The sequence below is a fragment of the Elaeis guineensis genome, chromosome 6, assembly GCF_000442705.2.
Source record: "Elaeis guineensis isolate ETL-2024a chromosome 6, EG11, whole genome shotgun sequence".
Classification (NCBI taxonomy): Eukaryota; Viridiplantae; Streptophyta; class Magnoliopsida; order Arecales; family Arecaceae; genus Elaeis; species Elaeis guineensis.
Genome location: NC_025998.2, coordinates 63,186,524 through 63,258,612, shown reverse-complemented (window position 1 = coordinate 63,258,612; position 72,089 = coordinate 63,186,524). Strand labels below are relative to the sequence as shown.

At 40.7% G+C, this 72,089-nt stretch overlaps 1 protein-coding gene across 2 annotated transcripts; it reads right to left on the bottom strand.

Annotated features, from left to right (window-relative positions):
- Positions 1 to 36,523: 36,523 nt before the first annotated feature.
- Positions 36,524 to 42,678, bottom strand: LOC105035375 (5-methyltetrahydropteroyltriglutamate--homocysteine methyltransferase 1). 2 transcript variants are annotated; one of them, XM_010910923.4, is made up of 14 exons: positions 42,539 to 42,678; positions 41,020 to 41,373; positions 40,819 to 40,906; positions 39,626 to 39,753; positions 39,350 to 39,541; positions 39,056 to 39,258; positions 38,810 to 38,973; positions 38,495 to 38,575; positions 38,244 to 38,410; positions 38,061 to 38,166; positions 37,582 to 37,832; positions 37,418 to 37,490; positions 37,194 to 37,322; positions 36,524 to 37,055 (listed from the first exon to the last, which is right to left on the bottom strand). In XM_010910923.4, exons 2-14 carry the CDS (start codon positions 41,367 to 41,369, stop codon positions 36,687 to 36,689), a joined length of 2,301 nt encoding a protein of 766 aa, XP_010909225.1. In that variant the 5' UTR covers positions 41,370 to 41,373; positions 42,539 to 42,678; the 3' UTR covers positions 36,524 to 36,686. The 2 variants fall into 2 exon arrangements, with proteins under 2 accessions (XP_010909225.1, XP_029117769.1); XM_029261936.2 differs by lacking the exon at positions 42,539 to 42,678 and adding an exon at positions 42,344 to 42,475.
- Positions 42,679 to 72,089: the final 29,411 nt, after the last annotated feature.

Genomic DNA, 72,089 nt, shown 5'->3' with positions numbered 1-72,089 from the left:
AATAACTTTATATCCTTTATCACAAAATTGACTAATGCTTAGTAAATTATACTTTAAACCATCTACTAACAAAATATTTTCAATGTATTTGGAGGGAGTGATATCAATGTTACCTATACCGATGATCTTTCCTTTGCCATTGTCTCCAAAGGTGACCATCCCTCCATTCTTAGCATCAAGAGTGATGAATTGAGATTCATCACCAGTCATGTGTGTCAAGCATCCACTGTCAAGATACCATTTCCTATTTCCTCCTTGGGATGCTAGACACACTTGCAAGTAAAAGTCAAGTTTTTATTTTAGGTACCCAAGCTTTCTTGGGTCCTTTTTGGTTAGTCATAATGGTTCCTTTTGGAACCCATATTTTTTTTATATTTGAGTTTGCAGACTTGTTAGAGAAGCAAGTGTATGACTTATGTCCTACTCTACCACATTTGAAGCAAGTAATATTAGAAGACTTGTTACTTAAAGAGTTTACATAAATATTTTTCAGATATTTTTGTTTCTTCAAGGGGTTATAGCCAAGTCCAGCCTTATCATACATGGCCTTTTGATTTTCAAGAATCATATTAAGTTTATTTGAACTCAAGGTGAATTTTTCTACTATTGATTTTAGCTTGGCAATTTCATTCTTTAAACTTTGATTTTCTTGAAGTAGGATGGATTTTTCAATTAAAAAGCTTTCATTTTGTTTCAATAAAGATTGATTTTTTGATTTTAGATCTTTGTTTTTCATCCCTAATTTCTTTAATTCATCAACTAAATCATAAAAAGCTTCATGTAATTCTTCAAATGTAAAATCACTAGGAGTTTCAGAAATTACCTCATTTTCGTGTGCCATAAGGCACAGGTTGGCTTGTTCGGTTGAGTTTTTCTCTTCGGAACTTGAGTCATCACTCGCACTCCAAGTGGCCATCATGGCCTTCTTCTTGTACTTTTTGGGACCCTTCTTCAGTTGTGGGCATTCGGACTTGAAGTGTCCCGGCTTCTTGCATTCGTAGCAGATAAGGGGTTGGTCTTTCTCTTTTTCTTTGCTCTATTCCCCTTTTGTGAATGGCCTCTTTCTCATCCCTTGTTTCCTTTTTTTCAAAAATTTCTTGAATCTTCGGGTAATGAGTGCCATTTCTTCATCCTGTTCTTCATCTTCAGTGTCATCAGTTTCTTCATCTGGTGGAGCTGTGGATTTGAGGGCAATTATTCTTTTCTTTTTGACTTCTTCCTCTTGATGTTGCTTCATGCTTAGCTCATGAGTCATCAATGATCCAAGAAGCTCTTCCAAGGGTAGAATGTTCAAGTCCTTGGCTTCTTGGATGGCGGTCACTTTGGATTCTCAAGTTCTTGGTAAGGACCTGAGAATCTTTCTTACAAGCTCACTATTAGTATAGGACTTACCAAGACTCTTTAAACCATTTATAATATCAGTAAAGTGAGTAAATATTTCAGTTATGGACTCATCATGCTCCATTTTAAACAATTCATATTTATGCACAAGCATGTTGATTTTAGACTCCTTTACTTGATTGCTTCCTTCGTGGGTTACTTCTAACATATCCCATATTTTTTTAGCAGATGAGCAAGTAGAGATGCGATTAAATTCGTTAGCATCAAGAGCACAATAAAGAACATTCATTGCTTTAGCATTTAATTGGGCCATTTTCTTATCAACCTCAACCCATTCTTTCTCGGGTTTGGTTGATTCCACACCATCTATAATTTTAGTGGGTGTGTGAGGACCGTTCACTATGATACTCCATATATCATAGTCGAGTGCTTGAATAAATATTTTCATCCGAGCTTTCCAATAGGTGTAATTAGACCCATCGAAAAGTGAAGGTCGGTTGGTAGATTGCCCCTCGACAAGAGAAGTGCCGACTTGAGTTGTCATAGATCTTTGGCTCTTTGATTGTTTAGATCAAAGTAGGGCTAGAGCACCAGGCTCTGATACCACTTGTTGCCCAGCTATGCAACCCAAGAGGGGGGGGTGAATTAGGTTTCTAAAAATTTTAAGCTTAACTTATGACTTATGAAAAATGTTTGACAAAAGCTAAATAAATAGGGAGAGTAAAATTAATTCAAGGCTAATGGCTAAAAGCTAGAATGTAAGAGAATAATGAAGAGTTAAAGAAGAGCAATTAGGCATACCACAAACAAAAAGATTTATAGTGGTTCGGTGCCAACCTTGCACCTACATCCACTCTCCAAGCTCCTACTTGAAAATTCCAATCCACTAATCTTGTATTCAACCCGAATACAAACGTCGGAAACTCCGACTCTAGCTATCCCAAGCTAGTTCACTTATTTCTCAGGTACAAGCCAACCCTATACACTCTGATTCAAGGTTCGGATCAACCTTTCCTTATTTTGGAACCCTTCCAAAACAAAAACAATAACACAAACAAAGTATAACAATGAATAGCACAAGTAAGCACAAAGAAAGCTCTTTTAATGAGCGTATGAGACTTTAAATACTCTTTACTCAAGAAGAAGAAGACCCTTTTTGATTTCTTCAAGGTGGTTGGAGAGTAGAATGTGCACTTGAAGAGTTGGTGAGCTTGGATCAAAGGCTTCTTGAATGCTTTGAGTGAGTTTCTGCTTAGGGCTGAAAAGTTTGCTTGAAATCCCTTTTTCAAAATCTCTCTTCTTGATTCTTCTCTCTTTTTCTTCTTATTGATTTCCACCTTTTTGTCCCTTTTATAGCTTTAAAAAATAGTGAAAAATATTCTAGACTGAAAAAGAGCCATTAGACCACATTAAATGAGCATTAAAAATATTTAAAACGGGTTAAAAACTAGCCATTGTGGAAAAATCCCATCACAGGGGTCGACTCATGCCTGGGGGTCGACTCATGGGTCGACCTCTGTGGAAGAACACCAGAAAATAAGGTTCTGTAATTTTTGGACTAAAAACAGCAGGGGTCGACTCATGGGTCGACTCATGCCTTGGGGGTCGACTCATGGGTCGACTCACAGGTTGTGCCAAGCCAAAAAATCTGCATGCCAAACAGTTCATTGTCATGAGTTGACTCATAGGTCGACTCATGATTTTTAAACATGCATATCTTTCAAAATACCAGTCCAAAAATAATAAAATTTTCACCAATGGATCACAAATCTTTTGTTCTATCATTTGATGCTTTAAAATCAGGATTTTGGTAAAATTATAATTTTGTCCTTGAAAAGCAATAAGTCTTTTTCAAGTGAAAATCATTAGTACTCCTTCAACTGCTTTGTAATCATCAAAATCAATCTATGGAGCAACACTAATTATGCTTAACCTATTTAGATTAGGTTGGCTTAATTAGGTTCAAACCACCTTGACCTTTCTCCCTGCGCCACCTCACTTCTTCTGTGCATATTTGAATTCATGAGAAGAAACTTCTCATGAATTTTCTCCACGCAGAAGGCATCCCATGCCCACCCTTGTGTACCAATTATCTGGATAAAAATAAGTTGGTTGGCCATTCAAATTCAAAAGAAAGTTTGAATTTGAATGAGCAACCAACTAATCCATGCTCCATGCTCTTATCTTGTGCACCCCATATTTTACACGAGAAAGTGTTTCTCATGTAAACTCTCCATGCACAAATCAACTCATGCCCCTTCTCTTCTCATGCTCAAGTGGATAGGGATGAGTTGGTTTTGCATTTGAATTCAAATTTGATTTGAATTCAAATGTGCAACCACTTATCTTTATCCTCTCATGCGGATAAGACACGTTCGACGTTGTTTTAAAAGGAGGAGAAAGGTGGAGCATGCGTAGAATTTTTTGGAGAAAAAGAGTGGGGTGTGAGAAAGCCTTGTGTGCAAGTAGAAAGTCCATATCCTTCTGAGAGAAAAAGAAAGAAAAGAAAAAACAAGTGGGCGCAGGGTTTCCAGTGAGTTCCCTAGGGTTTCAGCCTGGGGTTCGAGAAGTGAGAAGGTGAGCTATGAGTGTCGTGAGCCCATCAAATTTTAGGAAGATCTTCAACATCCTCTCAAGCATGTCTGCTGATAATCCAAAGTATCCAAAGAATCAGCAAACATCGATCGAAGGAGTTCGATCAGCATCGGCCATTGAAAGGGCTCTACAACGAGCTAGCACTCGTGAGGAGCCGATCAGACCAGGAGCCTCATGTGGATGATCCACAGAGGCCAGATGTACTGTGTAGCTATGTCGTGATGATCAGACTCTCCCGATGATGATCAAATTATGGTGATCGACTACCCGCACAAAGGTATTGTGTTCTGAATATAGAACAGTAAATTGTTTACTGTTTAAATTTGAATTTCAAATTTAAATGCATGCATACTGTATATCATATTTAGATCCTAGTATAGGATAAATACATATTAATTAATTAGATTAATTAATTATTTTTGCTATAAAATAGTGATTTTGAAAAGATTTTAAAATTACCATTTTACCCCTGTACTAAAATTTTGCTTCAAATGGTATCAGAGTAGGTTCTAAGATATAATATATGAATTTGCATGTGTAGATTAAGTTGTAATCTAAAAGTTTAAATTTAAAATTTGAAATTCAAAATTTAAAATTTGAATTTTGAAAGTTATTCAAAATTCAAAATTCAAAAGTTTGAAATTCAAAATTTAAAATTTAGATTTTAAAATTTGAAATTTGAAATTCAAAATTCAAAAGTTTGAAATTCAAATTTTGAAATTTGAATTTTAAAATTTAAAATTTAAAATTCAAAAATTTAAAATTTAAAATTTGAAATTTGGTTGAAATTTCAAATTTTAAATTCAAAATTTAAAATTTAAAATTTTGAAATTTGAAATTTGAAATTTGTTTGAAATTTAAAATTTAAAATTTAAAATTTAAAATTTAAAATTTAAATTTTGAAATTTAAAATTTAAGTTTTGAAATTGATATATTTAGATATACTTGATCCAAGTAGCAAGTAATCGAATTGGGTTGGTTGCCATGGTCATCCGATCATAGGAGAAAAGTAGGGTTTAAAGGCCCTCTCCTCCCATTCGATGGGGTCTCCTATGGCGGTAGGGGTACCGCTGCAATTATATCCCATGCAGATGAAGCAGCGAAAGGACTTAATTGTAAAGATTCAATGGCAAAATTTATCATGAATGTGTTAGATTAGATCTAAAGAAAAATTCATGATTTATTTTGATTGAGTTATTTTCTGTTATGTAATTAGCAATAGGATTGCTATTTATGAAATGTGCTGATCTATTTGTGAAATGAGTCAACATATTTGGTGAACAGAAAATAAAACCTTTCAAATTTAAAAATTATTTTTAAATTAAAACTATACGGTGGAACCCTATATACTAAGTTGATCAAATTAAAACTAATGAATCGATTGGTGTCTAAGATAAGTTCGACAGTTTGACCAGTGGTTGTTAAGTCGGAGCTACTCGCATTGATTCGATCTCTGATGAGTTAAAGGCATATCCCCACCACTGATCTCACTTACCTGGCCAACCTGGTGAGTTAGGTTTTGATTAGATCACTTGGTGATTAGGGCTCACCCATGTCATTAGGTAAATCAGTTTGACTGATTTAGGTACTCCTAATGCCAGCTTTAATTAAATTTTTTTTAATCTGACTTAGTGAAGTCAGTGGGAGGATTGAAATTGGCTGGATATTTTTTTCTGATCTATCTTTTAATAAAATCCTCAAAAATTATTAGATCCTAAAAATGATTAAGTTATAGTGATAACTAAGTCATAGCCTCCCATTAAGTGAGTGATAATGAGTCCATTAGTTTAATAATCATTGGAGACCCAAAGGCCTGGTGCTTATTGACTAATGGATCATTCATAATATGATAATTTGGTTTGAGTCTTTCTGATGGTGGTCAGGGTGGCCGGCCAAAATCGGGCCTGATCATTTATTGGTCTGATTCATCAAATCAAGTCATGTTAATGGTTGGACCTAACCAGATCTTTTCAGTGGAGGCCAAAGCCTACTGATTAGGTTTTGGGGAAAAATCAATTACTAGAAGTTGTTTAGAGAAACAACTGGTTATGAACCTACCCATAGATGCACATGGGTTAATCAACCAAAGTTGGGCTCGTGTGTAGTCTGTGTGGATTCTAGTACCCACTAAGGAATTAAAGTAATTTTTCGAATTGGAGGTTGAGGCTACCAGTTCATAAAAATACTGGGAGAAATTTTAGACTAAAGTCCAAGTCTTTAGTATTAATAATTTGTGTACTAATTAAGGTCTGTTTTCCTTTATGTAGCTATGGCCACTACCCTGTCGCTCCGATCATTATTAGATAATGACAGGCTCATGGGACCTAATTTCGATAGCTGGTATCGAAAATTAAAAATTATCCCTGAGCATGAGCGGATCCTTTATATAATAACGGATCCGGCACCTGAGGAGCCAGCCTCGAATGCTAGAGGGACGGTCCGAGATACTTACCAGAAGTGGCTCAATGACTGCACCACCGTTCGATGCATTATGCTGGTGGCAATTAATGATGAGTTCAACCACAGGTTCGAGAATGCCTAGCCTTAAGAAATGCTTCAAATGTTGAACGACTCCTTTGGCACGCCTGACGATGTTGAAAGGCACAAAACTAGTTGTGCCATTTTCAATGCTCGGATGAGGGATGGGGCCTCAGTCACTGATCATGTATTGTACATGGTCGAAATGATTGAGCGCCTAAGTAAACTAGGCTTTTCCCTACACGAGCAGCTCGGTAAGGATGCGATCCTTAATTCGTTGCCTAAGTCTTTCCTCCCCTTCCTTACTCATTTTCGAATAACAAAGCCTGCAGTGAACTACTACGGTTTGTTGGGGTTGCTGCAGAACTTTGAGAAGGACCACCAGCTCCATAAGGAGTCGGTGAATGTTGTGGGAGGATCTTCTTCTGGTCGTCGACCCTTTAAGAAAGGGAAGAAGAACAAGAAGAAGAAGAACAAGAAGGTGCAGCCACATGCTGGGACATCTGCACAGGGTCAGACCAAGAAGCACAAGCCTGACCAGAGCCAGGTGGAGTGCTTCTTTTGCAAGAAGCAAGGGCACTGAAAGAGGAACTGTCCTCTATACATTGCCTCCTTGGACCCAAATAGGCCGAAGAAGAAGCAAGGTAATTATATGATAACACCTTGCAACTTTTTTATTTATGATACTACTGCCTGGGTATTGGATACTGGAAGCCCTTATCATATTTGCAATTCGATGCAGGGTCTACAGGTCAGTAGGAGATTTGATGAAGGCGAGAGGTTCCTGAACGTTGGAGATGGAAGTAAAGTTCCAGTTCTAGCTTTAGGAATCATAAACTTTGTAATCAATCTTGTAATGTAATTCTGAGTGAATGTCACTATTATCCAAGCTTTTTATTAAATATTATTTCTGTAGGCCTTTTGGCCATGTACGGTTATATTTTTTAATAAAAAAAAATGTTTGCAATATCATTTTGAATAGTGTTACAATATTTGTTGGATAACTAAATAATGGAATTTACTTACTGTCACAACCTGTTAATGTGGTTCAAACCTCCAGTAAATGCCCTAGAATTGATAATGTGTCAGAAGTCTACCTTTGGCACTATAGGCTAGGTCATATCAATAAGAACAGGATAAACAGGTTAGCTCAAAAAGAAATTCTTGAAGTAGATGATTGTGAATCACTTCCAACCTGTGAGTCCTGTCTTTTTGGGAAGATGACCAAGTCACCTTTTACTGGAAAAGATGAGCGAGCCAATGAACTCTTGGGTCTGGTACATTCTGATGTATGTGGACCCATAAGCTCAAGTGCAAGAGGTGGATATTTCTACTTCATAACCTTCACAGATGACCTATCAAGGTATAGATATGTCTATTTAATGAAGCATAAGTCAGAGTCATTTGAAATATTCAAACTATTCTGAAACGAGGTAGAAAAACAAACTGGAAAGTGTATTAAAACTCTTCGATCTGATCGAGGAGGTGAATACCTTTCCAATGAGTTTCTGATATATCTTGGAGAGAATGGGATTCTCTCTCAGTGGACTCCTCCTGGAACACCACAGCATAATGGTGTGTCTGAAAGGAGGAATCAGACCTTATTGGATATGGTCCGATTCATGATGGGGTTTGCTGGTCTGCCGATCTTCCTCTGGGGATATGCACTCAAATCGGCTTGTTACCTTCTAAATAGAGTTTCGAGTAAGTCTGTAACCAAAATGCCATATGAGTTATGGATAGGACGTAAGCCAGTACTCTCGCACCATAGGGTTTGGGGGTGTCCAGCTTATGTTAAACATTTAATTACGGACAAGCTTGGACCTATGTCTGACAAGTATAATTTTATAGGGTATCCAAAAGAGACCAAAGGGTATTATTTCTACCTAGTTGATGAGCAAAAGGTGTTTGTCAGCCTTAAGACAATTTTTTTAGAAAAGGAGTTCCTTGGTGAAGGGACTGTTGCCTCTAAGGTCGAACTTGAGAAAGTTCGACAGGTGAAAAAACCGACACAAGTAGCTGAACCTGAACCAGATTTGATTAGATCAGATCCAGAGCCCATTGTTCCTGCACCCTTAAGACGATCTGGTAGAGTACCACGTCAATTGGATAGATACTATGGTTTCTTGGTCTGGGATGGAGATCCTATTGAACTTGATGAAAACGATGAGGATCCGATCATCTACATGGATGCAATGCAGAGATCTGACTCTGAGAAATGGCTAGAGGCCATGAAATCCAAAATGGAGTCCATGAAGGTCAACGATGTGTGGACATTGGTTGACCCACCCAAAGGAGTAAAACCCATAGGGTGTAAATGGATCTTCAAGAGGAAGAGGGGCATAGACAAAAAGGTGGAAACCTATAAAGTCCGTTTGGTTGTCAAGGGATATCGTCAATGTTGTGGTATAGACTATGACGAGATGTTTTCTCCTGTGGCAATGCTCAAATCTATTCGAATTATGCTTGCGATAGCTGCCCATCTGGACTATGAAATCTGGTAGATGGATGTGAAGACAGCTTTCCTAAAGAGAGAGCTGGACGAAGAGCTATATATGATACAACCTGAAGGATTCACATCCACAGATGAGTCTAAGGTGTGCAGGCTACAGAGGTCCATTTATGGACTTAAGCAGGCATCCCGGAGTTGGAACATACGTTTTGATAGGATGATCAAGATGTATGGCTTTGTTAAGAATAGAGAAGAGCCCTGCATTTATAAGTGGGCTAATGATCTAGTAGTGGTATTTCTTGTATTGTATGTAGATGATATTCTCTTAATCGGGAATGATGTCCCTGCATTACAGAGAATAAAGATTTGGCTGTTGTCACAGTTCTCCATAAAGGATTTGGGAGAAGCTTCCTACATCCTAGGGATGAGGATCTATAGGGATGATCTAAAAGGTTGCTTGGCTTATCCCAGTCCACGTACATTGATACTATGCTGAAAAGGTTCAGCATGGAGAATTCCAAGAAAGGCTATCTTTCGATAGGCCATGGAATTTCTCTCTCAAAGAGGGATTGTCCGACAACACCTCAAGAGAGAGAACATATGGGTAGAATTCTATATGCTTCGGTAGTGGGATCTGTCATGTATGCCATGACATGTACACGACCAGATGTGGCATACTCACTAGGAGTAGTGAGTAGATACCAATCTGATCCAGGGGAGAATCACTGGAAGGTTGTTAAAACCATCCTGAAGTATTTAAGAAATACTAAGGACCAGTGGCTTGTTTATGATGAATCGGACTTGAGACTTATAGGGTTTACAGACTCTAGTTTCCAGTCTGATCACGATGATAGCAAGAGTGTGTCGGAATTTATTTTTACCCTTAATAGTGGGGCTGTCTGCTGGAAGAGTTCCAAGCAGCACACAGTGGCTGATTCAATTTGCGAGGCAAAGTATGTCGCTCCATCAGATGCTGCCAAAGAAGCGGTGTGGCTGAAAAAATTCTTCACTAAGCTCGGAGTAGCACCCTCCCTTGTTGGTCCAGTTCTGCTCTACTGTGACAGCTTTGGAGCCATTGCTCAGGCGAAGGAACCGAAGGCACACCAGCGGATGAAGCATATTCTGCATCACTACCATCTCATTCGAAAAATCATGGATCCAGGTGACATCGACCTTCAGAAGATCGATGGAAAGGAGAATCTGGCCGACCCATTCACTAAAGCCATTGCGGTGAAGGAGTTCGACGACTTCAAGTCGAAGATGGGTATTAGATACGGCACCGATTGGCTTTAGGCTAAGTGGAAGATTATTGGGAACAGTGTCCCAAAGCCAATCGTCAGCTTGTTGATGGTTGTGCTCCTTTTGTATTAGTACATAAATCATAAATAAATAAAAGTTATTTTGATATTTTTCATCACAAATTGTCATCTTCTAATGAACTCCTATATTGTAGTGAAGTCCTTAGGATTATTTAAACTCGACAAAGGAGGATTTGTCATTTAGTCCTTAAACCTGTTCGCGATCAAATGATATGTTGTTACCAAGGACAATAATGTTTATCGAGCATAGGTCGTTGTGTGCCATATAGGTTGGTTGTTCTCTTAACCAAAGAGTGTGGAGACACTGGTATGGCATACAGGTGAGATGTAAGGGTACATCTGTACTGAACGTGACCGACTCTAGAGCTATCTCTGCTGTCAAGATTTGCTCCGATGGGATATGGGTATAAATATCCCTCCGACCTGAGACCGTCATGGTGACTTGCAAGCAACTCACTGCACTTAGGCACTGGACTACCTGAATTTCTAATTCAGTGATGGAAGGCTGCTGGGTGTAGTCAAGTACTTGACTTGTCGGTGCGTGTGTCAAGATGGGATTGACCACTCCAGTTCAGGAGCTGTGTACAGTCATGTTTTAATTTAGCAAAATCTTGGCCAGGGTAGTCCTAGTGAGGAGTTACAGGACTGATTGAGTTGAGCACGACTCGAATGATCTAATCAGGGTTGACAGTGTAATCCTGAGTCATCCTAAACACAGGGGTCAAAAGGGATGAATTATACAGTAACCATATTCATGTAGGTTCTAAGTGTTGCGATTGTGACTATTCAATCTATCCAAACATCAGGTACCATTGCTAGATGGTCACTTCGATTAGTACAGGAATTGGTTCCTATGCTACCGGCTTAGGTTTGAACCTGCGGGGTCACACACATTAGAGGTTCCTATCTGATCTGATGGCTAATGAAGAGTCTTAATATTTATGGATAATGAGTCCTGTATGTCTGAGACTCTGTAATCGAGAATCAAGATTCTCTGATCATAAGTCTCACACATTTTGGGTACCGGGGTCAAGAGTCCCACTGGTTTGGAACTCTACGATCAAGGTTTTATATTGATGGACTTTGATACCCGATTGCCTATCAGATTTAGACTCAATATTTATGAGAAGTTTAATTAATGATTTGATCACTAATTAACTCAATTTGATTGAGTAATTATTTTTGGATCAAGTCCAATTGAATTGGATTCAGTTGGGTTTGATCCGATTAGGTTAAGAGTTGACCTAATCGTCGAGATGGTTTGATCCCTGATTTGATCAGGGGTTGGGCTTAATCAATTTTTAATTTGATTAGGATTTTATTGACTCTAATTAAGCCTAATTAAGTTGGGTTTAATTTACTCTAATTGTGCTTAACCTATTTAGATTAGGTTGGCTCAATTAGGTTCAAACCACCTTGACCTTTCTCCCTGCGCCACCTCACTTCTTCTATGCATATTTGAATTCACGAGAAGTAACTTCTCGTGAACTTTCTCCACGTAGAAGGCATCCCATGCCCACTCTTGTGCACAAATTATCTGGATAAAAATAAGTTGTTTGGCCATTCAAATTCAAAAGAAAGTTTGAATTTGAATGAGCAACCAACTAATCCATGCGCCATGCTCTTATCTTGTGCGCCCCATATTTTACACGAGAAAGTGTTTCTCATGTAAACTCTCCATGCACAAATCAACTCATGCCCCTTCTCTTCTCATGCCCAAGTGGATAGGGATGAGTTGGTTTTGCATTTGAATTCAAATTTGATTTGAATTCAAATGTGCAACCACTTATCTTTATCCTCTCACGTGGATAAGACACGTTCGACGTTGTTTTAAAAGGAGGAGAAAGGTGGGCCGTGCGTAGAATTTTTTGGAGAAAAAGAGTGGGGCATGAGGAAGCCTTGTGTGTAAGTAGAAAATCCATATCCTTCCGAGAGAAAAAGAAAGAAAAAAAAAAAAAGTGGGCACAAGGTTTCCAGTGAGTTCCCTAAGGTTTCAGCCTGGGGTTCAAGAAGTGAGAAGGTGAGCTACGAGTGTCGTGAGCCCACCAAATTTTAGAAAGATCTTCAACATCCTCTTAAGCATGTCTACTGATGATCCAAAGCATCCAAAGAATCAGCAGACATCGATCGAAGGAGTTCGATCAGCATCGACCATTGAAAGGGCTCTACAACGAGCTAGCACTCGTGAGGAGCCGATCAGATCGAGAGCCTCGTGTGGATGATCCGTAGAGGTCAGACATGCTGTGTGGCTACATCATGATGATCATACTCTCCCGATGGTGATCAAATTATGATGATCGACTACCCGCACAAAGGTATTGTGTTCTGAACACAGAACAATAAATTGTTTACTGTTCAAATTTGAATTTCAAATTTAAATGCATACATGCTGTATATCATATTTAGATCCTAGTATAGGATAAATATATGTTAATTAATTAGATTAATTAATTATTTCCACTGTAAAATAGTGATTTTGAAAAAGTTTTAAAATTACCATTTTACCCCTGCACTAAAATTTTGCTTCACTGGCTTCAATGTCAATTAAGTTGCAGAGCCAGCATGTACACATGCTCACTGCCCGTGCCATGATCACTCACCTACAAGAGTTATATGATGAATAAAGTCGGACCATATACTTCAAATTGTCTAAACAGTTATTCAATATGAAGATGCATGAGGTGCAGTCGGTCCACGATCATTGTATGACAATGATCAAGAATCTTGAAGAGTTTGAGAAGCTCGATCTTACTATGCAGAGGGAGTTAAAGATGGATTTGATTCTCCAATTTCTAACCAATTCATTTTGACAATTTATTGTAAACTATCAAATTAGACTGTAATTTATCTGAATTGGTCAACATACTAGTCACTACTGAGGGTATCTTGAAAAGTTCAAGGAGCCCTGTTCTTGCTATTGAGCAGGCACCTTCTAAGAGAGTATCTCAAGTGAAGAAAAAAATAAGCTTGCAAAGAAGCAGAAGAAGGAGAGCAAACCTAAGAAGGACACTCTGAAGAAAGCTGTAGAGAAGAAATAGAGTTTTGACTGTAACTCCAATGGCCATTGGAGGAGAAACTATCCATCTTACTTGAAGAGCCTAAAGATGAAAAAGGATGAACAACCTTCTGAAGGTATGCTCATAATAGAATCTATGTTGGAAATTATGTTCTAAAGCCAACCAACTAGGTTGTAGATGATTGTGCTCCATGTAAGTATATGAATTATAAAATAATAAATGTTATCTAGCAAATTCATCATAAAAAATACATCTTCCAAAATAGAACTCATATGTTATGATGAAGTCTTGAGAACTACTATCAAAATGATAAAGAAGGATTTATCATATGGTTCTTAAATCCTACTCGCGATCAAATGATACAATTATTACAAAAATGATAATTATATCAAGTGTGGGTCATTGTGTGTCATATTAGTTGGATCTAAGAATTAGTTAAAATTTGATCTAGATCTTGAATCCTATTTGGAATAGGACTAAACTCAAACCAAACCATGTGATATTAATATCTCCATGCCGACTCCCTCTTCACCATGGAAAATCCCTCACACCCCATGTGCACCCCCTCTCTTCCTCCCATGAAAAAGAAAGAGGTGTCCCTTCTCTTCTTTCTTGTCGTCCAAAAGAAAAAAAAGGAAGAAAGGGGCGTCCAAGAGTTGGACGGCCCATATCTCATGCACCTTGTCTCTCCTCTTCTCCTCCTTGAAAAAATTTTTGTGAGAGTTTGTTGCTGATTTTTGGGTATCAAAGAGAGGCTTCTCTACTGCTTTTATAATAAAAAATTGAAGAAAAAAAGTTTTTTCCAAAGAGAGAAAAATCAAAGAAGAAAAATGGTCTTCTTTCTTATGCGCAGCCTTGAAGAAGGAGTTCTTATTTCAGATTTTTTTCTAATTTTTTTTAAAATAAAAATTAGATTAGATCTAATTTTTAACATAAAAATTTAAAAAAAATATATCAAAAAAATTTGGTTGGACTTAAGGAGCTTCCTGGAGTTCCAGATCAAGGAGAAAAAGAGAGAAGAAGAGAGAAGAATGGTTCTTCTCTTGGGTCTCTCCTTTGGATTCTTCTAGGGCTTAAGATCTTCTATAATTTTTTATATAAAAAATTAGATTAGATCTAATTTTCATTATAAAAAATTAGAGAAGAAAAATTTTTCTTAAGGGTGTGAAGGGAAGAGAGAAAAGTTCTCTCTTATGCATAGAAAATTAAGAAGAAAGGATTCTTCTCTTGATCTCTATTATAAAGATCAGATACATAGATCCAGAAAGAAAAGGAGAAGGTCTCCTTATTCTTTATCTTCATCATGTTCTTCTTAGACCAGTCAAAGGATGATGTCTTCACGAGCTAGCACTTTCGGAGAGATCAATCAGCACAAGGGCTTCATGTGAATATCTGTAGAGGCTGGACGCATGTGCGATTGTCAAGCATCATGAAGAATCAAGTACTATAGATTTTGGATGTAGTGATCTACTATCCATACTTAGGTATGAAGTTTTGAATTTAATTAATATTTAGATATAATTTAAATATAAAATAGATATGATCTATACTTGCTGAATTTTAGATTTCAGATGTGTATACATGCGTATTAGTTCATATCACAGATCTTGTATGGTGATTTTAGATTTGATGTATGCATGTATTGTAGATTAAATTATTTAATCTATGTATATTCTACTATAAATTTTGAAAAATGCATGCACATCACCCATCATGCTTCCCTTCAAATGGTATCAGAGCGAAGGTTTATTATGACATGAACATATATGCATATAGAGTTGAAATCTAAATTTAGCAATGCATGACGTGTTATGATCTAATTTTTGATATAATCTAACATAAAATTAGATCTAATATAATTTAAATTAGATCTAAATTTTTTTGTATATATGATATGTGAATTAGATTAGATATTCTGAGTAACAAAGTACTCGGATTGGATAATCACCAGGCCATCCGGTCATAGGAGTAAGTAGAGTTACATGACCCTCTCTTCTCATTTAATAGGGTACTCTTCATGGCGTGTAGGGGTGCCACTGTGAGGTCCTATGAAGAAGAAAGTGAAAAGAGAAAATTTACTTTTTTGCAAAACTCTAGATGTTGAAATCCTAGGATTTGTTGTATGTGAGACAAAGCATGAATTGTATGAAAAGTAAAACATCTAATCTACATGATTAAAATTATTTTAATCATAAAAATAAAATTTAAAATCATAAAATATTTAGATATGATAAAAAGATTATTATGATTGATTTTATTTCAGTTTATACAAGAATTTTTAGATCTGAAACTAAGTGATACCTATTGGCATGCCAACTGAGCCGACTAATTTTGAACTGAGTCAACCCTGTCTCCTATTTTTAATCGATTCAGTGATGACTGATCCGACCTAGTTGACTCAAGCTGAACAGTAATGGTTATTGTTCATGATTAGTTAGTCGACTAAGTATCAGACTTAGTCGATTTACTGAAGTGAGCCAACTCAATTCAAGGGTGAGCCGATCTAGTTTTCAAAACAAAAAATTTTGCATAAAATTGATGTAACATTATTTTACAAAATTAAAATTATTTTAATTAATAACCTTAACATATATTAATGCTCTACTTAATTAAAAATTAAAAAATATATTTTAGATTTAGAATTATGATTAAAGATCTAATGACATTGTATAAAATATGGGGCATCGGTTAGCTCAAATTAGGTCCTTTTAATTAGATTAGACCTAAGGTTAGAATCAAAAACCTAATGGACTAAAAAGAGTAATTGATCAAATCTAATCAATAGTCAATTTAGATTAGATCAAGGGTATTCTAGATCAAAAATAATAGTTGTAATTGATCGAGTCCATATGTTTGATTAAGCCAAATGGATCTTGATTGAGGCTCAAAGATTGAGCCCGAGTCATTAGGCTAATTAGATCGCTAGGTGACTCGAGTTGACCCATGTTGTTAAGGTTAATCAGTATGACTGATTTAGGTGTCCTGAATCGACTTGTCAGTTGGACCGACTTATCTTTAGTCCTTCTCATGACTTGATGAAGTCAGTGAGAGGATTTACGATGTGTCGGTTGGACCAGCTAGTCTCTAGTCCTTTACATGACTTGATGAAGTCAGTGGGAGGATTTATGATTTATAGATCGACTGATATCTTTTAAAAAATTTAATCAAATCTTTTAAATTATTAGATCCATAAAATAAGCTAGTCATGGGGATAACTAGATCATAGCCTCCCATTAAGGTGAATGGTAATGGGTCCATTGCTTCAGATTGACATTGCAGGCACCATCCGTCTGGTATTTTTTTTGAATGATGGAATTATCATTCATCATATAATGACTCTATTGAACTATCTGATGCTAGTCAAGTTGATCGAGCCATCCTTGAGTCTGATCATTCTTTGACTAGAATCACTAAGTAGGTTCATGTTAATGGTTGGACCTAACCAAGACTTTCAGTGGAGGCCCATCGTCTACTGAAATGAAACCTGGGGTGAAATTAAATACTAAAAATTATTTGGAGAAATAATTGATTGAGAACCTATCCATAGATGCATATGGGTTGACCAAGCCATCCTCGGACTTATATGCAATCTATGTGGATTCTAGTACCTGCTAAAGAATTAAGATAATTTCTCAAATTGGAGGTAGAAGCTATCAATTCGTATAAAATAGTGAAAAAATCTTTAGACTAAAGTTCAAATTTTTAGACTTAAAATAGTTCATATACTTATAGGTCAATTATTCTCTTTTCAGAAATGGCTAAAAAATTATCGCTCTCTTCACTGTTAGACAGTGAAAATGTTATCAGACCTAACTTTGATAGTCAGTATTAGAAGTTGAGTATAATTTTTGGGCAAATTGATCAAAAAGTCTCGGGCTAATCCAAACAGACTTAAAAGAGAAATCAGTAAATCGTTGCTGGTCAAGATGTTATGCGATAACTCCTTGAAGTTTCTCTATTGGTAATACTACTATCTAGGTATAGGATATCGATAGTACAAATCATGTTTGTAAACAGTTACAAAAGATTTCAGAATAGTAGAAGATTTGAAAATGATAAGAGACTCCTAAATGTAAGATATGGAAGTCTATTCCAGTCTTAACATCAAGAATCGTTGAGCTTATTTTCAACCCTAAAGATGTCATTTTAAGTGATTGTCACTATTGTCCAATCTTATTGATAGTGTCAATAAGAATGATTATTGTAATATATTATGAATGATACTACAATAATGAGTGGATAATTAAAAATAACATAAACTCAGTACCGTAGTTTGTTAGTGTCATATACATATCTGACTAGCATCCTAGATTAGATAATATTACTAAAGCTTGCCTTTGGCATAGTTGACTTAGTTATCTTTTATTAGAAAGGATGAATGAGCCAGTGATGTTCTGAGTTTGATACATATTGATATATTTGCACTCATGAACATAAGTGACAGAAGAGAGCTTTACTACTTCATTAAAATCTCTGACGACCTATCTTGGCATGGTTGTCTTGCTTATAAAGCATAAATCTGAGTCAATTGAAATATTCAAATGATTCTGTAATGAAGTAGAAAACAAACTGCAAAGAGTATGATAACTCATCAGTTGGACTGATGAAGTGAATACCTTTATAGTAAGTTTCGACATATCTTGAAGAAAATTAGATTCTCTCTTAATGGACATCTCTTGGGACACCACTATTTAAAAAGCTGTTTGAAAGGAGAAATTGAACTTTGTTAGACATAGTTCGATCCACTATGGATTTGCTAGTCAGTCGGAGGTTATGCTTTAGATACTACTTGATATGTGCTCAAAAATATTTCGAGCAAATCGATCATCAAAACTCCATATAAGATATGGATTTGGGTAATTCGATACTCACTTACCTTAGGTTTGGGGTGTCGAATTTATGTAAAAATTTATAAATCGATTAGCTTGGATCTTAGTCTGATAAATATTATATTAAAGATATTTCTTCTACCTTCCTAATGGATATGAGATGTTCATGAATCTTAAGGTACTCTTTTTAAAAAAGAAGTTTCTTGGTGAAAGAATTGATGCCATTAAGAGCAAGCTTGGTGAAGCTTGATAAGTAGAGAAACCAACTCTGACATAAACCAACAGAATCATAGTTGATTAGATCAAATCCAAAGTCCGATGTAAAGGCATCTTTGAGTAGATATGGTAGAGTACCATATCAGCCAAATATATACTTCAATTTTTAAGTTTGGAATGGAGATTTTATCTCCCATACGGATGCAATATAGGGATCTGACTTTGAGAAGTGGCTTGGAGCCATTAAATCTGAAATGAGGTCCATAAAGATCAATGATGTATGAACATTCATTGATTCACCTGAAGGGGTAAGATCTATAGGATGTGGGTGGATTTCAGATGGATAAGAGGCACAGATGAAAAGGTAGAGACCTATTCTATCTAGTTGTCAAAATATTTCATCAAAGTTATAGTGTTGACTATAACGAGATGATTTTCTTATGGCAATCTTCAAGTCCATTCGGATTGAATCAAGCTTCTCAGAGTTAGAATATATATTTTAAACATATGAGTTTATTAAGAATAAAGTAGAATCCTATATGTATAAATAGGCTAATAGTTCTATAAAAGTATTCTTTTTGTTGTTTAGATGAAATTTTTTTAATCAAAAATGACATCCCTACATTACAGAGAATAAAAGCTTGGTTGTCATCTCTGTTCTTCATAAAAATTTAGAAGGTTATAAGAACCATCCTTAAGTATTTATGAAATACTAAGGATCAATAGCTCATTTATGAAGAATCTGACTTAAAATCTATGAAATATTGATTCCACTTTCTAGTCGGATCGAAATGATAAAGTTGTGTCAGGTTATATTTTTATCCTAAAAGGTGAGCGACATGCTGGAAAGATTCCATGCAGCATTCAGTAGCTAGATTTATTTATGATATAGAGTTTTTTGTGGCATTTGACGCTGATAAAGTTGTTTGGTTATGAAAGTTTATTAGTGGGCTTAGAGAGGCACCCTCTATTGATGGTCCAGTCCTTCTGTATTGACAGCACTACTGGAGCCATAGCTCAAGCTAAAGAATTGATATTCCATCTAAGAATCAAACACTTTCTATATTGCCATCACCTTATTTAATAAGATCAAAATAAAATCGACCTTAGGAAGATCGATCGAAAGAAGAACTTGATTGACCCATTGACTAAAGCAATTAAATTTAAAGAGTTCGATGATCACAAATGAAAGATGGTATTTGATACCAATCTGATTGGCTTTAGTCCAAGTGGGAGTTATTGAAAATTATATCCTAAAGTTAATCATCTAGGTTGTAGATGATTGTGCTTCATGTAAGTATATGAATTATAAAATGATAAATATTATTTGATAGATTCATCATAAAAAATACATCTTCCAAAATAGAACTCATATGTTATGATGAAGTCCTTAGAACTACTATCAAAATGATAAAGGATGATTTATCATATAGTTCTTAAATCCTACTCACGATCAAATGATACAATTGTTATAAGAACGATAATTGTATCGAGTGTAGATCATTGTGGGTCATATTAGTTGGTTGTCCTCTTAACTAAGATGTGTGGTGACATGAGTATGGCATATGGGTGATATGTAGGAGTATATTTTACTGAGCGTGACCACTTTTAGAGTACTCTACTGTCAAGGATTGCTCTGATGAGATATGGATGTAAGTGTCCCTCGGACCTGAGGCTACCTCGATGACTTGCAAGCAGCTCACTATACTTTGGTACCAGACTATCCAAATTTTTAATTCGATGATGGAAGGTTTCTGGGTACAGTCAAGTACTTGTGAAGTCTGAGTGTGAGTCAAGATGGGATTGACCGCTCTGAGTAAAATTGAAGATGATGCATCACAGTATTTCAATTTAGCAATACTTTGGCCAAAGTAATCCTAGTGAGAAGTCATAGGACTTTTAAGAGTGAGACACAATGTGAACCACTCATCCTGGATTGACAGTTTAACCCAAAGTCGTCCTTGAGCATCGAATGTCAAAGGGATGAATTATATGGTAACTATATCCACATGGGTTCTAGAGTATTGCTAGGCATACATTCGGCCTATCCGGACGTCGGGTCTCATTGCTAGATAGTTAATCGATTAGTATAGAAATTATTCTTGTGCTACTGACTTAGATTCGAATTTATGGGATCACACACATAGAAATACCTATCTGATCAAATGGTTAATCGACAATTATGAATCGTTGAAGGGTTTAATTATCAATTTGATTGATGATTAATCTTATACAAAAATTATAATAAATTATTTACTAATGGTTAGTAAATTAAAAAAATAATTAATTAATAATATGATTGTTAATTAGCTCAATTTGATTGAGCAATAGGGATTGGATTAAATCTAATTGAATTGGATTCAATTAGATTGATTTTGGATTGATTTGATGCATCCTTATTGAATAATAGGGCTTGTTCCAATTGATCTCAGAGATACAAATCAAATTCTAAGTTGAATAAGATTCAATTATTTTATATATATTTTGATTGGATCAAATCTTATTGGATAGTAGGCTTGATTTGATCAAGCCCTATTATCAAATAACTTTCTTGATATCCATCAAGAATCAATCCCTGAATCAATGGGATTTTAATCTAACTAATTACAAATTTGATTGGAGCCTAATAATTGAGCTAGCACTCAATTAGTTAGTTTGTTATAACTAATTCCTAAGTTAGTTAGGATTAGATCCAAGAATTAGTTAGAATTTGACCTAGATCCTGAATCCTATTTGGAATAGGACTAAACCCAAACCAACCCATGTGATATTAATATCTCCATGCCCACTCCCTCTTCACCATGGAAAATCCCTCATGCCCCATGTGCACCCCCTCTCTTCCTCTTGTGAAAAAGAAAGAGGCATCCCTTCTCCTCTTTCTTGTTGCCCAAAAGAAAAAAAAGGAAAAAAGGGGCGTCCAAGAGTTAGATGCCCCATATCTCATGCACTTTGTCTCTCCTCTTCTCCTCCCTTCTTGAAAGAATTTTTGTGAGAGTTTGTTACTAATTTTTGGATATTAAAGAGAGGCTTCTCTGCTGGTTTTATAGTTAAAAATTATTGAAGAAAATTTTTTTCCAAAGAGAGAAAGATCAAGAAAGAAGAAAGATTTTCTTTCTTATGCGTAGCCTTGAAGAAGAAGGAGTTCTTCTTTCAAATTTTTTTTCAATTTTTTTAAGATAAAAATCAGATTAGATCTGATTTTTAACATGAAGATTTAGAGAAAAATTTGGTTGGACGTAAGGGGCTTCCTCGAGTTCTAGATCAAGGAGAAAAGGAGAGAAGAATGGTTCTTCTCTTAGGTCTCTCCTTTGGATTCTTCTAGGGCTCAAGATCTTCTATGATTTTCAATATGAAAAATCAGATTAGATCTGATTTTTATCATAAAAAATTAGAGAAGAAAAGTTCTTCTTAAGGACATGAAAGGAAGAGAGAAAAGTTCTCTTATGCATGAAAAATTGAGAAGAAAGGGTTCTTCTCTTGATCTCTATTGTAGAGATGATGCATGGATACAGAAAGAAAAAGAGAGGGTCTCTTTATTCTTCATCTTCATCATGTTCTTCTTAGATCAGTCAAAGGATGGTGTCTTCGTAAGCTAGCACTCTCGGAAAGATCGATCAGCACAAGAGCTTCGTGTGGATATCCATAAAGGTCGGATGTGTGTGCGACTATCAAGCATCATGAAGAATCAAGTACTATAAATTTTAGATATGGTGATCTACTACCCACACTCAGGTATGAAGTTTTGAATTCAATTGATATTTAGATATGATCTATACTTGCTAAATTTTAGATTTCAGATGTATATACATGCATATTAGTTCATGTCATAGATCCTGTACGATGATTTTAGATTTGATCTATACATGTATTGTAGATTAAATTATTTAATCTATGTATGTTCTACTATAAATTTTTAAAAATACATGTGCATCACCCACCACGCTTTCCTTCAATCTAACCTAATAGTTTTTTCTACTTCTAATTGGGTATTGGACTCTAATTTTAGTACTCATATATGTACTTCAATGCAAGATTTAATAGAAAGTAAGAGGTTGAGGCAAGATGACATGATCCTTCAGATTGATAATAGAGCAAAAATTACTGCAGAGATCATTGAAACTTTTCCTCTTTGATTGCCGTCAAGCTTTAGATTAGATTTAAAAGACTGTTATTTTATTCCTGTAGCTAGCTGAAATTTGATTTTGATCTCTATACTAGCACAGGATGGATTTATTTTTTTAATTTAATAAAGATTTTTATTCTATTTATTTATGAAATAAATTAGTTGTATCTGATCTTTTGATTGATAGTGTTTGTCACTTGCATGTTGATGCTAATGTCATCTTAAACAAGCAAGTAGTGAGTGCCGTGGCCAAAAGAGACTCAAAAATAAGTTTAACCATAAGTACTTGTGGCACCATAGGCTTAGTCATATTAGAGAGGATAGGATAAACAAACTAAAAAAGGATAGGATCCTTGACTTGGTTAAATCTGAGTCAATTCCGACCTGTGAATCATGCCTTCAAGGAAAAATAGCTAGGTTACTCTTTATGGGACAAGAGGAAAGGACCACTGAGTTACTAGCCCTGGTACACACTGACGTGTGTGGCCTATTTGATGTGCAGGCTAGGGATGGTTATAGCTACTTCATTATCTTTACTGATGATCTATTATGGTACAGATATATATTTCTTATAAAACACAAGTCTAAAGTCTTTAAAAAGTTCAGAGAATTCAGGCATAAGGTAGAGAAGCAAACAGATAAACCCATCAAAGTCCTTCGATCTGATTGAGGAGGAGAATACCTAAGTGTTGAATCTTTGAGATATCTTATGGAGAACGGCATAGTCTCTCAATGGACTCCTTTCAGCACACCTCAACTCAATGGGGTATCCAAAAGGAGAAATAGAATCCTATTAGATATGGTTCGATCCATGATGAGCTTCACTGAATTATCTATATTTCTTTGGAGATATGCCTTACTTACCATGATGCATATTTTAAATAATTTTTTTTCTAAATCTATTCCTACCATATCATATGAAATATGGCATGATAAGAAGCCAAGTCTGAGTTACCTTAATACTTAAAGATGTCCAGCCTATGTCAAGAGACAGAAAGCTGATAAATTAGAGGATAGATCTGTTGTAGCTCGCTTTATAGGGTATCTCAAAAAATCTATTAGGTACTACTATTTTTCATATGATCATAATGTGATTGTGAGTCATATTGTCATGTTTTTAGAAAAATAGTTTATCCAGAATGGTGGTAATAGGAGGTTAGTTAAGCTCGATGAGAATGTCTCTGAAGAGCAATGAGCTATAAATCATCAAGAACCCATCCATGATGAGCCAATAGTTAATATTCTACCTTCACCTCATAGATCAGGTAGAATCTCCCATCCTCCTGAAAGATACATAGGTATGCTGAAGGAAGATGTAGAGAAAGTATTTCTTGTGAGAGATGGGGGTCATGGTGATGATCCTAGTATTTTTGACAAGATGATGTCTGATATTGATTCAAGAAATGATTAGATGCAATGAAGTCAAAAATTGACTTAATGCACTCAAACCAGGTATGGATCTTAGTGGATCTACCTGAGAAAATTATTCTCATTGGGTGTAAATGGATCTACAAAATAAAAAATAGGTGCCAATGGTAAGGTAGAGACCTATAAAGCAAGGCTGATGGTGAAGAGTTATAGTCAGTATGAAGGCATTGACTATCATGACATATTTCACCTATGGTCATGCTGAAACCATCCATACATTGCTTGCTATTGTACCTTACTATGATTATAAAATCTGATAGATGGATGTAAAAGCTGCTTTTCTGAATGGATATCTTAAGAAAAATATCTTTATGGAGTAGCCTCTAGATTTCACATCCAGTAATAATGATCACCATATTTGCAAGTTACAAAGATCCATCTATGGATTGAAGCAGGCTTCTTGAAGCTGAAATCTTTATTTTGACGATACGATCAAATCGTTTGGTTTCATCAAAAATGAAAAGAAACTTTATGTTTATAAAAAGATCAATGAGAGTGCACTTGTCTTCTTCGTACTATATGTAGATGATATCCTCCTTATTGAAAATAATATTCTCATGCTAACCTCGATCAAAGCTTGGTTGTTTAAAAAATTCTCTATAAAAGATCTAAAAAAAATATCCTATATCTTTAGGATAAAGGTCTACAGAGAGATCTAGATGGATGCTTGATCTATCACAAAGCTGTACATAGAGAAAGTGCTGAAGTAGTTCAGCATAAAAAACTCTAAAAAGAGTTTGCTACCTCTTAGGTATGGTATTCGACTCTCCAAGATGATATGCCCTACCACTTTTGAGGAGATTAAGTGTATGAGTAGGATCCCTTATGCTTTGACGATAGAGAGCCTCATGTATGCCATGCTGTATACTCGACCCGATATGGTCTTTACTGTGAGTGTCACAAGCAGGTATCACTTGAATCCAGACGATCAGTACTAGATAGTTATGAAGAACATCCTTAAATACTTACGAAAGACTAAGGATTTATTTTTGATCTTTGAAAAAGTACCTAAATTGTAGATTGAGGGTTATACAGATTCGAACTTCATATCAAATCCTGATGATAGAAAGTCTACATCGAAGTATGTGTTTATTTGTAATGGTGGTACAGTCAACAGAAAGTATTCCAAGTAGAGCATCATCGTAGATTCGACCACAGAGGCTGAGTATATCACTGCTTCAGATATTGCAAAAGAAGACTTCTGATTCAAAATATTTATCGCAAAACTCGGTATAATGACATCAAATGTCATACCATTGTACTATGACAACAATGGAGCCATAGCACTTGCTAAGGAGCTTCATCTCATCAAAAATCAAAGCACATTAAATGGTAGTTCTATATCATGCGCACTACCTCAAAAAGCAATATGTCGAGGTGCGAAGAGTAGACTCTACAAATAACGTGGCAGACCCACTAATAAAGTAGTTGAGCCAACCCAAAATGGAAGCTCACCTTAAGAAGATGGAGCTTAGATTAATGACCAATTGGCTTTAGTCTAAGTGAGAGATTATTAGATATATGTCCTATAAGCTAATTATTGGCTGATACATTATTCATTCTATGACACAAGTTTGTACTTAAACTATTGATTTAATCAATAAAGAATATATTTTTTTTTATTCAAGTATTATATATCCTTGAATCATCTTTAGAATTGATGTTACGATATATATTCTCAACTATTAAGAATTAGATGCATGTATGAATAATTTTTAAATTGCTCCTGATTATAGGATAGTCATGACGATGGAGAACAATCCAGATAGACAGGCACACAGTTCGCTTCCTTCAAGATAGATGAGTCTCTAGTCTACGATGTAGAGATACTGAACGGCAAGTGTGGGTGTTGTTAGAGAACAACTAGTACTGAGTATGACCATACGAGAGATCACATGAATTTATATCCAATTGTCAGTAATCATCTTGATACTGTAGTTGTATGACTGATCCTTTGACTTACAGTGTCACAATTGCTCACAGTAAGACTACTATAGTTTGACTACACATAAGTATTAAATCAATTATGAGTTTTTGTAGTGGATGTTGGCTTCAGTTGGTTGAGCTATGAGAGCAATTTGTGCATCTAGATAGGATCTATCGATCTTGATAGAGAGTAGTCCTATGAGATTTGAAAAGTTAAGTCCACAAGTCTATGGCTATAGCAGTGTGTTGATGAAAAAAAATTTCTATTTGAAATTACTATAGGATTTGAGCTGATCAAATCTATCATATGACTGATGATGAGGTTTGACGATTTATCCATGACCTACTATCTAGTCGAAACTCATGATAGAGGGACTGTATCATACATTAACTATATCTAAAGATTTTATTTTGATTCTACTAAGTTACCACTACATATTGCTAGATATTACTAATAGATTATGAGAGCTCAATAGGATCATTCTGCATCAATAATCTTTGTCAAGTTAAAGTAAAACTGCTCCTACCCACTGAAAAGAGTTTCAGTGATACCTATGATAGAGATAATGGTATGTCTCACTACCAGACAGAATAAAACCTATGGGGTCACACATAAAGAAAGAAGATCTGGATTAATTAAAATTAAGCTTATGAAGTATCAATTTATATGGATTTAGAGAAATCCTATTGGGTTCATGATAACTTTGCTAGCACCTAGATGAACCCAATTTCTCTTGTAGTTGATTTGCTTATATGATAAGCTTTAACCAATTTCTATACTTGATTTGAACCTAGTTGAATTTAATTCAATGATCTTCAATAGTTGGATACTTAACTTATGACTTGGATTAAATCAAGAAAAAAAATTTTGATTTTATTCATCTTGATTTGATCAAGAATCCTTAAAATAAATTTATAAAATAATGTGGACTAATTTATGAGTATTTAAATGGGTCCCATATGATGGGATGCCTAGCATAGGGTGTGGGCATGGGTCAATAATGGGTGGCACCCCATTTACTTGGTCTAAGTGTTTTAAGGCTAGGATTTCTAATATGATTAGGAGGAGGGATCCTAATTTGATTATGACACCCTTATGTTGTCTATTAAAGGATCCTAGCCCTACCTCTCATAATATCACATAGTCTCTCTTCCTTGCTGCCACCCTTATTGTGCCCAACGCCTCTCCTCCTCTTTCTTTCTCTAGCCATGCCCTCTATCTCTAGGCATCCCCTATTGGATCTAGAAGAGAGGTAGGCGGCATCTTCTTCTTTGGTGTCAAAGGTTAGTGCCAAGGTGTTGGAGCATGATCCCGGCTCCTCCCACGGACCTTGGGTGCAGCGGAACCAGCAACAAATAGATCTGGAGTCGTCTGGACACGATCCAAGGCCCTTAACGAAATCAGCCTGGTTGCTATCTTCTTCGTCAGCCTTTTGTTCCAGATGAAGAACGCCTTTGAAACCACCTCTAAAAAATCCAAGATCTGGAACCCAACCAGATCAGACCTGGACCGAGGTCCTCCAATTCATAGATCTCAAATCAGGGCATTCTAGATGGGGAAGAAGATAGATGGAGACAGACCTCGCAGATCTGTCCTGCTGTAGCCTTTTTGTAGATCTGTTGATGGAGATCTCACCCGTACCTCAAACGACCTCAGATCAACTCCAGATCTGAGAGAGACTTGTACCAACCTCTTCTCAAGAGATTTCAGATTTTGGACCTAGTGTTTGGGCACCTGCAAGAGAGGGAGAGCAGATCTGGTAGGCGGCTGCAAGGGGGAAGGGGCTTGCACCTCCCCTTCTTCTCTTTCCTTTTATGGACTGGCGGCAAGAAATCCTAGGATTTCTTGCTCCTGGTGCGTGGAAGATTGCTGGAGAGAGAGGGAGAAGAGAGAGAGAGACTTGGGAGAAAGAGTTGTCTATTTTCTTGGCTTAATGAAACCTATACACAGTACATGTATATATAAACATCGGGTCAAGTGACCCAAACCCAAAACTCCCTTGACCAACTCTATGGGAGATTAGGTTAACCCAAGCCCATGTACACCCATGACTCGACCTAATCTCACCTATCCTGGGTCTAGACCTGGCTCATAAAAAGTTGGTCCCTTGAGGCCCACATAATCTAGACCTCAAGTACCCGAAAGGCCCACAGCCTTTCAACCTAGGGCCCAACTAGCCCTAGAGCCTCCATGAAGCCCTCATGAATGATGGACCTTGGCCTTAGCTTTGGTACCCTAGGCCTTGGTCACACCACCTGGATCAAAACAATCTCCACCTTGGTGTCCCAAGGCCTCAACCAGCTCCACTCTGTCCTTGCGACTGTAGACCCATTTGCAGCCAATGGACCTCTTCCCCTGTGGCAACTGCACCAATCGCCATGTCTGGTTCTTGTGGAGAGACCGCATCTACTCGGACATCGCCTGGACCCATCGCTCTCTGTCCTGGCTCTCAATAGCCTCCTGATACGTATATGGATCTCCATTTGCTGTCACCAGGGCATATGACAGCGTCTCCTCGAAGCCATATCGGTCCGGTTGCCTGATGGTCCTCTTGGACTTGTGTAGGACAACATCGATATCAGTCCTCGATCCAGCTCGCTCCTGCTGGATCTCTCCACCTCGATCATCCATCCTAGTCCTCTCCATTTGTGGAGACACCTTAGGTAGGTTCTCCACCTGAATGTCATATCCTCCCATAGTACCTGCAAGAGGCAAAATCAAAGAGGTAAGCTGTCCAGCAGCGCCCTGTTGGACCTCCTCCTGCTCTTGCTACTCCTCCATGCCTGCTCGCCTCCGTAGGACTGACTCCTCATCAAAAGTCACATCCCGACTAATGATGACCTTCTTTTCCAAGGGATCCCACAGTCTGTATCCCTTGACTCCTTGTGGATAGCCTAGAAACACCATCTTGCGTGATCTGGCATCTAGCTTGCTCCACTCACCAGCTCCAATGTGCACATAGGCCATGCACCCAAATACCCGTAGATGGCCCAGCCCAACTGTCCTCCCAGACCACACCTCCTCTGAAAGCCTGCCATCCAACCTGGTGTGAGGTGATCGATTGACCAAGTAACCCGCTGCGTCAACTGTGTCAACCCAGAACTCCTTTGGAAGCCCTGCCTGCAGCCTCATGCATCGTACTTTTTCCAAAAGTGTTCTGTTCATCCTCTCGGCCACCCCATTCTACTGTGGAGTCTCCCTAACTGAGAAGTATCTCCTGATCTCACACTCCTCACAGTAATCCTGGAACTCTTTGCTGGTGTACTCCCCACCATTGTCTGACCTCAGACACTTCACGCTCCTCCCCTGCTCCTTCTCCACCTCAGCTCTCCAGATTTTGAACTTGGTGAAGACCTCTGACTTCTCTCTCATGAAGTAAATCCAGAGTTTCCTTGAGAAATCATCAATCAAGGTCATGAAGTATCTGGCCCCATTCCTAGCTAAAACTGGGGCTGGTCCCCACACATCCATGTGTACTAACTCCAGAGGGGCTGCACTACGGGCTGTACTGATGTTGAACTAAACTCTCCTCTGCTTTTCCATCTGGCAAGGCTCACAGATCTCCCCTATAGCACCATCCTCCAGATCAGAGATGAGTCCTCTCTTGCTCAACTCCCTCAGCCTCCTGTCACCCATGTGGCTTAGGCGGTAGTGCCACATCCTGTAAGCCCCCTGCTGGTCCTGTGCTGCAGCTGCTGCATCAGACTCTCCGGTCACCACATATCCCTCCATGTGATAGAGGTTATTGTCCAACCTCCTGCCTCTCATCACCACCATAGCTCCATTGGAGATATTTAGTACTCCGCTTCTAGCCCTACTGCTGAAGCTGTATCCACTGCGCTCCAAGTAGCCTAGTGACACCAGATTCTTTTCTAGCTCCGGAACGTGCTTTACATTTGTCAATGTCCTCACAATCCCATCAAACATCCTCACCCTGACTGTCCCTATCCCAGCCACCTCGCAAAGATGATTGTCGCCTAGAGTCACTGATCCCTCATCTGTCTTGGTGTATGTCGCAAACCAAGACCTGTGTGGTGTGTAGTGATGTGAGCACACAGAGTCTAGTGTCCACTCCTCTGTGTAATGCCTGTGACCATCTGATACCACAAGTAGATCATCCTCCACCTGCTGCCCAGCAACTGCACTCACTAATTCTGAGCCACTTCTTTCTCCCTTCTTGCTCTTCCATAGTGGACATTCTCGCTTGAAGTGCCCGAACTCGTTGCACTTGAAGCATTTCACCTCTTTCTTTCCCTTCCTGGACTTGGACCGCCCCCTGGACTTGCTTTTGCCTCTACCTCTACCTGTCCTCTCCCCTACTGCCAAACCCTCCTGGGGAGCCCAATCTCTGGTCAACTTTTTCCTCTGCTCATTCGACCTCAGCACCGAGATCATGTCCTCATACTCCAGAGTCTCCTTGCCGTAGAGCAGTGTAGTCACCAAAGAATCATATGATCCAGGCAGCGAACATAGAAGCAATAGAGACTTTTCCTCCTCATCCAGCTTCACCCTGATATTCACCAACTCCATGCACAACTGGTCGAACCTCTGAATGTGGCCAATCCATCAGATCCCTCCTGTATCTGAAGACTGTACAACCTCTTCTTTAGCATCAGCTTGTTGCACATATTCTTCCCCATATACATGGTGTGCAACTTCGACCAAAGGCCATTCGGGGTCTTTTCTTCCAGCACCGAATACAATGCCGCATCCGCCAAATATTCTCTGATCACTGAGCATGCTTTCTTCTCCAACGATGCCCACTGTCTATCTGTCATTCCCTCAGGCTTCTCATCCAAAGCTTGATCCAGATCTGCTTGCACCAGAAGATCCTCCACCCGAATTTTTCATATGAAAAAATTCTCCTTGCCATCAAACTTCTCGAACTCGACCTTCATATTGCTGCCCATGACTGGATCTAAGCCAAACAAGCAATATAAAATCAAGAAGTGTAGAATATACCTTGATGGTATCTTGCTGAAAAATTTCAGCACTTGAGATCTTCAACTTCTCACACTTGGAACCGCTTCCTCACCACCTAAGCTCTGATACCAACTATTGGAGAATGATTCTGGCTCCTCCCACGGACCTTGGGTGCAGCGGAACCAGCAACGAATAGATCTGGAGTCGTCTGGACACGATCCAAGGCCCTTGACGAAATCAGCCTGGTTGTTGTCTTCTTCATCAGCCTTTCGTTTCAGATGAAGAACGCCTCTGAAACTACCTCTAAAAAATCCAAGATCTGGTACCCAACCAGATCAGACCTGGATCGAGGTCCTTCAATTTATAGATCTTGAATCAGGATGTTCTAGATGGGGAAGAAGATAGATGGAGACAGACCTCGCAGATCTGTCCTGCTACAGCCTTTCTTGTAGATCTGTTGATGAAGATCTCACCCACACCTCAAACGACCTCAGATTAACTCTAGATCTGAGAGAGACTTGTACCAACCTCTTCTCAAGAGATTTCAGATCCTGGACCTGGTGTTTGGGTGCCTGCAAGAGGGGGAGAGTAGATCTGATAGGTGGCTGCAAGGGGGAAGGGGCTAGTGCCTCCCCTTCTTCTCTTTCCTTTTATGGACTGGCGGCAAGAAACCCTAGGGTTTCTTGCTCCTGGTGCATGGAAGATTGCTGGAGAGAGAGGGAGAAGAGAGAGAGAGACTTGGGAGAAAGAGTCTTATATTTTCTTGACTTTATCCAACCTATACACAGTACATGTATATATAAACACCGGGTCAAGTGACCCAAACCCAAAACTCCCTTGACCAACTCTATGGGAGATTAGATTAATCCAAGCCCATGTACACCCATGACTCGACCTAATCTCACCTATCCTGGGCTCAAATCTGGCCCATAAAGAGTTGGTCCCTTGAGGCCCACATAACCTAGACCTCAAGTACCCGAAAGGCCCACAGCCTTTCAACCTAGGGCCCAACTAGCCCTAGAGCCTCCATGAAGCCCTCATGAATGATGGACCTTGGCCTTAGCCTTGGTCCCCTGGGCCTTGGGCACACCACCTGGATCATAACACAAGGTTGTTGGTTTCTTGTTCTTCCTCTCAAATTTGTTGGGAGTTTGTTAGAACCACTTCTTATTTATTGTTCTTCTTGATTAGTTGAGGGATCAAGAAAGATTTTTGGCTTCTTCAAGGATCAAGAAAGAAAGGTCAAAAGGGTTCATGGGTTGATCCCTATCCGAGCTTGGTTCAAGCCTATTCAGGCCTTTGATTCAAGCAAGGAGGATTTAAGAGAAAATAATTCAGGTCAGTCCTGTGGATATCCGTAGAGGCAAGATATTTGTACTGCTGATTCAGAATCAGCTCAACCTCAGATCCAGAGATTGAATTGGATTTAACCTCAGTTACAGATTTGAGGTAAAAGAAAAGTGATTCGGATATGTGAATTGATCACAGACTTTTCTTTATTCATCTTAAAATCAGTTTATGTTAATTTTAGCATATGAACTAGATCCATAAGTATTTTCATATGATGAATGCATACCTAGATTAAAAATATTTTTAATCTAATTTTTTTACTATATTTTGGATTTAAAAAATTTTTGAAATCCACATGCACTAGCACCTGTAAAAAATCCAACACAAATCTCATCATCAGTCATATAATAGATTCGATCGGCTCAAGTTCAATTGTGATTCTCATGGAAATTTTTTTTCATCAATCACACTGCCGTGATCACAGACTTATGGACTTAGCCTCTCAAATCTTATAGGACTATTTTTTTCTATCAAGATCAATAGATTCTATCTAGATGCACATCCTGCTCCTACAGTAGACCAACAATTGCTAACATCCACTGTAAGGGCTCAATGAGGTCATGTTTATGTATCAGTCAAACTTCAATAACCTCACTATGAGCAACCGCACCATCACTGGTTGAAGTACCATTCACACAACTACAGTATCGAAATGATCATTAATGATTGAATAAAAATCCATGTGATCTCTCGTATGGTCATGCTCAGTACTAGTTATTCTTTAACAACTATCCGCACTCGTCATTTAATGTCTCTACACTATAGATCAAAGACTCATCTATCTCGAAGAAAGCGATCTATACATCGATCTATCCGGATAGATCACTATCCTCATGATGATACTATGATTGAAAGTAATTTAGAAATTAATTATACCTACCTCTAATTTTCAATACTTTGAGAATATGTATCATAAGTATTAATTTCATGGATAATTCAAGGACACATCATACTTGAATGAAAATAAAATTTATCTTTTTATTGATCAAATCAATATTTTAAGTATAAAATTATATTTTAGAGTTATTACAATGTGTCAGCCATATTGGCTTCTAGAATATACGTTCAATACATATAGCATATATCATAAGTATACTTGATAAATATATGACAAATCTGAATATGGAGCATTTAGAATATAGCTAAAAGGTTATGAGATATTTATAGAAAATCATAACAACAAGTATGTTGACTTTGAAAGTTGGATCATCTTGAGATGATTGGGTATTGTAATTCTGAATTTTTTTGATTCTATGGATGATATGAAATCTAATTTTATTATATTTGATAATGCTGGAGAAGCTATTTCTTTAAAAGGTTCAAAATAGAATTTTATGGCATCTTGTGCTATGCTAGCAGAGTTTCTAGTATGTTCGGAGCTACAACTCATACTGTTTGATTGAGAGACTTCATCTCAGAGCTTATGATTGTTGATTCTATTTCGAAATTATTTTAGATTTACTATGATAATAGTGCAGCTATATTCTTTTCAATGAACAATAAAAATTTTCAGCACCTCTATATATATATAAATAAAATATTTGATAGTCAGAAATTTGATTAAAAGAGAGTCATTGTAATTGAACAAACAAAGATTGATACAATACTTACAAACTCATTGACCAAAGGACTTAAATTCACTATATTTATTAAATATGTGAAAAATATTGGTTTATTAGAATCTTTTGATGTGCTTGGTTAGTGGGAGCATTATTTTACATCTTTTTTCACTTCATGTTGGAATATTGCATTTATATTTGTACACATATGGTTGATTGTAAATACTATTTAAATGAAAGTCTTAAGCATAAAGATGTTGCTTAAGCATAAATATATTGTTTGAATGAAAGTCTTACGCATAAAGGTATTATTTGAATCGAAGGCTTAAGCATAAAGGTGTCTCTTAAGCATGAAGATATTGCTTACATTGTAATTGATATCATTGATATTATGATTCATCTTGAGACATAAAAGATTCTTCTTGAAATATATGATGAAATTATGATATAAGCTTAAAATTATTGTAGCGTTCATTGGAAAGTATAAAGAAGTTTCATTTGAATCCATAAAGTAGACTGATGATGAGCTTTATATATATATTTTGATTATATGAGTACAAGATTCACATTACATGCACTACATTACTGAAATCTATGTCAATGAGATTACTAACATTTATAACCATGTAGGAGTTTTATATCAATAAATAGTATAAAGACTATTGTGATTCAATGTTAGTGGTTTTAACGGAGCAAATTTTTAACTAAAGATATTATTCATTCAAAATATTTGCATATGTGGCCACATGAGGTGCTCTTAGCCCGAGAGTTATTTTCGAACAATATATAATTAATATATTTTCTTGAATAATAAAAAAAATAGTCTTAATCAATGTCATCCAAGTGAGAGAATATTGGAAATTCTCCCAAAGTGGGCTTCCATTGATCATAGACTGATTTCTTACTCTGATTTGTTACAAAATATGAATTAAGTTGTCATCTGAATGAATGGTTAAGGAATCCATAATTAACTGTGATCATATTATTATTTTAGGTCGTATTGTCTTAGTCATGTGATATAGCAGATATTGGTGTAGGTCTAACTCGACTATAAGGCTCCATGGTGGATGGACCCATTAGCATTTCTAACTATGCTAGATTCTCACTCCACTTCTATATATATCCATCTGTAGAGAAATCCTAGAACATAAAGTGGAGATGGAGAGGAAAATCTACGTTGCTTTTGTTGATTTTTTATTATGCAGGATGTTGATACGACAACCGTTAATGGCTGCTTAGGGATTTTAAAGTATGATTAATTGATTGAATTTTATTTTGATTTTTTTGATTACTTTTTGTATTCTAATCTTCTGCATGAGATTTATGAAAAAATTCCTTCAATTTAGTGATAATACAGTAGTTTTAGGCACCTATCATCCAGTCAGGACTAATTAGTTCTGACTTGGAATCTAGTTGAATAGAGTCCTGTCCACCTCGCTCTGTGTGTGTGTGTGTGTGTATATATATATATATATATATATATATATATATACAATTACAATGGTCTACTATGTAATTTGATTTGTTAAGATCCAAGTTTAGATTTTAGATATCTTCTCTTTTTCTCTCTTTACCCCTGGCCTCCAACAACTTCCCTCTCCACGCTACTTGAAATGTATCTGAATTGCATGACCAAAATTTCTTCCTTTGTTTTACTCTAACATGCATCACAAGAACCTACAATCGGTTGCGAGTTGATTATCTTGTCAGATGTTAATAGATGATTATCCTAAACAAATATTCCAGTTATACAGCAAACTGCGGTGTAAAGATCTGAAGGGACGATTTTGGGGATGATTTTGAGAAGGCCGTGACTTTTTTCATGGCCTCCTGACCTTTCATGACGACTAGACAAATGCTTGATTAGTGATACATAAGAAGAGAAGTTCGGATCATTAATGGTCAATTAGCCAATTACAATGATGAGGCAAAATAGATTTGATTACATAGTTTTCAAATTTTATAAGTATAACCTCAGATATGTTCCTCTTTTTAAATTGACGAAATCCAGTAGTGTCTCTTTGTAGATAAGGTTTAGAGAGTCAAAGATCTTTTTTTCCCTTTTACTTCTACCTGATGACCTAGAGAGTAAAAGATTGACGAGAGGTGAATCTTACTTAATAGGACATCTTCTACTGATTCGCTTCAGCTGATTTTCTGGATAGTGAATTAAGTCATGATAAGTTTGAATTATATATACTTAATAGGACGTCTTCTACTGATTCACTTCAGCTGATTTTCTGGATAGTGAATTAAGTCATGATAAGTTTGAATTATATATATAATAAGACAAGCCAAAATGACCTCCAGTAAAGCGATTCAAATTGTCCTAGATTAATAAAATTATCAACTTCTAACAGAAATATATTTGATCATTAATCGATTCTCCAAAGTATCCGTTTTCACAATGCCAATGGACTATAAGAATAATAATGACATTATGCCTGAAGTGGTCTGCTACAGTTTGCCTGTCCACAGCCTTTCAAGCAAATATATGACGGAAGAAATGCCACAGGTGGATGGCAAAGGTAATCGTACAGTCCTACAGCCAGTTAAACCAACCGGTCTTCAACCACCGTCCATATAACTAAGTCGTGACTGTTTATGCTGACCTCCAGTGGGAAAATAGGGGAGTACAATATTGGAGGGCAATATGATACATAAATTAGATCAACGGACGGCATTCTACTATTTCAGTGGTAACTGGTACTCCTTTTTCTCTGACTGTGAGAGCTTGGAGGAAGCCTGCATTCCGTTCCACTGGTAATTCATGTTGACAGCTGAATCAAACACCTGTCTAAAAATCGATCCTCTTTTGCAATTACAATTTCAGCCGTCATCAGATCTCACAATTTCAAAAAACCCATAACTGTTGCCTATTCTTTGTAGTGGTAACTAAGCACAAACCAAGTAATAGCATTTTTTTTTTTTTTTTTTTTGGCTTTCAAAGAAATCGAGGTACATAGTGACAGAAACTTTCCCAATAATCTTGAGTGGAGAAAAGAAACGGATTAAAATACCCATATAAAAAATCTAGCCACATGCTCAGCATAACACAGACCCATATATTATTAGGGATAAATGGAGAATCGCTCTTCCTTTAACCATAAATCATTGGAATTATAAGCTCTACTTTGCACTGGCCAGCTGGGTGCGGAGGACCTTAGCAGCAGCAACCATGTTGGAGAGTGCAGGGTTGACTTCAGCATACTTGCGGGTCTTGAGCCCACAGTCAGGGTTAACCCACAGGATGTTGGTTTCAAGCACAGCAAGCATCTTGTTGATGCGATCAACAATCTCCTCCGTGGATGGGATTCTTGGAGAGTGGATATCATACACCCCTGGCCCAATACCAGCACCGTACTTCACTCCCTCACGGAACACGGACAGAAGTTTCTCATCTGAACGGGAGTTCTCAATGGTGATTACATCAGCATCCATGCCGATGATTGAATGGATGATGTCGTTGAAGTTAGAGTAGCACATGTGGGTGTGAATCTGTAAGAACAGTTTAAGGCATCAAGCAACTTAAAAACAAACACCCTGGTTGAGGATTTTAACTCACGATTACAGAATTAGAACTCAATCTTTAGGTTATTCCAAAGAAGATAGAAGCATTTGAGGATGAAAAAGAACCTGGGTTGTGTCCTTGACACCACAGTTAGTGATCCTGAAAGAATGGACAGCCCATTCTAGATAGAAAGCCTGCTCAGACTTGTGCAGAGGCAAGCCTTCTCGAAGAGCCGCTTCATCAATTTGGATAACCTACACACAACCGGAAAGCAACAGTTACAGACTATGAGTAAAGGAAATGATTAAGTGTATGTAATAAATTGTTTAGAGAAGAATGGAAGACTAACCTGAATACCAGCAGCTTCCAAATCTTCCACTTCTTTCTTGATAGCAAGAGCAATCTGATAGCAGGTCTCAGACCTGGTAGCAAAGCATGTATCAAGTTATATATACCCAAATGACAAGAGGGTAGCAATAGAAACTCCATAAGCATTTAGGCAGTTGGGCTTACCTTGGCTGGTCATTCCTAACAAAGGACCAATTAAGGATCGTGACTGGACCTGTCAACATTCCCTTCATTGGGCGAGCAGTCATGCTCTGGGCCATTGTCGACCAGAAAACAGTCATGGGCTTAGGACGGCTCACATCTCCATAGATGATAGGTGGTTTAACACATCGTGACCCATAAGATTGCACCCAGCCATTAACTGTGAATGCAAAGCCCGATAACTGCTCCCCGAAGTATTCAACCATGTCATTTCTCTGTGAAAATGAAGCATTGATGAAATGAGTTTTTCCAGAAACTGCACAAAAACAATTATGATAAAAATGTATGATGTTGAAAAAGTATACAAAGTTCTGAAAACCAACTTCACATCTTTTACACATCACATTTCTCGCATGCTGGAGTTTTTTTTCCAGATTATAAAGATAAAAGTTGAATAAATTATATCTTATAAGGATGATGTAGCATATGAAAAAAATGCTCACTTCAGGCTCTCCATGGACCAGGACGTCAATGTCAAGTTCTTCCTGAAGCTTGACAACTTTGTTAATTTCCTCTTTGATGGCCTTAACATACTCCTCTTCCGAGATTCTGCAAATAGGTGAGAAAACATTAAAAAAAAAACATTAATAAAAAATGTGACAAGCCATTGTTGAGAGAGCACCCACTTATTTGCCTTGTATTCACGTCGTACTCTTCGGAGATCCATGGTCTGAGGAAATGAACCGATAGTGGTGGTGGGAAGGATTGGAAGGTTCAGCTTCTTCTGTTGTGCATCTAATCTGGCACTAACATTTGTAGCTCGGCGATGGTCAGATCCCTTCAAATCAGCAGCCTGAGTGCAATGCCACAGGCAACTTGAAAAGCAAGCTCACTTCTCTGAGAAATAGAAATAAGCTACCAAATTATAGTTACTTACAGCCTTCTGAACTTCTTCATTTGTCACCCTAGGAGATGACTTCCTTGAAGCCTGAGCGGCAGCATTTGCAGAGAAGAAAGCCTGTACATAGTCAAACAGTGAGGCTATAACATGAAATTTAAACTGCCCAACATGATAAAATTATATCCACAGAAAACTTGTTTAAATTGTTTAAAAGCCAGGTATGCGTATGGCAATGTTGTTGAAAACAAAGTTAAGCTTGTAGAACTTGTCCTTCAGATAACAATGAAACTTATATTTGCAGGATGACAGGACTAGCAACAGGCACCATCTGATGATTATGAAAGGTTTTACCTCATCTTTCAGGCCAGCCAATGCCTTAGCCAGTGCATTAACTTCAACTACCTTTTGGGCAGCAAAAGCCAACCATGACTTGATTTCACTATCCAATTTTGTCTCATTGACAAGATCAACAGCAGTGTGCATGAGCGAGCAGGAAGTAGAGACCACAAGCTTGTCTATGAACAAACAACAACCATTACGAAAATACCTAAAATTTGACCAAAAAAGGAAAACATAATTGCATGTGAGTGTTAGTACCTTTGCCTACAACAGACTCAAGAGCCTGAAGAGTGCTGAGAGAAGCAGCAAGATCATTGGCCCAGATGTTCCTCCCATCGACAACTCCAGCAAAAAGAAATTTGCTAGCAGGGAAGCCAGAACTTTTAATCAAATCAAGTGTCTTGGTTCCACGCACAAGATCAAATCCAAAACCTGAGACACCTTTCAAGGCAGTGGCAGTCCTGAAATAGGTGAGAAACATGAGTCAAATGTTTACCCCCCCGCCCCCCATCCCAAAAAAAGGTACAGGTAAGCAAGTAAAAACCAACTAACTTGTATGCCTCTGCAGGCACATCTGCAAAATAGGTCTCAATTAGCACATTCAAACCAGAGAATGATGATTCCAGTTCAGAGTAGGCATCAGTAAACGCTTGCAATTGGCGAGAATCTAGATCCATCACGAGAGTGGGCTCATCAAACTGAATCCATGAAGCACCAGCAGCCTTCAACTCAGCAATAACTTCCCTGTGTATGATGACATGGTGAGTAGCGAAAAGTAGAGGACAAAAGATGGCCTGAAATGGCCTAGAAGTTTGTTTTGATCCTTACTTGTAGACAGATATAACATTTCCCAGAAGTGAGAGAAGAGAAAATGTCTTCTTTACACCTTTAGCATGTTTCGACAGTAACAAGTATGTAACAGGACCAATAAGCACTGGAACTGTGTCAATTCCAAGCTGCACCAACAAAGAAAAATTAAACAATAAGCAGTGAAGATTTGATAAGTAAAACAGGCCATTCATCAAGTAAGCACCATAAAAGCATGCAAAAAAAATCAGGAAACCATGTCTATAGCCAAATTCTACTGTATCAACCCATACTAACCATACCATACTGTACCCATAAGGTACTGGTATGTTACCATGGTTTGATTCAATATATAAGTTGAAACAGTCTGTAGCTATCTAAATTGAGCATAGCTACCCTATACTGCTCGAAACCAGGATGTTTACCGTACCATGTCTACCCATACTGCCTAGTTTCAGGCAGTACCATGATAAAAAGTAAGACAAAGCAGGTTAGAAGCCATCACAGTATGGGATACATGCTATACCATATCAAACAGGTAACATACTGGTACGGCACATTGTACTAAGAATCCAAATGTTGTCTGTAGCATATCATTGAACAAATGGAACAAGCTAATATGTAAATCTTCCCCCTAACTCCTAGAATACATTGCATGGATAATTGAATTACATCACTTACCAAGTCATAAGATATCAGTTTAGGCATCTGATCAAACCTAATGAAAGTATGATTTATAAAAGTTCAGATTAGCTGATTACACTGGAAGCACATTAGGTGGTCTAGTTAGGCCAGACTGATCAAATAACAGTTCTTCCTCTTTTATACCCATCATGCCAACACTTCTATTTGCACATCTTCATATGTCATTCCCAAAGAGATAGATTATATAAGTGAAATTCTTTAAAACACAGTAGTTAAGTAAATGGCTACAAATCTCATCACAGTACCCTTGATTAGAATTGAAAATGAAAGGATCTGTTCCCTACAGAGGCATTATCTTAAACATGAAGACATGTTGCATCAAAACAACAAGTGTAAACTAACAGATAATACTTAAATGTCATGCAGACGAAGAACGAATACTCGATCCAAACCACAATAGTCAAAATTGTTTAGTGGACAAAAAAAGAGACAATTTCGAGCCCAACAGAGCAACAAATATACTGTTAATCAACATGGGTTGAAGCAAGAAGACTGATATAGGTCCATACCGCCTTTGCTTCATTGTACTCAGCAACCGCCTTGTGAGATGCATAGGAGAACTTAGTGTTTGGACCCAATTCAGGTACAATGAAATGACTTGATCAGGGCAAAAAGGAAAACATGTCAACAAACACACAAATAAACTTACATGAAACAAAACTACTATCAAAATTAGTACTTCAGGACTCAAGATGGGTCAGAAGACTTACTAGTTGGTGTCAAACCACTTGGTCATCTCCATAGCAGGTACAGAAGCATTTCCTCTGGCCATGGAGAAGTAGGTATCAAACCCAATCTCTTCACCATTCCACCCGTACCTATCAGGAACTGCACCAAGCATAGCTGTGGTATCGAGCACTTGATCATAGTACGAAAAAGTGTTGCTAGGAATATATTTGATCCCAGCATCAGCCATTTGCTTCCAAATTGAACACCTGAGATCTGCTGCGACCTTCTGCAAATCTTGGGCACTGGTCTTCCCATCCCAGAATGATTCAAGAGCAAACTTGAGCTCTCTCTTTGGCCCCATGCGAGGATATCCAACAATGTGTGATGCCATCTTTCTGATCATGCAGACCAAACAACATCACATTACCAAATGAAAAGCAAATTTAAATTCCTCCAACAGAGCCAAATAGCACCTCATCATATATAGTATGAACATCTAAAAGCACATAGCAGCATTCCTTCTCCATTTTTAAATCATTAACTTCAGGAATCCTTTTAATCACATGAAAACAGAAATATTCATTCCTTAATTTAAAGAAAATCAGCGCTCCAACATATTTACGGGAATTAATAGTAGAATCAGAACACCCAAGTACGATGAACACGATTAGTTTCCTTCAGAAAATGTTGTCAGGAGTGGAAGCAGTTACTTTTGTTGACTGATAAAGTTAGTACACTAGTCAGCTGGGGAAAAAGGATTCGCAGGGCACCACTTAATGGATCATGTTCACTTTTCTACTCAAAATATTGTAAAGAGTGGAAATATTATGATTGATGGCGCTAAAGAACATCTAGTAACAACATGACAGAAGTCACTTGAGACATATCTAACCAAAATCAATAAATAAGTAACAGAATTGTCAAACATTGGAAAATAACTCAAGAGAGAGAAATTATGAATAAATAAGATTCATAGCCGATGATATCGATAGAGACATTAAATTGTGGAGAGCTTAAAAAAAAAACAAACGAGAACAGCAAACCGCAAAGACAGATCTATAACTCCAACGAACCGACTTCATATTTATGTACTAACTACAAATATACGAGATCTGATCCGTATTAACTATCAGAGCATCTCAAGGTAAGCCGCAAATCCGTCAACTTAGCCAAGCCAAAAGTAAGATATATAACTATATTAAAAATAAAATGTTTCCATATCTGATCCACCAGAAAGCACACGTCCAGTACGTGAACTAAGACCAAATTGCACCAAGACCGCTAGATCTAGAAACAATCAATCCTATAAAGATCTGAAACCAGATCCACGACAACTAAGACCATATCGCACCAAGACAATCGTACCTCGGTAACGCGATGCAAAGCTGATCGGACTTCCAAGTATCAGAAACAAGAATGAAGCACAAAGCCCTAGATCGGATCTATCACGAGAAGGGGGAGAAGAACCGAGGGAAAACAGGCGGAAGCGAGCATATAGGTTGATGGGGATCGGGAAAGAGAGAACGAAAAGGAGAGAATAGCGGGGTTCGGGGAGCTTACCTTTTGGTGGCGAAGGAAGCGGTCCCGAAGAGGAGGAGAGAGGAGGCCGGAGAGAGCGTGGAGGGAGGCGAAGAGGGGGCGACAGGAAAAGACCGGAAGTGGGAGGGTATTTATAGACACGAATACGGTGGTTGGGGGCATGTAGCAGATCGAATGCTTGGGTATTCGCCCTCAGCCAGGAAAGAGCTAATTAAGTGGCCAACTATTTTTCCAATCAATTATTTTCTATTAATATTATTTGATTTTTTTAAAAAAACTGGAGGGTACGGGAGCGTGGCAAAGAGTAAGAAAGCGACGGATATGGCAGTAGGTGGGAGGGAGTGCGGTTGGTGGGATGGTTGGGATGGTGGACTAAAACATCATTAGCACTTCGGCCAGACGCTTTTCCCCCTTGTTTTCTAATATATTTATATAGCAAATCTCTCTATAATATATAATAAAATATTTATCATATTTTACAGAAAGCTTTTTCATTCCTCTTAATTAGTGAATTATATCGTCCTGCTTACATCATCTTCTCCGCATTCAAGAGAGAACAAAGTGTTCATGCAAATGAGTCACGAAAAAAATCTAATGCACCTTGCACTTTTTGGAGGTTGATTACAAGGACCAGCGCTTTAGTCTCACCCTTACCCGGATTCCAGCTAGAATATTTTGCTGGTTTCAAGATAGAACAAATTTTTGATTCTCCAATAAAAATACATTTTTTTCAAGAAGCTCCAATTCGACAACGAGAGAAGAACGTGCTCCAATTCGACAACGAGAGAAGAACAAGAAAGGCTATAAATATTTCATTATAACTAAGAAAGAGTTATGCTGTAGTGGCAAATGACCAAAATGATTTGGTGCAGTCATATTGATTCAACTCATAATTTGTATGATGATACAGGTACACTCAGATTTTTCAAGACATTCTAGTTAGAACGTTCCAGCTAACTTGAAAGTTGGGATGAGAAGACTAGAAGCAGTCGGCCTCCAAAGCCAAAATTTTTTGGCTCAGCAACCAATCCAAGCAAGCAAAACCTTCTCATGACAGGCAACTCAACCACTTCATGCAAATGCACATGAGGATGTAGTAATTCCATTATGTGCCAAACGGTTATGGCATGTCTGTAGATTGTTATTCCACATCAGCAAGTTGTTTGGCATGACCCCGAGTTTGTTAAAATATGATCCTCAAAAAGATTCAGAATGTTGACTACAAATCAACCAAAGACCATAAGAGGTAATCCCTAAAGACCCAAGTATCCTGTTGCCCAGATATAGCAAGAGAATAATGAATTGGGTTCCTTAAAAATTTAAACAAAAGTATGCATCAAATTTGAAGTTTATGAGTGAAAGTAAAGTGTATACAATTAGAGATAATAGAATTAACTAAGAGATAAAAAACAATAGAGCAAAATAATGCACAACCACAAACATACCGATTTTTATAATAGTGTTATGTCAAATTCAGTACCTACATCCACTCTTCATGACCTCTTGTTTGGAAATTCCAACTATAATCACCAAAAATTATATAGGCTGACTCTTAATATCTTAAGGTCAACTCCTCTAAGCCAAAATATAAAAAAATTATCTTTAAAATTCATTTGACTTAGTTGTTTTGAGAGGATTTCTTTTTTTGATTTGATAGGTCATTGTGAGTATCTAAGAGATCCTATAAGCAAACTCCAAGCATACAATTAGTATTGTTTGAACTCAAGTATCTTATAATCATCAAAATCAAAGTCTTCGGTTAACTGTCTCTATCTTTTTGATGATAACAAGATTTTTGAGTGCCAAGTTATACATCAATATGTGCGCTTAATACAACTAATAGCTAAAATGTGCATCTTATGTTCTGTTGGGGGTTAATTTGTTACCCATGCTGAAGACATGAGTCAACAGAAAGACATGTGATGAAGTATACAAGACCGACACTATGGTACTGCTGGAGATGAATATGTCCGATCTTGGAACTAGATATATCTCCCCCGAATCATAAGAGGGTTGTTTGAAAGAGGTCATTTGATGAATAACTACGGACCTCCCCGATCCTAACTTTGGACCCCAATGATCCTTATTTTCGATGATCTTCCTAAATGGAACATTAGATTCCAACTGGTCCGAACTTCAGCTTATAACCAAGACTTCACCAATCGATCCCAGTCCCCATAGTGGGCTAACATTTGAATAGGTCAATTTCAGACTCCAACGGCAAATATACTTCAGACCCCACCGATTCTTTTTTCAATGAACACAACTGGCCCTGGCCACCTCCTTCTTTCGATGTCTATACTCATCGAACCGCACTGAAGCCTCCTCAACTAAAGCCGGTCTGATCCTATCTGTACTCTCATTTTAAATTCAAAATATCTATGATGCCCCCAGCTGGCTCTGAAATAGATAAGACAGGCGTAACTGCCTAATCTCGAAGACCCCAATCGAAAATCTTACCATATCACATCTAAATTGGCTAAACAATATTTTAAAATGGCTTTTCAACCCTCGCCTACAAAACAGCCTATCGAGGATTCCTAAGGTATGCATACAATCTCTCCCAAAATATTCTTTCTCTTCTGTTTTCTTGAGATTTGACTTGAGTATCGGAGAGTCTTCGCTGGAACCAATTTCGATCAGATATATTTTGCAGGTCACTTTCTCAGGAGGATGCACTACCTTTCTAGTTATTTCGATCGAGAGCCAAATTTCAGTAGCAACATATTAGTGCTAGAGGAAGGGATTGTGAATCGATTTTGAGAAGGAACAAAGGATCAAGATTGTGGCCCTATGCAGACCATCTTCTCGACGATCCAACACCATCACTTTCCAACCAATAGAGAACACAACCAACCACCAGGCCTAGGCGTAACTGTCGAAGATCCCTCAACAACCTCCATAATTGGTGGTGACTGTCAGTGCGAAGCAATTCAATCTACTATTTTAGCAGGTGCAAAACTTGACCACCGTCATCTAGACAATGCAATAGATTAATGCCGCACCGACGATAGTAGCAGCACAGCTGACCAATGCTGCACCAATAGTAGAGCCACGACCAGCCAACCCTATGCATCAACCCGCACTGCCACCACAGGAGCGACTGCAGATCCCTCTATAGAGCCCTGAGTGGGGGAGGCAGACTCACCATAGCCGACCCCAAAGCCCAGAGCGGAGAAGACGACAATCTCTGAGTCCCTGTTCCAAGCAAGACTCAACACTTGACCGACTATCTCCTCTGCAATGTTCAAAAGACTGCACTATCTGAGATGTAGATATCAACTGCAAACTTTGGGAGATAAATGAACAAATTGAAGCAATCCTCCACTAGGCTCCGATGTGGGATGAGGGATATAACACTGGTCCACCATTCAGCATCCGAATCATGTAGGAGTCGCTCTCCAACAACTTCAAGATGCCACAGATAGAGAGCTACTATGGGATTATGAATCCCATGTAGGGTCAGATGTGGTGCTCCCAAGCCTTGGGAGGCCAAGAGTTGAGCCATGGAGTTGGCTCAAAAGTTCTAGAGTCGATTTGCATCCTAGGGTGAAAGATTGTCAGTCTTCACAGTCTTGAGGTACAAGGACTTTGGATCTTGAGGGGCTAACTTGTATTAAACTAGGTTTAAGTCCCACGATGTGAGATTATGTCAAGTCATAGGTGTACATGAGTTTGGGGTGAGCTCAATCTCATTGGGTTAGCCATGAAAGTTTTTGGGTCAAGGGTCAAATTACATTGACTTGGTGTATAAATACATAGTTTGTATTAGAGTTTCATTGAATCTGAAATACAAAGATTATTTTCTCCCTAACTCTCTCTATCCTCATCTCTCTCTATATTCTCCATGCCACCAGCAAGAAACCCTAGGGTTTCTTGGCTGCCACACCTAAAAAGAAAAGAAAGGAGGCGCTAGGCATCCCAGAACCCCCTAATGATTGCCGCCTCCCCTTTTCTCCCTTCTTGCTACCATTCAAGAGAGGTTCCAGACCTTTTTTCTCTGATGATTAAAGAGTTCAAGAAGAGTGCTTCCAGATCTGAACAAGGAAGATTCAAATCTAGAAGAGAAAGGATTTAGAAAGGAAAAGAAATCCTATCAAGAAGGTACTGCCCCATAAATCTGCTGCAGAGGATCTTGAATGCCTCATCTTCATAAAGCTATTTCTTAACACCTAAGCTTCAAAAATTTTAGGCATTAAAATAGTATGTTCATAGATCGTTCATATCTCTACTATTTTAATTGCAGTCCGATCTAATCCTAGGAGGATTAGGAGGAGGCATTAACAGGAGACTGTCGCATAAAAATCTGCACGCTTGTAGATTTTTAGCACTTTGTCTCTTCTTCATTTACTGGATTAATACCCAGATTTTCATGCAAGATCGATATATGGCTGGTATCGAAGCAATATCAAGTTTCACAATAGTTGGTATCAAAGCCCGTTGAGCATGAAGGAGGAAGAAGAGGAGTTTTTAGCAGTAGATGTTTTTTAGATCTGATCAAAATTTTAGATTTAATTTTTTTAGTGGTAGAAGATCAGATGTTTTAGCACAAGATCAGAGTTTTCAATAGCAAGATTTTAGATCTAAGGTTCTCCAAGTTTTATGAGGAAGGAAGAGATCTTGGGGGTGTTGTCCACCCTTCCTAGTCAGGTATTTTTCAGATATATCCTTATACTGTTTGTGATTTGGTTTGATCATGAAAAGTAGTGGATTGAAGGTTGGATTTGAAAAATTTGATGGAAAGGAGAGTTTCATCAAGTGGAAGGTTGGGATGAAGGATCTGCTAGTTCAGATAGGATTGGATTCGACCTTGGAGGATAGGTTGGAGGAGATGACTGACAAGTAGTGGGTATATTTGAAGAAAAGGGCATGTGCCACGATTAGAGCTTGTCTGATGGATGAGGTATTGTATTGCATATTGAAGGAGAGATTACCCAGAGATTTATGGTCAAGGTTGCACATATTATATATGGAGAAGAACATATGCAACAAGTTAATGCTGAAGAAGTAATTTTACAGCCTTCGAATGTAAGAGGACGAGGATGTTGTAGGGCATATTCAGCAATTCGACCAGATGAGTATGGATTTGCTCAATATTAGGATAGAGCTAAAAAAGGATAAGAGTCTATTGCCATTATATTCACTATCTAGGAGCTTCGATCCATTGGTTACTGTTGGGTATAAAATACCCCCCAGTCGAAGTTCGTAGCAGGAGTGACCCTCCGAGGATCCAACCGACTTCCGACCTCCGACGACGTCTCTTCAAACCTCCCGGACGGCCGAGCCCCCACAATACTCCCAAGTTTTACTGACGGATAAGCCCCCACCAGCGTCGACCAGATTCTTCACGACGGACGGACTCCACCCAAATTTTCTCGATGATCGACCATCTTCCAAACTTTGTCCGGACTCCGCCCACGACTCCAATTATAGGCAGACTCCGCCCGGACTCCTACGGGAGCCGGACCTCGTCCCCGACTCCGGCTGCAGGCAGACTTCGCCCAGACTCCTACAGGAGATGGACTCCGTCTGTGACTCCAATTGTAGGTAGACTTCATCCGGACTCCTACGGGAGCCGGACTTCGCCCCCAACTTTGATTGTAGGTAGACCTCGCCCGGGCTCCTACGGGAGCCAGATCTCGTCTCCGACTCCAGCTGCAGGAAGACTCTGCTCGGACTCCTACGGGAGCCGGACTTCGCCCCCAACTCCAATTGCAGGTAGACCTCGCCCGGACTCCTACGGGAGCCAGATCTCGTCTCCGACTCCAGCTGCGGGAAGACTCTGCCCGGACTCCTACGGGAGCCGGACTTCACCCCCAACTCCAATTGCAGGTAGACCCCGCCCGGACTCCTACGGGAGCCGGACCTCGTCCCCGACTCCGACTGTAGGCAGACTTCGTCCGAACTCCTACGGGAGCCGGACTTCACCCCCAACTCCAATTGTAGGTAGGCCCCGCCCGGACTCCTACGGGAGCCGGACCTCATCTCCGACTTTGGCTGCAGGCAGACTTCGCCCGAACTCCTACGGGAGCCAGACTCCGCCCACGACTTTAATTGCAGGTAGACTCTGTCCGGACTCCTACGGGAGCCGGACCTCATCCCCAACTCTGATTGTGGGAAGACTCCGTCCGAACTTCGTCCCCGACCTCAACTGCTGGAAGACTTCGCCCGGACTCCTACAGGAGCCGGGCTCCATCCCCGACCTCAACCGCTGGTAAACTCCGTCCGAACTCCTAAGGGAGCCAGACTTCGCCCCCAACTTTAATTGTAGGTAGACTTCGTCCGGACTCCTATGGGAGCCAGATATCATCTCCGACTCCGACCGCGGGAAGGCTCCGTCCGGACTTCATCCCCGACCTCAACTACTGGAAGGCTTCGCCCGGACTCCTACAGGAGCTGGGCTCTGTCCCCAACCTCAACTGCTGGTAAACTCCGTTCGGACTCCTAAGGGAGCCGGACTTCGCCCCTGACTTTGATTGCAGGTAGACTCCGCCCAGACTCCTACGGGAGCCAGATCTCATCTCCAATTCCAGCTGTGGGAAGACTCCATCCGGACTCCCACGGGAGCCAGACCTTGTCCCCGATTTCGACTGAAGGAAGACTTCGTCCGGACTCCTACGAGAGCCAGAATCCGAGCTCCTCTCAGACAGGTAACGAGCCACCTCTCTCCATCGGACACTCCAACCGAACTTCGGCCGACAGGCCTGGACCCTCTAGCAGGCCACAGCAATGGCCACGACTCTACTCCACTTCCTGCGACGGATCCCACGCGGCTCCATCACTCCCTGATGGGCCGCAGTAACGGCCACGACTCTGCTCCACTTCCTGCGACGGATTCTGCGTGGCTCCATCACTCCCTGGCAGACCACAATAATGGCCACGATCCTGCTCCACTTCCTACGACGGATACCGTGCGATTCTTCCATCCTCTGGCAAGTCGCGACAACAGACGCCGCCCCACTCCCCACGACAGACTCCACGTGGCATGTCCTAGTGATAGCCACGATTTCACTCCACTATTCTCCGCAACAAACTCCTCCTGACCATGGGCAGTCCACTGCCAGATGGTTACAAACATCGCTATCAGTCTGTTTCTCCCTCCACCTATAAAAGGGGGACCCCAGATACGTTATTCTTTAAGCTCTATTTTCTATCCCAAAACTCTGCTAAAATTTTCGTTCGAGCACTCCATTCTTGTTGAGGCAGAGAACTAACTTGAGCGTCGGAGGGTCTTGCCGGAGCAACCCCCCCTCCAGTTTAGACTTCTTTTGCAGGTCCCGAAGGTGACCATGACTCCCTCAACTCTAGCTTCTCCGGTGCAGGCAGATTTTTGCACCAACAGGATTGGCACTAGAGGAAGGGCCTGTGTCTTCGCAGTACCCTTGTTCTTAAAGGAGCGCTCAATGGGACCGCCTTCGATCATCTTTTTCGACATCCACTCCTCCTTCCCTCACTTGATCTTCACTCGATGCCTCCCCGCAAAGCATCCACACGACGATCCACGGCCTCTGTGGCTAGATCTCAGGCTCCGGCCTCACCTCCAGTCTCCCAACCTCTAACCCCTCTTCCGACAATGGCGGTTGGCGCGGAGCAATTCGACCTATTGGTGCAGCAGGTCAGAGGCCTCACTGAAGCTGTGCAGGCCATGCAACAGCAGCAGCAGCCACAGGCATCAGTGCGACTGGAAAGAACGTCGTCAGAACTCCAAAATCCGGTGGTGGGATGGGCCACTTGGGCCAGCCGCCCAATCTTTCCCGAAAAGATAAATCCAAGGGTGGAAAGCCCCCAATCAGACCACGATTCCACCCCCGAAAGATCTCTGCCTCCATCCTGCCAGAGGACCCTCGAGACCCATAGTCGAGAGGATTTTCTGGATCGAAGGCTTCAGGAGATGAACCGGCAAATCGAAGAACTCCGCCACGCTCCCCCCGCTTATGGTGAGGACATTTGTACTGACCCTCCCTTTTCTCAAATGATCATGCAGGAGCCAATCCCGCCAAACTTCAAGCTCCCTCAATTTGAAAGCTACGACGGGACTTCGGACCCGATTGACCACCTGGAGGCCTTTCGGACAATGATGCTGCTTCATGGCGCGCCCGACGCCATTCTATGCCGAGCCTTCCCATCCACTTTGAAGGGAGCGGTGAGAAATTGGTACTCGATGCTGAAGCCGGGTACCATCTTTTCCTTCGATCAGATGAGCCACCAATTTGTGGCTCATTTTGTCAGCAGTCGGCGCCTCCGGAAGGGTTCGGAGTCCCTCATCAACATCAAGCAGAGGGAGGGGGAGTCCATTTGGGCCTACATCAACCGCTTCAATGTCGCCGCACTGGAGGTCCGAAACTTGGACCAGTCGGTAGCAATGGCCACCCTGAAAGGCGGCCTTCAGAAGAATGACCTTTTATTCTCTCTGGAAAAGAAGTACCCCAGGAATTTTGCTGACCTGTTGGCTCGGGCTGAAGGGTATGCCCGAGCGAAAGAAGCCTTCAAAATGAAGGATGAGGAGACCGCGAGAAAGTGACAGATGGGAGACTCGAGTAAGCCCGCAGTCGAAAAGGGGCCGAGGGAAGCTCGGCCACGTTCTCGAACTCCTCCCGGGCACAAGCGCATCCAGACTCCTCCTCGAGCATGCAGGCAGGGAAGCCCAGAACGCCAAGCTCGGTGGGGCTCTCCCCCAGGAAGGTTTCGCAACTATGCCCCCCTCAACGCATCGAAAGCCCAGGTGCTGATGGAGGTCAGAGAGCAGCTCCCAAGGCCAGAGAGGATGTGCACGCACCCCGGGAAGTGCAACCCCAATAAGTTCTGCCTCTACCACCGTGACCACGGCCACGATACAGAAGAGTGCATTTAGCTCTGAGATGAGATCGAGGAGCTCATTAGACGAGGTTGGCTTGACAGGTTCATTCAATGCCGACCTGAGGGCAGAGAGGATCGGCCAAGGACCCTGCCGCAACCTGAACTGCTGAGGAGGGAAGTGCAGCCCGAAGATTGGCCTCCGATCGGGATCATCAACTCTGTCACCAGAGGACCTCAAGGAGGAGCAGACCTTCCACGACCATGGGACTTGAAAAATCTGTAAATGTATTACTAACGACTTTGCTTTGAATCAAAATTCTTTTCGATTTTGCATGTCTTTTCCTTTTGGCATGGACTTGTTACGACTGGGAATAACCCCTTCAAACAATCAAAACAAGGTCATGTTAGGAACAGGAGGAGAACCTCGTCCTAACATGAGCAAAATGAAAGTCCGATTATCTTAAGATCGGATCGGAGGAGAGGCTCATATAACGGCCCTTAGGTGCCCCCATGGCCATATTAGGAACAGGAGGAGAACCTCATCCTAACATGAGCAAAATGAAAGTTCGATTATCTTAAGATCGGATCGGGGGAGAGGCCCATATAACGGCCCTTAGGTGCCCCCATGGCCATGTTAGGAATAGGAGGAGAATCCCATCCTAACATGAGCAAAATGAAAGTCTGATTATCTTAAGATCGGATCGGGGGAGAGGCCCATATAACGGCCCTTAGGTGCCCCCATGGCCATGTTAGGAACAGGAGGAGAACCTCGTTCTAACATGAGCAAAATGAAAGTCTGATTATCTTAAGATCGGATCAGGGGAGAGGCCCATATAACGGCCCTTAGGCGCTCCTATGGCCATGTTAGAAATAGGAGGAGAACCTCATCCTAACATGAGCAAAGTCAAAGGCCCGATTCTTTTAGATCGGATGGGAGGAGAGGCCTTACAATGCCCTTATGTACCCCCACAGCCATATTGGGAACAAGAGGAGAACCTCGTCCTGACATGAGCAAAGTCAAAGGCCCGGTTCTTTTAGACTGGATGGGGGGAGAAGCCTTACAACGCCCTTATGTGCCCCCACAGCCATGTTGGGAACAGGAGAAGAACCTCATCCTGACATGAGCAAAGTCAAAGGCCCAATTTTTTTAGACCAGATGGGAGGAGAGGCCTTACAATGCCCTTATGTGCCCCCACAGCTATGTTGGAAATAGGAGGAGAACCTCGTCCTGACATGAGCAAAGTCAAAGGTCCGATTCTTTTAGACCGAATGGAGGGAGAGGCCTTACAACGCCCTTACGTGCCCCCACAACCATGTTGGAAACAGGAGGAGAACCTCATCCTGACATGAGCAAAGTCGAAGGCCCGATTCGTCTTAGACCGGATGGGGGGAGAGGCCAAACAGCGCCCATATATGCCCCTATGGCTCCGCTGGAAACAGGAGGAGAACCTCGTCCTAACCTAAGCTGAGATCGACTACGTCAAGAACAGAAGGGGAACCTCGTCCTGACGATGATAAAAACTCAATCGCCCAACAAAATTGGATAAAGGAAAAAGTCCCCTTAATGGCACCTCTACACTTCTACGCGACCTCACAAAAAGCAAGGGGAGGACCCTCACTCAGAAAGGATGAGGAAAATTAAAAAGGAAAGCGATGAATTACATCGACAATAGATGAAAAATAAACCACACCAAAGACCTAGGGAACTTCGTCTCAACAAAGACGGGAAGTTCCTACCAAACATCCGCAGTCTCTAAGAAGGCTCTCGACACAGGTCAAGAAAATAATGACCCCTTCGAGGTAATGCAAAGTTCGGACCATCGAGCTCAAGCCTACGGCCATGGACGACAAGAAAAGCAAATCAGCGTGGCGATGATTGGGCACCTCCGAACGACGTCGACGTCGAACAAGTCAAAAGACAAAAGAAGTTCGACGGACGATAATTTAATACAATGCGTGGATGAGGTAACACAAAATCTCCTTTTCATTTCATTCACGAAATATACACCACGAAGCCCAGAAGGCTAAAGGAAGAAAAGCAAAACCACAAGAACAAAACAAAACAACAAAAGAGAAAATATATACATGGAAAGATGGAAGGCCAAAAAGAGCCCTAGGGAAGCTCTGCCCCTTCCGACCTCGAATTATCTGCTTCACTCCTTATCAAGAACTGCCTCAGATTTTCAACTTCTTCTTCTAGCTCTCTCTTTTTCAGCAGCATGTCCTGGAACATCCGATGAAGTTGCTGGCTTTCGTTCTTCACCTCTCGATGCCTCTTTCTCAGGACCTCGAATTTTGCCTCCATGTCCTTGACGGCCCGCTGCTCGTATACCAGCTGGATCTTCAATTGCTGCAGCTCGGCCTTTCCCTCTCCAAGAGTGACGGATAGTTCTTCTGTGATCCTTCTTAGGGATTGGAGTTTGACAGAATCCCAAGCAGAAGTAGATTGAGCCCCCTCAGCTAGCTACCTTCGAAGGCGGGCAACCTCATCGGTCGCCATCCTGAGCCTTCCCTTGTATTCGTCCACCTGCCTGCGCCAGCCAGCTCAGTGTGTGTCATAGCTCGCCTCGGTATCCTGAAGCTGCTGCTGAAGGTTGGAGACCTTCTTCAACCACTCCCGGTCGCTGTCGGCCCGAGTCAAAAGTCGGGATGAACTTCCTTCCAACTGGCCAATCCTCTCCTGGACAGCCGACAGCTCCACTCTGAGAGAACTGATCTTGGCAGTCTGAGCCCAAGATTGGTCGCTGGTGCGCTTCTTGTGTTCCTCGAGCTCCTTCTCGAAGTTTGCCTTTCTCCGGCTGTACTCCATGATCCCCTTCACATAGAGGTTCCGGAAGCGGGTGGTCTCCGCGGTGGCTTCAGAGTGACTCTCCTTCAACCTGCGAAGCTCGCCTTCCATCTTCTTCAATCTTTTTGTCAAATGAAGAACTTTCTTCTTCAGCCGCTGGATCGTGGACTTCAGCGGAATCCCCTATGGTAGGAGAAGCACTTCGGTAGGACATTGCCATCGGGAGACAAAAGCGTCAAGGCGCGTCTCATTGCAGAAAGAAAAACAAAAAAGGAGGAGGAAGGAGGAGAGGAGAAGCCATCCACGATGAGAAATTCAACTTTCTTGATTGAATATTTTTTAAAGACAAAAAGAAAAAAAAAATTGTAGTAAAAGAAAAATACAAGGTCGGAGGTCTCAGACCTCTACAGTAGGAGTTGGGGAGCTAGGTGTCCCTGGAAGGGGGGCTGCGGCAGCGGTAGCAGCAGGAGAGGGACCGGCCTCATCTTCAGACTCCTCGCCCAAGAAGCAGAGATCGAGCTCGGAAAATTTCCTAGCCACCTTCTCCTAGCAGAGCTCGAATCCCTTGATGAACGCTTCTTGGCCGAACTTGACGTTCAGGTCCCTCATCTCCGCAGAGGCCTTGAACTCTCCACCGTAAGAACCCTGGCCTTCGAGATCAGGACCAAGATTTGCTCTGCCAAATTTGTGACCTCAGCCTCTGCCTTCCTCACCGTCTCCTCCGAGGTCTACTTCTCTTCCTCCCGGGCCTGCTTTTCTTTCTCCAGAGTCTCTTGGAGGGTAACTACTTCGGCTGCCTTTTCTTTGAGGCGAGCGACCTCGGTCCGGTGATGCTCCTCTGCCTGGATGGCATCCCTCCTCGCCCGGTTCGTCGCCTCGATATTGGCAAGGAGCTGGTGCCCAATCTGCAAGGGCGGCTAGGGGATCAGAACAAGGGTCGAAAAGCCAATTAAATGAAGATTTGTTTACCTCGAGAAAGAACCCTAGGGAGTCCCAAACCTGCTGCTCAGGATCGGCGCGATCAATCCTCTCGACGACTTCAGATAGAATGCAGCCGTCGATCAACCGCTTGATCAAGTCCCTGTCATTGAAGGGATTCTCCGGCTCTTCTTCGGAACCAAGGGACTCTTCAACGGCGGCTCGGTGGCTACTCACCCTGCGGGCCACCGACTTCCTTCTCCTCCCCCTCTCGACTCCGGGTGCCTCCGTGGAACGGACCCCCGAAATGGGAGCCCCAGTGGGGGGACTCCTTGAAGAGGCCCGGGGGCTGGTGGTTCGGCGTCCGAAGGAACGTTGACGTAGGGGCCACCTGGACAAGTGCGGTCGAGCTCATCTCCTCCACTCTGGCCTTCTTTGCTGATCTGGAGGCCGCGACGCCTTTTCTCTTGTGGGCCTTGAGGCCCCTGGCAAGCATCCGTGCTGCTTCGATGTCCATTCCTAAAAAAAAAAAAATCAATCAAAAATCAGCGATGGGGTGAAAAAGGAAGAAGTGACACGCAAAAAAAAAAAAAAGAAGAAGAAAAGAAAAAAAAAGAGAAAGAAAAAGAAGAAGGACGGAAGAAAAGAAGAGGAAAGAAAAGATGGAATACTCGCAGGATCCTGGGGACTCAAGCCGATGTTGAACAAAAATTGCTCCTTCAGAAGGTTGGGAAGGAAAGGAGCGGAATAGCCAAGAAGTTTCCAGGCAGCTTGAAGGTCGTCCTCCCCCAGGCTGGGAGCCCGGCGGACAGAGTCCCTCAGAGAGCCCCAAGGGGGCAAGCCCAGCCTCAAAGTCGGGCAGTGGACGAAGAGGTACTTTCCCTTCCAGTTGTAGATTGAAGAGGGAGCACCTTTCAGCAACCCCTTCTTGCCAAACTGGGGAAAGAAATACCACCAGTCCTTTGCCGAGGGATGACGCTTGAAGGTGTAGAAATGCCCAAACAAAGAGAGAGATGGCTGAACTTCGACTACGTGGCAAAGGGAGAGGAACCCTATCAAAAACCTAAAGGAATTCGGAGCAACTGAAGCTAAAGAAATATCTAAGAAATGGAAGAGGGCAACAACGAAAGGTGGAAGCGAAAGCCGGAGTCCGGCACGGAAGGCCTCCTGATACAGGCAGAAGCGGCCAGGAGGAGGGGTGCTAGCCCGGTCGGCGGGATCAGGAAGCTCCAGATCATACTCCAGAGGAACTCCATACTGAACCCTTATCAGTAGGAGTTCATCCAGAGTCAGAAAACAGAGAATGGCACCCGACGCAAAAATCGGACGAGGCCCAGCCCCAAATGTGGGTTCGTCTACAGTGTGGGGGTCCTGGGGGGCTGACGCGGACGAACTCCTGGAACCACTAGAGGCGGAAGTGTCGGAAGATATTTCGAACGAAGATTCTAAAGATCCTGGAGAAATCAGGTGGGACAAGAGATGAGGGGTTGCGGGAGACCAAACCAGAGGAATGCGATAGAAGAAAAATGGAGGAGAAAAGGCCCCTAAATGGCAAGAAGAAAAATAAAGGTTCCGGGACTAATCTAGATCGCTCTGAAGGATGCAGAGGGGCGAGGACAGGGATGACTTGAAGGACGCCTAGGGCCAAGGAAGACGCCAAGGAGGGTCAGGGCTCTCGAAGAAAAGGCGGACACCGATAGAACTCTCAGGCGGAATAGGGCCCCTAAAGGCAGTAGGGTGGGTTTAAATAGATCCTGGGATCCGGTGCCATAATGATCGCAAATCCCCCCAGACCGACCCATGCTCGACACGTGTCCCACTCGCCACAGCAGGCGGCTAAAAGCGGCTGATAGCTGACAGAGCCATTACTGCACCGTACCTGGGCCAACGTACCAACGGGAATTTCGAAAGATCCCTTCAAATCGCCCTGATTCGAAAAGACTCCAGCACGCGCGCATTTAATGCCAAAATATCTGGGGATGATCATGCACGGGATTCAAGGGGACAACTTCGGCTGTAAAAATTTCTCTGTACTTCCTTCATTCAAACTTCGAACTCGGAAGTAGGGGGACTGGTGTTGGGTATAAAATACCCCCCAGCCGAAGTTCATAGCAGGAGTGACCCTCCGGGGATCCAACCGACTTCCAACCTCCAACGATGTCTCTTCAAACCTCCCGGGCGGTCGAGCCCCCGCAACACTCTCAAGTTTTGCTGACGGATGAGCCCCCACCAGCGTCGACCGAATTCTTCACGACGGACGGACTCCACCCAAATTTTCTCGATAATCGATCATCTTCCAGACTTCGTCCGGACTCCTACGGGAGCCGGACTCCACCCACGACTCCAATTACAGGCGACTCCGCCCGGACTCCTACGGGAGCCGGACCTCGTCCCTGACTCCGGCTGCAGGCAGACTTTGCCTGGACTCCTAAGGGAGCCAGACTCCGCCCGCGACTCCAATTGTAGGTAGACTTCGTCCGGACTCCTATGGGAGCCGGACTTTGCCCCCAACTTTGATTGCAGGTAGACCTCTCCCGGGCTCTTATGGGAGCCAGATCTCGTCTCCGACTCCAGCTGCGGAAAGACTCTGCCCAGACTCCTATGGGAGCCGGACTTCACCCTCAACTCCAATTGCAGGTAGACCTCACTCGGGCTCCTATGGGAGCCAGATCTCGTCTCCGACTCCAGTTGCGGGAAGACTCTGCCCGGACTCCTACGGGAGCCAGACTTCACCCCCAACTCCAATTGCAGGTAGACCCTGCCCGGACTCCTACGGGAGCCGGACCTCATCCCCTACTCCAGCTGCAGGCAGACTTCGTCCGGACTCCTACGGGAGTCAGACTTCGCCCCCAACTCCAATTGCAGGTAGACCCCGCCCGGACTCCTACGGGAGCCGGACCTCGTCTCCGACTTCGGCTGCAGGCAGACTTCGCCCGGACTCCTACGGGAGCCAGACTCCGCCCACGACTCTAATTGCAGGTAGACTCTGCCCGGACTCCTACGAGAGCCGGACCTCGTCCCCAACTCTGGTTGCGGGAAGACTCCGTCCGGACTTCATCCCCGACCTCAACTGCTGAAAGGCTTCGTCCGGACTCCTATGGGAGCCGGGCTCCATCTCCGACCTCAACCGCTGGTAAACTCCGTCCGGACTCCTAAGGGAGCCAGACTTCGCCCCCAACTTTAATTGCAGGTAGACTTCGCCCGGACTCCTATGGGTGCCAGATCTCATCTCCGACTCCGACCGCGGGAAGGCTCCATCCGAACTTCATCCCCGACCTCAATTGCTGGAAGGCTTCACCCAGACTCCTATGGGAGTCAGGCTCCGTCCCCGACCTCAACTGCTGGTAAACTTCTTCTGGACTCCTAAGGGAGCCGGACTTCACCCCTGACTTTGATTGCAGATAGACTCCACCCGGGCTCCTACGGGAGCCAGATCTCGTCTCCGATTCCAGCTGCGGGAAGACTCCGTCTGGACTCCCACGGGAGCCAGACCTCATCCCTGACTTCGACTGAAGGAAGACTTCATCCAGACTCCTACGAGAGCCAGACTCCAAGCTCCTCTCAGACGGGTAACGAGCCACCTCTCTCCGTCGGACACTCCAATCGGACTTCGACCGACAGGCCTGGACCCTCTATCAGGCCACAGCAATGGCCACGACTCTACTCCACTTCCTGCGACGGATCCCGCACAGCTCCATCACTCCCTGGTGGGCCGCAGTAACGGCCACGACTCTGTTCCACTTCCTGCGATGGATTTCGTGCGGCTCCATCACTCCCTGGCAGACCACAATAATGGCTACGATCCTGCTCCACTTTTTGCGACGGATACCGTGCGATTCCTCCATCCTCTGGCAAGTCGCGACAACGGATGCTGCCCCACTCTCTACGACAGACTCTACATGGCATGTCCTGGTGATAGCCACGATTCCACTCCACTACTCTCTGCAACAAACTCATCCTGACCATGGGCAGCCCACTGCCAGACGGTTACAAACATCGCTATCAGTCTGTTGCTCCCTCCACCTATAAAAGGATGACCCCAGATATGTTATTCTCTAAGCTCTATTTTCTATCTCAAAACTCTGCTAAAATTTTCGTTCGAGCACTCCATTCTTGTTGAGGCAGAGAACTGACTTGAGCATCGGAGGGTCTTGTCGGAGCAACCCCACCTCCGGTTTAAACTTCTTTTGCAGGTCCCGACGGCGACCACGACTCCCTCGACTCTAGCTTCTCCGACGCAGGTGGATTTTTGCACCAACAGTTACGATACTACTGTACGAAAAGGAGACACTGATGTACGAGGAGCTTGTGTTAGTACTCAGGTCCAACAAGCAGTGAGAACGAATGATGAAGAAGAAGATTTTTCAAGAGGGTCTTGTTGTTTCAAAGAGGCCCAAGAAATGAAGAAAAAAAAGCAAATAGGTGGGGTGGAGACAAGTCTCAAAGAGGCAGCAAGGAGATTAGGTGCTTCAAGTGTAATGAAGCAGGACATTTTAAGCAGGAGTGTCTGCTTTGGAAGAAAAGCAAGGGAGGAGAAAGGAAAGACTCGAATTCTTTAGATTTAGTTATTGTGTCTGAAGAGTTGGATGAGCTCTTGATGGTTTTAGAGGAGCCCACAGAGTGCAAAAGGTCCGAAATGGCTTCGAAAGGGTCCATAGAGTGAAAAGAGTTTGAAGAGGTAGTGACGGTGATCAAGGTATAGCGACAGGCCCAACAGGATAATGATGAGTGGCTGGTCTCGGATATAGGATTGACTTCTACAGCATCAGATGGACTTCAGATTCAGATAGAGTATCGAACAGAGGTGGCTTCACAGGTGAAGAGAGTTTTGGCACATATTCAGAGTAGAGAGGTGCAAGGGGGGAAGCAATATCCCAGCACCAATGCCAAAGTTGGATAGAGAGTCTGGTGGACCGAAATATGCAGATGGAGAGGAATGGCTCTAAGGAGATCGTGTCAAATGGAGCATCAGTTGCAGTGAGCGTGGGTATAGGAACGCTGCGGTTTCTCCAAGAAAGTTCAAGGCAACAAGTGGTGCAGCTGCCAAGTAGAAAGGAGCCTACAACAAGTTCTAAGGTGGTGCCAAGGAGTAAGCAAAGATTTTTAGGTATGGAGACGATCATCCCAAAGGTCTCTAAGGGAGCTCAAAAGCTGAAGAAGATTGGCAGTGGCAAGGATGTTCACATAAGGGACTGTGGGAGTATGCAGCAATAGCGGGATCGGAGGACATTGTCAGGCTTGCCAAGCCTTAAGGATACCAAGATAGAAATTGTAGGGTCAGATGTGGTGCTCCCAAGCTTTGGAAGGTTGGGAGTTAAGCCATGGAGTTGGCTAAAAGGTTTTCGGATCGATTTGGGTCCTAGGGTGAAAGGCTGTCAGCCTTCATAGTCTTGAGATCCAAGGACTTTGGGTTTGAGGGGGTAACTTGTATTGGACTAGATTTAAGTCCAAGAATGTGAGATTGGGTCAAGTCATGGGTGTACATGGTCTTGGGGTGAGCTCAATCTCATTGGGTTAGCTATGGGAGTTTTTGGGTCAAGGGTTAAGTCACATTGACTTGGTGTATAAATACATAGTTTGTATTAGAATTTTATTGCATCCAAAATATAAAGATCATTTTCTCCTAAACTCTCTCTCTCCTCATCTCTCTTTCTCTCTGTCTTCTCCATGCCACCAGCAAGAAATCTTAGGGTTTGTTGGCCGCCACACCTAAAAAAGAAAGAAAGGAGGCGCTAGGCATCCCAGCGCCCCCTAGTGATTGCTGCCTCCCCTTTGCTCCCTTCTTGCTGCCATCCAAGAGAGGTTCCAAGCCTCTTTTCTCTAGTGATTATAGAGTTTAGGAAGAGTGCTTCCAGATCTGAACAAGGAAGATTCAAATCTGTAAGAGAAAAGATTTTGAAGAGAGAAAAAATCCTATCAAGAAAGTGCTGCCCCAAAAATCTGCTGCAGAGGATCCTGAATGCCTCGTCTTTGTGGAGCTGTTTTCTAATGCCTAAGCTCCAAAAATTTTAGATATTAAAACAATAGGTTCATGGGTCATTCATGTCTCTACTATTTTAATTGTGGCCTGATCTAATCCTACGAGGATTAGGAGAAGGAGGTGTTTGTAGGAACCAGATCTAAGGTTTCAGGGTTAGATCTTGAAACTTTTTCAAGATCATACAGCGGAAGACTAAAATAAATCAAAATTTATTTTTTTAAAATCAAAAAATCTCTAAATCTAAGATCTTATTACATGATTATTACATAGTATTTAATCAAAAATTAAAATATATAAATATAGCATAAACTACATGTTGATCATATCAACATGTTTCTATACTACATCTAATGTATGTATTAAACTATAGATCAGATCTATTACCTTGCAAGTTAGATGTTCTAACCTCGCTGATTCGGGCTTAAGGATGATGTTGCAAGCCGCACACACATCCGGCCTCTAGGAGTCATCCACACGAGCCCATGAATCTCGATCAGAAGTCCTGCTTCAGGAAATCAGCACAGTATGCTAGTACTGTGCTGATCCTTCTTTGATGGTTGATCAGATGCCTCCTTCTTCTTGATTTGGACTCTTCCAAAGATGGAAAGTAAAAGGAGGAGTTTCAGATCTGAGATGCTTTCAGAAAACTCAAGATGGAGGAAGGAAAGATATGAAAATAAAAAACCCTAGAAGAAGACCCTCTTCTTCTTCACATTTTTCTCTCTAGACACCCTAACTTGCATCTTTTATATCTCCATGACCCAAAGGTCTTTCTCTCTAATTTTTTGATGACACAATGGACTCTCAAATCTCTATATTCTTCAAAAATTTCATAAAGAAACTCATTTTATACAGAGAGATATGATAGAGTCCTTGTCTAGGTCAAATACCTAGTCAAGGCTTATCCAAACATGGCAAGTTAAGGGGTGCCCAACTCTTGAGCACCTCCTTCTTATTTTTATGTATGGATTACCAAAAAAGGATACACAATATATACCCTAAAATCCATAAAAATTTTAAAAAAAATTTGGATAAATTCGGTGCAAAATTGAAAGAGTTTTGGATTTCTAAAACTCTATCTCATAGAATTCGAAATCCAAACTTATTCCTTTTTGATTTGATCCAAACCACCTTCCATGTAAGAAAGAAGAGAGGAGACCTTTTGTGAACATGGGAGAGACCTGGGAGAGGGCTTTTGTTGCACAAAATAAGAGGAGATTGGCATTGAATGAGAGAGAGGGCGTGGGAAAGGCTTATGTGGTGCAAGGTGGAATCCTAGTCTTACTAGGATTCTATCTTATGACTTGTTTTAATTTGGTTTCCCAAATCAAATCAAATAAAAATTAGATTAACCCAATTAAAATAGGTCTTAACCCAATTAAGAATCTAATTTAATCAGATTAAATTATATTTAAATCTGATTTAATTTTTTAATCAAATTAGAAATTAGATTGACCCAAGTCCTAGTTGAACTAGGACTAGTTTTTCCTTGCATTTGGCTTATCCTTGCACTTGGCTTATCCAATAAACCAATTGGACTTGATCCAATCAAGCCCAAATCAAATCTAATTAAATTATATTTAATTAGACTTAATCTCAGCCCATTGGCTTAATCAAATTAAGCCAATTAGCAATCGAATTGCTAATCGATCCTCCTGCAACACTTGCACTGGGTTAAATATCAATCGTATTGATCATTTAACCCTAGAACGATTCTTAATCGTTGATCAACCATCCGATCGGATCATGAACTCTAATGTGTGTGACCTCATAGGTCCGAACCTAAGCTGGTAGCACAGGAATAAATTTTTATACCAATCGAAGTGACCATCTAGCAATGGTACCCGACGACCGGATAGGCGAATGTGTAGAACAACATCCTTAGAACCCATGCGGATATAGTTTTCATATAATTCATCCCCTTGACCAAAATGATCATAGGACACCCCAGAGTTCAACTGTCAACTCTGATCAGGTTGTCCACATTGTATTTCAAAATATCAAATCCATCTGATGGATTACCCTGGCCAAGGTTTTGCTAAATTGAAATACAGCGACTCATTCTTCTCCAACTCTTGGAGTGGTCAATCCCATCTCGATCACACTCTGACTTCGCAAGTACTTGACTGTGCCCAGAAGCCTTCCATCCCTGAATTAAAAATTCAGTTAGTCCAGTACCAAAGCACAGTGAGTTGCTTGCAAGTCACTGAGGCGATCTCAAGTCTAAGGGACACTTATACCTATATCCCATCAGAGACATTCTCGATAGCAGAATGCTCTGGAGTTGGTCACGTTCAATGATGATGTACCCTTACATCTCACCTGTATGTCATACCAGTATCTCCACACTCCTTGGTTAAGAGGACAACCAACCCATATGGCCTACAGCGACCTATGCTCGATAGAAGCTGTCGTCCTTATTAACAGCCTATCATTTGATCGTGAACAGTTTTAAGGACTAATCGATAAATCTTCTCTTTATCGAACTTAAATTATCCTAAGGACTTCATCATAACAACGGAGTTCATTAGAAGATGAAAGCTTATGATGAGGATGCCAAATATATTTTATTTATTAACAAATCAATTACAATACTTGGTTGCTCAACCGTCAACAGCTTGACGATTGGCTTTTTGGGACACATTTTTCAACAACTCCCACTTGTCCTAAAGCCACTCGGCACAGTATCTAATACCCATCTTCGACTTGTGGTTGTCGAACTCCTTTATCGCTAGGGCTTTAATGAAGGGGTCGGCCAGGTTCTCCTTTCTGTCGATCTTCTGAAGGTCGACGTCATCTCGATCCATGATATCTCAGACCAGATGGAAGCGGTGTAAAATATGCTTCATCCGCTGGTGTGCTTTGGATTCCTTTACCTGAGCTGTGGTACCAGTGCTGTCGCAGTAGAGCAGGACTGGACCATCGAGGGAGGATGCTACTCCGAGCTCGGTGATGAATTTTCTTAGCCACACAGCTTCCTTCGCGGCATCCGATGCTGCGATGTACTCTGCTTCACAAACAGAGTCTGCCATAGTATGCTGCTTGGAACTCTTCCAGCAGATGGCTCCACCATTCAGCGTAAAGATATAACCCGACACGCTCCTACTGTCATCATGGTCAGATTGAAAGCTGGAGTCTGTAAACCCCACAAGTTTCAGATCTGACTTGCCATAAACCAATCATTGGTCCTTAGTATTTTTCAAATACTTAAGGATGGCTTTAACCACTTTCCAGTGATTTTCTTCAGGATCAGATTGGTATCTACTCACTACTCCTAGTGAGTATGCCACATTTGGTTTTGTACATGTCATGACGTACATGATAGATCCCACGGCTGAAGCATATGGGACTCTACTCATACGCACTCTCTCTTCAGGAGTTATCGGACAATCCTTCTTAGAGAGAGAAATTCCATGGCCTATCGGTAGATAGCCCTTCTTGGAATTCTCCATGCTGAACCTCTTCAGCACAGTATCTATGTACATGGACTGGGATAACCCAAGCATCCTTTTAGATCTATCCCTATAGATCTTCATCCCTAGGATGTAGGATGCTTCACCCAAGTCCTTCATGGAGAACTGTGATGACAACCAAATTTTTATTCCCTGTAGTGCGGGGATGTCATTCTCGATTAAGAGAATGTCATCCACGTACAAGATAAGGAATACCACAATTGGACCATTTGCCCATTTATAGATGCAGAGCTCTTCTCCATTCTTAATGAAGCCATACATTTTGATCACCTTATCAAAATGCATGTTTCAACTCCGAGAAGCTTGCTTCAGTCCATAAATGAATCTCTGAAGCTTGCACACCTTGGACTCATCTGTAGATGTAAACCCCTCAGGTTGTATCATATACACCTCTTCGATCAGCTCTCCATTCAGGAAAGCTGTCTTTACATCCATCTGTCAGATCTCATAATCCAGATGGGCAGCTATTGCAAGCATTATCCGAATGGATTTGAGCATTACCATAGGGAAAAATATCTCGTCATAGTCAATACCATAACGTTGACGATACCCCTTGACGACCAGACGGGCTTTATAGGTCTCCACCTTTTCGTCTACGCCCCTCTTCCTTTTGAAGATCCATTTACACCTAATGGGTTTAACCCCTTCAGGTGGGTCAACCAATGTCCATACATCATTGACCTTCATGGACTCCATTTCGAATTTCATGGCTTCAAGCCATTTCTCAGAATCAGGTCTCTGCATTGCATCCATATAGGTGATCGGATCCTCATTATTCTCATCAAGTTCGATGGGATCACCGTCCCGGACTAAGAAATCGTAGTATCTGTCCAGCTGATGCGGTACTCTATCGGATCGCCTTAATGGTGCAGGTACATTGGGCTTCAGATCTGATCTAATCATATCCAACTTAGGTTCAGCTATTGGTGTCGGTCCTTCTACCTGTTGAACTTCATCAAGCTCAACCTTAGAGGCAACAGTTCCTTCACCAAGGAACTCCTTTTCTAAAAAGATTGCCTTAAGGCTGACGAACACCTTTTGTTCATCAGCATGGTAGAAAAAATATTCTTTTGTCTCTTTGGGGTACCCTATGAATGAGCATTTGTCAGACCTAGGTCTAAGTTTGTCTGTGACTAATCGTTTGACATAGGCCGGGCACCCCCAGACCCTAAGGTGTGAAAGTGCTGGCTTACGTCCCGTCCATATCTCATATGGAGTCTTAATTACAAACTTACTTGGAACCCTATTTAACAGATAACAGGCTGATTCGAGTGCATATCCCTAGAAGGATATCGGCAAGCTAGCAAAACCCATCATGGATCGGACCATGTCTAACAGAGTCTGATTCCTCCTTTCAGACACACCATTATGCTGTGGTGTTCCTGGAGGAGTCCATTAGGAGAGAATCCCATTCTCTCCTAGATATGTAAGAAATTTACTAGAAAGATATTCTCCTCCTCGATCAGATCGAAGAGTTTTAATACTCTTTCCAGTTTGTTTTTCTACTTTACTTCGGAATCGTTTGAACATTTCAAATGAATCCGACTTATGTTTCATCAGATAGACATATCCATATCGGGATAGGTCATCCGTGAAAGTTATGAAGTAGAAATATCCACCTCTATCACTGGTGCTCATGGGCCCACATACATCAGTATGTACTAGGCCCAAGAGCTTAATAGCTCTCTCACCTTTTCCAGTAAAAGGTGACTTGGTCATTTTACCAAGAAGATAGGACTCACAGGTTGGAAGTGATTTACAATCACTGACTTCGAGGATTCCCTCTTGAGTCAACCTGTTTATTCTGTTCTTATTTATATGACCTAGCTTCTAATGCCATAAGTAGATATCTGACACACTATCTGATCTAGGGTGCTTGCCAGTAGAATAGACTCTTATCAGGCTTGATCTTTTTGGTCTGGCTCTACACTGATGTCCTAGTCTGAACTTGCACCTTCTTCACTTTCTTCTTCTTGTTCTTCTTCCTTTCTCAAAGGGTCGAGAATCAGAAGACAAACCTCCCACTGAGTTCACCGACTCCTTGTGAAGTTAGTGATCCTTCTCAAAGTTCTGAAGCAACCTCAGTAATCTGTGATAGTTTACTTCAGGCTTTGTCATTCTATAATGAGTGAGGAATGAGAGATAAGACTTGGGCAGCGAGTTCAGTATTGCATCTTTCCCAAGCTGCTCATGCAAGGGAAAGCCGAGCTTGCTCAATCGTTTCATCAGCTCGATCATGTACAATACATGATCAGTGACAGAGGCACCATCCCGCATTTTGGCATTGAAGATGGAACAACTAGTCTTGTGCCTCTCCACGTCATCGGGTGTGCCAAAGGCATCCTCCAACACTTGAAGCATGTCCTTGGCTGAGCCATCTCGAATCTGCGACTGAACTCGTCGCTCATAGTAGCCAGCATGATACAGCGCACCGTGGTCCGATCACTGAGCCACTTCTGGTAAGTGTCTCTGACTGTTCCACGTGCATTGACAGCTGGCTCCTCAGGTGCAGGATCCATTATCACATATAGGATCCGTTCATGCTTCAGGACTATCTTCAACTTTCGGTACCAGCTACCGAAGTTGGGTCCCACCAACTTATCATTGTCCAACAATGATCGGAGCAATAGGAAAGTGGCCATATTTGCACAAAAGAAAACCATAACCTAATTAGTAATTGATTCATTAAACCTAAAGATTTGGACTTTAATCAAAAGGTTTCTCCCACTATTTTATTCGAATTGGTAGCCTCTACCTCCAATTCGAGGAATTATCCTAATTCCTTAGTGGGTACTAGAATCCACTTAGACTGCACATAAGCCCAACTTTGGTTGGCCAACCCATGTACATCTAAGGGTAGGTTCATAACCAATTGTTTCTCTAAACAATTTCTAGTAATTTTAATTTTGCCCCAGAAACCTAATCAGTAGGCTTTGGCCTCCACTGTAAGGATCCAGTTAGGTCCAACCATTAACATGATCATACTTGGTGTATCTAACCAACGAATGATTAAGCCCAACTTTGGTTGGCTCACCTAACCATCATTAGAGAGATACTTCCAAGTCGTCATATGATGAGTGATAATTCCATTAGTCAACAAGCACCAGGCCTTTGGGTCTGCAATGATTATTGAGTTAATGGACTCACTATCAAACACCTTAATGGGAGGCTATGACTTAGTTATCTTCAGAACTTTATCATTTTAAGGACCTAATAATTTTAGAAGATTTAAATAATATAGAGGATGAGGTCAGATGAACCAGCTTATCATGATCCTCCCACTGGCTTCACCAAGTCAGTTTAAGGGAGACCATTAAAAGGGCTGATCTAGGAGCACCTAAATCAGTCACACTGATTTACCTAGCTGACATGGGTCAGCTCGAATAGTCAAATAATCCGATCAAAATATAATTTCACCAAGAGGCCAGGCAAGTTCGATCAGTGGGAGGGTCTGCCAAAGCTTGCCTTAGACACCATCAGAAATGGCCAGGTAAGCGGGCTCCCAATTAAAAACCACTGGTCTGGTTTACCTTAGACACCAACTGATTTAATTAGTTTCGATTAGATCAACCTAACAGTTCATGCTAGACCGTTTAGCCAAGAATCAAGTCCATTTGGTTCTTGTTAAAGACATGGACTTGACCAACTACAACTATTGTAATTGATCTAGAGAATCCTTGACCTAATCTAAGATAATAATTGATTAGATTTAGTCAATTCTCTAATTAAGTCCATCTTTAATCTAACCATAGGTCTAACCCAATTAATGGACCTAATTCTCACTAACCCATTAACCCAATGTGTTATGATTTGTGTCTTAGGTTCTTCAATTCACAATCCTAGAACCTAATCAAACAACTTCTTAATTCTTAATTAAGTTTTGGGCTGAGGGTTGGGTTCGGCTTTTCAAAAAATAATTTTTATATTTATAAAATAATTTTACAATATGATTCTACCAACCATATTGCATGTTTGATTCATAATCAAGATACAAGTGAAATAAACATGAAACTACTTTAGATCTAATCTAAACAGGTTCATGTAATTGAAACAATTTCAACTTTAAACAATTTCTTTGCACATAAATTATTAACAAAGAGATTTTATTTTAGATTTAAATATCTTTTAAATCTAGTAAATCAGAAATTTAATCTAGATCATATCTAACAAATTTATGATTAAAGATAGATCTACACAAACTAGGACAACCTTTGCACTGTAAGGGGTAAACCTTACAGCAGGACAACCTTGCAGTTTGTGATTGATCTAAAATTTTAATTTTAGATTTAATAATCAGATTATAAATTAGATCTAATCTAAGAAATAATCTAAGTATGTATAAATAATCATGTAATAAAGAACCTAGGCTCTGATACCAATTGTAGGAACCAGATCTAGGGTTTCAGGGTTAGATCTTGAAACTTTTTCAAGATCATACAGCGGAAGACTAAAATAAATCAAAATTTATTTTTTTAAAATCAAAAAATCTCTAGATCTAAGATCCTATTATATGATTATTACATAGTATTTAATCAAAAATTAAAATATATAAATATAGCATGAACTACATGTTGATCATATCAATATGTTTCTATACTACATCTAATGTATGTATTAAACAATAGATCAGATCTATTACCTTGCAAGTTAGACATTCTAACCTCGCTGATCCGGACTTAAGGATGATGTTGCAAGCCGCACACACGTCCGGCCTCTAGGAGTCATCCACACGAGCCCACGAATCTCGATCAGAAGTCCTACTTCAGGAAATCAGCACCATATGCTAGTACTGCGCTGATCCTTCTTTGACGATTGATCAGGTACCTCCTTCTTCTTGATTTGTACTCTTTCAAAGATGAAAAGTAAAAGGAAAAGTTTCAAATCTGAGATACTCTCAGGAAACTCAAGATGGAGGGAGGAAAGATATGAAAACAAAAAATCCTAGAAGAAGACCCTCTTCTTCTTCACGTTTTTCTCTCTAGACACCCTAACTTGCATCTTTTATATCTCCATGACCCAAAGGTTTTTATCTCTGATTTTTGGATCGCACAATGGTCTCTAAAATATCTATCTTCTTCAAAAATTTCATGAAGAAACTCATTTTATACAGAGAGATATGATAGAGTTCTTGTCTAGGTCAAATACCTAGTCAAGGCTTATCCAAACATGGCAAGTTAAGGGGTGCCCAACTCTTGAGCATCTCCTTCTTATTTTCATGCATGGATTACTAGAAAAGGGTGCACAATATATACCCTAAAATTCACAAAAATTTTTAAAAAAATTTGGATAAATTCGGTGCAAAATTGAAAGAGTTTTGGATTTCTAAAACTCTATCTCATAGAATTCGAAATCCAAACTTATTCCTTTTTGATTTGATCCAAACCACCTTCCATGTAAAAAAAAAGAGAGAAGACCTTTTGTGAATGTGGGAGAGACCTGGGAGAGGGCTTTTGTTGCACAAAATAAGAGGATATTGGCGTTGAATGAGAGAGAGGGCGTGGGAAAGGCTTATGTGGTGCAAGGTGGAATCCTAGTCTTACTAGGATTCTATCTTATGACTTGTTTTAATTTGGTTTTCCAAACTAAATCAAATCAAAATTAGATCAACTCAATTAAAATAGATCTTAACCCAATTAAGAATTTAATTTAATCAGATTAAATTAGATTTAAATCTAATTTAATTTTCTAATCAAATTAAAAATTAGATTGATCCAAGTCCTAGTTGAACTAGGACTAATTTTTCCTTGCACTTGGCTTATCCAATAAATCAATTGGACTTGATCCAATCAAGCCCAAACTAAATCTAATTAAATTATATTTAATTAGACTTAATCTCAGTCCATTAGCTTAATCAAATTAAGCCAATTACTAATCGATCCTCCTGCAACACTTGCACTGGGTTAAATGTCAATCGTATTGATCATTTAACCCTAGAATGATTTTTAATCATTGATCAACCATCCGATCGGATCATGAACTCTAATGTGTGTGACCTCATAGGTCCGAACCTAAGTCAGTAGCACAGAAATAAATTTTTGTACCAATCGAAGTGACCATCTAGCAATGGTACCCGACGACCGGATAGGTCGAATGTGTAGAACAACATCCTTAGAACCCATGCGGATATAGTTTTCATATAATTCATCCCCTTGACCAAAATGATCATAGGACACCTCAGAGTTTAACTGTCAACTCTGATCAGGTTGTCCACATTGTATTTCAAAATATAAAATCCATCTGATGGATTATCCTGGCCAAGGTTTTGCTAAATTGAAATACAGTGACTCATTCTTCTCCAACTCTTAGAGTGGTCAATTCCATCTCGATCACACTCTGACTTCGCAAGTACTTGACTATGCCCAGAAGCCTTCCGTCTCTGAATTAGAAATTCAGTTAGTCCAGTACCAAAGCACAGTGAGTTGCTTGCAAGTCACTGAGGCGATCTCAAGTCTAAGGGACACTTATACCTATATCCCATCAGAGACATTCTCGACAGCAGAATGCTCTGGAGTCGGTCACGTTCAATGATGATGTACCCTTACATCTCACCTGTATGCCATACCAGTGTCTCCATACTCCTTGGTTAAGAGGACAACCAACCCATATGGCCTACAGCGACCTATGCTCGATAGAAGCTGTCATCCTTATTAACAGCCTATCATTTGATCGTGAACAGTTTTAAGGACTAATCGATAAATCTTCTCTTTATCGAATTTAAATAGTCCTAAGGACTTCATCATAACAACGGAGTTCATTAGAAGATGAAAGCTTATGATGAAGATGCCAAATATATTTTATTTATTAACAAATCAATTACAATACTTGGTTGCTCAACCGTCAACAGCTTGATGATTGGCTTTTTGGGACACATTTCCCAACAGTGTTAACAGGAGGCTATCGCACAGAAATCTGCACACTTGCAGATTTTTAGCACTTTGTCTCTTCTTCAGTTTGCTAGATTAACACCTAGGTCCCTGCAAGATATTGATCTATGGCTGGTATCAGAGTGGTACCAAATTTCACAACATCCCTTGGACCATCTGGAAGGCTTCAATACTGTGATGCTCCTTCATGGAGCTACCGATGCTACCCTCTACCAAGCTTTTTCATCCATCTTGAAGGGCATAACTTGGTACTGGTATTTAAGCCTGAAGCCATAGATGAGCCACTCATTTGACCAAATGAGTCATTTGTTCGTGGGTCACTTCATTAGTAGCAGGAGGTAGCAGAAAGGATCAGACTCTTTAATCAACATCTAGCAAAAAAAGAGAGAGTCAATCTGATCCTACCTCAGTCACTTTAACATGGTTATACTAGAGGTTCGCAACCTAGATCAATCGATCATCATGACCGCCCTGAAGGGTAGACTTCTGAAGAATGGTCTTGAATATTCTGTAGAGAAGATCTACCCTCATGACTTTGCTAATACGTTGGCTCGAGCGAAGAAGTATGCACAGGCCGATGAAGCATTCGAAGATGTGCCTCTAGCAGATGTGAATGTCGAAGAGAAGAAGAAAGAAGAGGAGATGAGGTCTCCACCAAGGAATCAGTCGCACTCTTACTCTCCACCCAGATGTCGAAGGTCTCAAACTACCCTATGGAATCACCAACAAAAGA

Coding starts and splice junctions, on each gene's coding strand:
- LOC105035375 (XM_010910923.4), bottom strand. CDS start 41,369: ATGGCATCACACATTGTTGGATATCCTCGCATGGGGCCAAAGAGAGAG. Junction 38,576..38,809: donor TGGCTGGCCTGAAAGATGAG/GTAAAACCTTTC, acceptor GACTATGTACAG/GCTTTCTTCTCTGCAAATGC. Junction 37,833..38,060: donor TGGTCCATGGAGAGCCTGAA/GTGAGCATTTTT, acceptor TCATTTTCACAG/AGAAATGACATGGTTGAATA.